We start from the raw sequence: 71,179 nt of genomic DNA, 5'->3' as shown, positions 1-71,179 counted from the left end.
TAAAAAAAGCAAAGGCATATCAATGCCAAAGCTAAATTAAATCTAAATGGGAAAAGAAATATTAAAATTGTGAGCTTATTGAGGCAAAGTCACAGAATGAAACCCCACAGGGACTGTAATCTTCGAAAAGACAAACCAGTCTGAAACCAAGAAAGAAAGCAGAAACACAACATTTTAAAAAAAAAAGGCAGTCATTTCAAATCAGAATATCAAAATATCAGGTAGATATTTTCAGGATAAAGCTAAGCAAATTATCTTAAGAAAATATATGTAGACTCAATTCTTTAGGAACAAAAATGGAAATGCTGAAAAAGAGCCACAAGATAGGAAAAAGATAGCAAAAAGATTTTGCCAACAGCTTCCACTAAAGAATACAGACTGAGAAACACTACAACAGAAAGAACACAGAGTGTCATCCCTGCTTTCCAAGTGCCTGTCTAAAAGACAGGCAAAGGCATTCCGACAAACACAGTCTAGCTCCCAGATCTGGGAAGCAGCAACATTTGGCTACTGTAATGGTAGACAAGATTACATTCCAACATCTGCCCCTGCACTTCAGGGAGCTTTGCCAGGATCAAACACAAATTTACAGGTTAGGATGAAAAAAATCCAAAACTAAGCTGAGATGTTACTACCTTTTAAAAATCACTTGCTACTGAGTTCAGCTGAAGAACTGAGGCAGGGAACAGATCAGTGAACACATCCACTGCCGATGCAAAACAAAAAATTCAAATAATGTTTCCGATACAACAAAGAGACTGCTTGGCAAGACAGCCTTTACTTGATGGAAAAGAACTAGACTCTGCCTTCACAACCAGAAGAACTTGTTATGCAGGCTTTAAACACAGTAGGTGGTAGTAGGGAACTTCCCTTTAAAATGAACTGTTAGAACATACTTTAGATTTTAAACACAAACAGAAAGGATGCATGCTTTGTAGCATAACGATTGTTTTAAATGCTGGCTTATTCAAGGTTCTGAATCTAAACAAAGTACATTGCAAGACTATCAAGAGACATTTAATAATACACAAAACAGGAAACTACAGAACTACATGACTGAAAACTGAGAGTACCCCAGCACAACTGAACAATTGCATTCCTGTGTTTCTTGCCAGTCACCACCTGTTGACAACTGGCACATCTAAGACTTCTCAGCTAGGCTGGGATCATCCAGTGCAGCCTCTACCACGACAGGCTGTCCTCCTTCAGCCACTGCCAGTGTCGAACAGGACACACATCCACCCACCCCCCTCACTTGCATTTACACAGACTCGGTTTGCCAAGTGCTGCCATGAGGCCTCGCTCTGCAGGAGGAACCTGCACAGAAAAGGAGAGCAGAGACAGGAGCAACAGCACCTTAAAGGGCTACAGTCAGGGATAAGGAACAGGTAAGAATCACCACCAGTCAGGCCCCAATTATCCATGGGTGGATTATCCAGTTTGTTGTCTAACTATGCTGCAAGTGCAAGAAGCATTTGAGCTGCTTTTCATCTGATCTAACTTGTGTCCAGCACCCAGAAAGTTGTTTATCTGTAGCACACTTGGCAGAGTGCATTTAACAGTTTGGATCAGTACCATTTCGGAGAGCAGCACCACTGACCTATTTCACTTCAGTACAATCCTGAAGCTTAATTTTACAAGATTTTATGTTATCCATACTTTGCACTATCCCATTTAATTGTTTTCCCAGATAATAGAGAATTAACTGTACCTCATATAAACTCAAAACATGGCTGCACAAGGTTACTCAAGGAACTCAAGGGATGATAAATTAAGAAATGCAGTGATCCTAGGTAAGGAGAAGCAACATTAAAATCCGTAAGTAGAGAATATTAAAACAAGTTATTATACATTTCAAAATGTCCAAAAGTAAAGAAGGAAAAAAAGGGGAAAAAAGGAAAAAAAAGAAAAAAAGCTAACTGAAGCAGAGCACGAAGCACACCTCATCAATGGAGCCATTTAATGCCAGACAAAATTGAAGTGCCTGAAATGGCAATTAAACAAACCAGCCTAACAAGGCTCTCCTATTCCTACAATAAGTAAATGTTCAGCAGTGACACCCTGATGTTCCTAGGTACTGCACTGAGTAATCACTATAATAAGTAACAGAGTAAGCTCTAGTTCACACAGATGGATATCCTCAGTAGAAAAAGGATTGATGATATGCCCTGTTTTTCTCCACCCTCTACTTAAGTCTTTTGAAATACGATTCAAATGGATTGTGCCACTGTTCCTAAGGGAGATTAAGATATTCATAGTTGCTTTTGAGCTATGAGCAGCAGTAGCTACTCTGTGTTAGCTGCATGCCTCTGCCCTTTGCTTGATCAAGAGAAGAAAACACATCCTAACAGCAAACAGAAACATACTGCTGTCTGTATTTAACAATAAATGAGGTGTGAGGATTGGGGACTTAGCAAAAAAACAAGACAAGGATAACAAATTGTCATTTGGACTTCAAAAAATCAGAGTTTTTAGTCTTTCTTTTCCATTAGATATTTTGTTTACTTAATGTCTTGGCAATCATCTTAGCAAGCTGCACATACATTCACTTTCAAATACTGTCATTTGAATTTTCTTCCAGTTCTTTTAAAGTATATGGCATTTATTTTACTGGAATTCTTACTCTTGTTCTTGTGCTATACATTGCTAGAGAGATAATTTATAATCGGACACGTATTTGCCAGTATTTCTCTCCATTAGCTTCACCAGAACTTTTAGCTGGTACATGTTCCTAAACCTCCCCCTGCCATGAGAGAGATCTGCATTTCAATTAAAAATACAGAAAATCTGGTTTGGGAACTGTCTTAAGCCCTCAAGCACCACCCAGGTCCATATCACAAGAATTTTGACGTCTTTATCCAAACACTTACAGGAAATCATAAGGTAATCATCACAGTTGCCCTTCTCATCTTGATGTTCCACAGGGATTCCATTGGCATCGATCACTGCCTCTGATGCACAATCTGCCACCAAGACTTCCTCAGAAACAACATCTGTTCCCAGGGTATCGGTGACAATATCTGCTTCTTCGACGTTATCGTGAACTACATGTTCTACATGTCCAACTTCAGGGACATGCATTGACTCGCTTGTCAGCACATGCTCTGGTATAGACATTGTTTCTGCTGTTATGTCAGAAGCTAAAACATCATCTGGGACAGTGCAGTGAGCCAAAGAAACCTCTTCGGCTACGTCTGTGTCCAGCACTTGTTCAGGAATAATGACAGTTTCAGATACATCTGGCTCCTCCATGATATCTGGGCACTGAACATCCTCGATAACAACATCCTCAATGACATCCTGGATTACTACAGAGTCTGGATCATCGGGAACAAAATTATGCACAGTTATATCTGAGTCGACTACATCTGAAACAAATACTGTTTCCTGTACTTCCACAACAATCTGATCTCCATCCATATGTGCTGCATCAGCTCCTGAAAAACATAATTAAAATAGCAGTTAAGTTGAAAAGCTGTCTCAAGTGAGGTGGTTGATAACTGAAATTACTTCTGTTTCACTTCAACTTTTACACTACACTGTAATTTAGTAAAACAGGCATGATAGCATGTGAGCAATTAAGATAGGCAGAAACATGGGATAAGGCAAGTAAAAAGTAGATGCTAACATTATTAAGATGTACAAGGTTTTCTCTCCTGGAAAAGATCTGCAATTTTTAGACTCTCCCCCAATACCCAAACAACTATTACTTGACTGAAAGAACAGTAGCTCATTCAGACTGCTCCGAGTAATAAAAACAACTATACAAAAGCATTGATGCAGCACAGCACTTTTAGGCAAAGACAAAATAAACAACAGTCAATTGCATCCAATTCGAACACTCTTATCTACATATTATCTCCTGACAGACCTGTTGGATCAAAAAATGCATTTGGCTCATGTGGCTGCAATTCAAGCCCATCTTCATCCATGGCCTTTAACTCTCATCAGTCACAGTGTCTGTAGAAGGTAAAGAAAAAAGGTTATTTAACTTGCATTAGGCAAAGTTGCCTCTCCCTGTGCACTGAAATGCTGAAATTCTAGGTGCACGAAAATTAACATACAGCTCCTCATGACTTTCAGATGAACCAGATTTCACTTGGGGTCCCTCTGTTTGGGATTCCAGCATTACTACTCTAGAACACCAAACACCCAGGGGAGTGTGAGATCCCACACTCTATGTCCATTTCTCAAAACCCCACAGTTTCACAAACTCAAAAGCTGCTCATAACAAAATGTGAAAATATGATTTCCTTATCATCTTCTAAAGAAAAAAGAAATTAAGACAAAGCCTAGACAAGTTCACACTCAAATCCTTGTTGGATGGTGGGAAATACAGCATTGGCAAATCAATAAGGCTCGATAAAGTAAGTTAAACATAGAAAGCTAATAACCTGAAATGCACATTGGTTTTGATGTCTCTATGTTCACACCTGGGCAGTCATGAGGAGTTCACTCTTATGTCACTTCAGGAATTGAAATCATCAATGTAAACTGCTTCCAGAGCATATCATCATACCCAGATCTGTGAATATTTTCAAAATACTTTCCCAAAGACTAAGCATTTATTTGCAGTTGTCTTCAAAAGTATCACCAATTCTCAAAAATCTCAAATTGTCAAGTTCTACCAAGCTTTTTGAACAGGATGTCAACATTTCTTCAATGCATAATAACTTATTTCAATCTTCTTAACAAAAGAACCAAATAAGACCACTAAGTTAAAATACTTACTAAGATGTGAAACTGCAATCTAAATTTTGCTGCTTACTTTTCTGCATTATAATTAAAATCAGGCAAGCCCAGTTAGGTAAAATGCAATCTAACATAAACTTATGCTACTCCCTTGCACTGAGTCCAACCAGTTTTATAAGTGTGGAGCCAGCAAAAGCCAACTGAATGTTGCTGCATATTTCTGCACAAGTGGAAGATGTGATTTTCCTTCCTCCAAACATTTTTCACAGTGACAGGCAAAAGTCATCCCATTTTTGTGATATTATCACAAAAGACAGAGAAAACGTTAAGATTCTACACAAGGCTTCCATAAGAACCATAACTTTTCCAAATTACATCAACTAACATAAAGACATTCATTAAGTTTTTATAGGGAAACTGCTATCCAAAGGAAAAAATTAACTAATTCAAAACACAAACATAAACCCTTAATCTACAGCAAGTATTTTCTAAACTTCCCCATTTCTTAGCTCAACTTTTCTCAACTCTTCATCTCTAGAATTCTCCCTTGGGGTGTTGTCCAGATTCTGGTGCAGTCACACAGGCCTTGTCCCTTACACAAACAGAGAGAAATATAGCCAGACACTGAGCTGGAGGAAAGCAGAGGCAGACTAAAAATATTCCAAGGGCTCCTTGTATTTGTGTGATGCTTAGCTGGAAGGCCTCTGTATTTTAAAGACAGCTGTGCTAACAAATCATTGTAGTAGTATCCAGCTGGACAGATATCACCTCCCAATAATTCTGACTGTCAAGCGTTTCTGTCAGAAGCACCCACTGTTAACAGGAACAGCTCTTCACGTGGGTACTTTTTTTCAGAATCAAGAGCAAAAAAGAAATGCTTCTCAACCTTAGATGTAAGAAATAGCTGGACTGATGGCAATCAACCTCTGCCACACCACAGAACCAAGAAGAGAATAACAAAGTTTCATACAGTCATTTTAGCAAGATTTATACCCTAATTGGCTTCCTTCCATCTATTCAGTATACACCCAGCCAGTCTACTATGAATGTCCTTCCTATTCATCTTGTTATATTTCCTGTGTTGTCTTCACTGTTTAGTTTCTTCTTTTCTGTTGCTTCTTCTCCAATTTCTCATGGGCCTGCACCTATATTACATTCATTACCTACTCACCTGCTCATTTCATGCCACCAGCATGAAACTAAAGCACATTCCCATAATTCACACAAACCTTTGCTACTCATCAATTTGTAGCCAAGACTGTATCAGCAATCGGAAGGAGGTTTTTTTGTAGGAGGCAGAGGGGACTAAGGGTTGGCTGAAATAAACTGCCTCTCTCCTCAGGCAACACACACATGGAACCCTCTGTCCCAGTCTCTGGGAAGAGTCAAGACACCCTTTGTGCCTGTGCTTTTCAGGACTGTATTATCACACACTTCAGCCTCTGATCAGCTGCGACCCAACCAGCCTGAAGAGTCAGTTCACCACTGGCTACTGGAAGAACTGGCATTCGTTTTCTCCGCTTCCTGCTTTCATCACCCACCTGACCATCGCTCCACCACAAATTCCTGCTTCTTATGATTCATGCATGTACTTTCTCTATTCTGTCCTCTCCCCAGATTCCTCACTGTCTCTGTAAGAGAAGTGCTCCTTCATCGTCCTTCTGTCTATCCTCTTCACCCAGGAGATAAGGAAGCTTCCACCACTACTTCCCAGCTTCCCAAATGTGCCCACTGACACCATCTCTTCCCTGCTATTCCCTCTGCTGCCTGGTGGTGTTCAGGATGGTGCAGTTTCACCAGCAGTGAAAACACAGCAGACTCTTCACCCGCACACTGTGTAACTCTGGGACCTCTTCTGCACCAGCCAGGTCTCATCTACAGTGGCACAATGTGCTCAAAACCAAACCTCTGCCTCCACACAAACTGAAGATGCCTCCTGAGCACATGGACTTTCCAGTCTGAGTCTTAAAAAGGTCACAAACATTTGCTTTTGTGCTTTTTCCAAAGAAGAAGAAAAAACTTCAATGCTTTCACTCAGTGAGTCTCTCACTAAATTAGGTTTCTCATAATGTGCTTTTGCACCCAGACTCAACCAACAAATTAATGTACACAAATTCTTACACTTGTGCTGGGCCATAAAGGCTTTAAAAGAGCTCCACAAGGGCACAGGCCCCAAACCCACAGAAATTTGCTGTGGGAAGAAGACCAGAAGAGGATGCAGGCACTTAAAACAGGAATTAACTGAACTATCTAAAATAGTAAAGGTGCCCAAATCAAAACCTGTAGTCCCAAAGGCATCAAGTAATTCATCCACGGTTGAGGTAAAAAAAAAAACCAGAAAAAAAATCCCGAAATCACTTCAGGGTTGAAGTATTCTAACCAGGAGACGAAAAAATACTGTTTCTTCCTGCTTGCTCTTCTTCTGACCAGAGGGTGAGCACAGGGGCACACAAGACACATCCACACAAAGGAAGGAATACCAACTGCACCTCTGTGACACAAGAAATACCAGGGCTGCTTCTTGCAAGCACCACAGCGAAGAAGAACATCTTCAAATTCCTTGGCAAGCACCCTAAGCTCTGTGGTTAAGGCTAAGAAGCAATTCCAGCAGTTGATTTCAAGAAGGATGGAAACTCCTCTCAGTTCTTTCAAAACATTCTGACGCTTACCTCAGGAGCAGTTTCTGGCATCGAAGCCGACAGAATCAATTTTTCAGTTCGATTTGGGAACCCAAACTCTCAAAGATAAGCAGGTGCCCAGCCATGTCCCTCCACTTAAGTGCCTCTCAGCTATGTGTCTCTTTCTGGAAATGCTCTTCTACCACTACAGCAAAAAAAGCCAAGGCACCCCGAATCAGGTTTTATGCCTCTGAAAAGAACTAAACATCTCCATCTTTTACTTGGTTTGGGTCCATGCCAGCTTCACACTGATCAAGAATTGATACAACTCTGAAATACAATTAATTCTGTCCATAAAGTTATTTTTTTACCAACTGATTTTTACCTGTTTACTCAGAGACTTGGCTGGTTTTGGCATTATGGAAGCCAAGGCAACATTTCCAAGTGGAAATTACATATTAATGGCAGAAATTGTATTAATATATTAGCAATAAAATAACTTTCCAAAATAAAAATTATCATGAGAACAATCAGTCAAGAAAAGCAATGCAGACAGTGCAGTAGTCCTGCCCCACTACAGATCTTTGACTCAACAGATCTAACATGGTATTGAAGATGAAACAAAAAGAAACAGACGAGCTGTCAGGTTTTAAAGAGGGAGCAACTTTAAAAATAGAGTTCCTTAGAAGAAAGAGCTTTAATATTCCACAGAAACTGTCAGTTTCTCTGCTCTCACCGAAAAATAATAATAAAAAAAAAAGAAAATGGGAAAAAAGGAAAAAGAGAAAAAGGGGAAACTTCAGAAATGCCACCCTTATAAGAAAGAAATAAGACACAACGTAGTCCTTTGCCTACTCCCAATTTGCAATAAGGCCACAAACCAGATATCCACGCAGCTAAACCCTGACCCTTCCCAGAGAAATCAAGGCATAAACAGCAGAATTGCCCACGTGCAAGTGCTGGCCCCTACCCACCCTGGGATGACTGAGTGCACAGCCATAGCCACGCTCCCGTCGTGCCTCGCTGCATCCCATTAAAAACTGCGGCACGCCTGGCATGTCCCAACTGGGTCAGAGCCCCGGGACAGCCGGGGCTCCCAGGCAGCTCCGGGCTCAGCCCACGCCGCTGCAGTGCCACAGCTCTCCTCAGGTGACCCACGGGTGGGCAGCGCAGGGCGCACACAACTCACACGCTCTGCGTCGCACACACACCGAAGGCGGAAAAAATTACACTCCTACAGTGCCTAATGCCCGTCTTGAAAATAAACCCCGTTGTTATCATTAGGTGTATAAATGGAAGAATAAAAACGATGTTACAAATGTGACAGTGTGATCATTCGGCTGTTTATTTCTTGATGCATCCGCCTCAGTTTTGGCAGGAGGATCAGTGCTGTCTGCGCTGCAATTCCGTAAAAAAAAAAAAAAGACAACCAACTCAAGTATTTTCCCTCTTTGTTGCAGTTCAGTGGTGGGGCATTTGCAGGAACGGGCTAAAGAAACGGGTTTTATCCAGGTTTCACAGGGATGTTGTGCGTCAGATTCTTAACGAACCCTAAATTAGAGAAATAATCGATCCCAAGCGCACCTTTGAACCAGCACCAAGGGGGATCTCAAGGGGAATGGGGGGCTCCTCGCGGGGCGGGTGGGCGAAGGAAGCTGCGGGCGAGCTCCCGGCGCCGCCGAGCCAGCGCTGCCAGAGCTGCCGCCCGGGAGCAGAAGGAGGAGATGGCGGGGCAGGAGGGGACCCAGCCGGCAGCCCCAGCACAGGGACCCGCCGCGGGCCGCAACGCGCCGCGCTCCGCTGCGCCTGGCAGTGTGGCAGCGGGAGGCGGGAGGCAGGGAGGGTGTGGAGGCTGCGGGCGGTCCCTGCCGGAGCTCCGGGGCTCCCCCGCCCCGCCCGACCCAGCCCGGCCCGGCCCGCGCGGGGCCCCGGCTGTGCGAGCGATTAATTCAAGATGGCGCCGGCGCCCTCCACAACCCCCCCCTCGCGCGCCGCCATTTTGTCCCCTCCTCCAGACACCTCCGAACCCCCCCCGGCCGGGCCCGGGGCCCCGCACCGGCCCCGCTCGCACCCCCCCGGGCCCGCAGCCACCCACCTCCGCTCCGCGCTCCTCACGCCGCCCCCTCCGCCGCCCCGGGCCGCGCCGGGAGTGCGGGACCCGCCGGCGCGGAGCCCGCGGCCCGCTCCTGTGGCGGAGCCCTGGCGCGGCCTAGCTGCGGCCTCCTCGCGGCCTGCGCCGCGGCCTGCGCGGGCAGGGGGAGGCCTGGGCCGGGCGGGCGCCGGGGCCCGGCCCGTGGCTCTTACCGTGCGGGTGGCGGGCGGCGGCGCTCGCTCGGCGCGGCTTCTCTCAGCGCGACTGGGCCGAGCGCGGCGGCGGCGGCGGCGGCTGCGGCGGGGCGGGCGGGCGGGCGGGAGGAGGAGGGGCCGAGCTCGGAGCTGAGTGGAAGCGGCCAAGCTCCCCGGGCCGGGCCCGCCGTCAGCACGTCACGTCACTGCCCGAGAGAGCCCAGGAGCAGGCGGAAGGGGCGCGCCGCCGCCGCCGCCTCGGGCCGCCCGCCCGCCCGCGGGGGCCGGGGCGGCCGGGCGGGCCGGGGCCTGTGTGCGGGGCGGGCGAGGCGGCGGTCGGGGCGGCGGGGCGGGGGCGGCGCGGCGGCGCTCGGTCCCGCGGCTCCTCCTGCCGCCGCCTCCGCCGCGGCTCGGCCGCGCTGCGCCGCCCGGGGCTCGGCGTGCGCCCCCCGGAGCGCGGCGGTGCCCCGGGACCCCCGCCCCGCCCGGACCCTCCATGCTGGGCCAGCCCCCGCGCTCCGCCAGGCCCCGGCCCGGCCCGGCCCCGTCGTGCGGACGGGGGGCTCCGCGGCACCGCCGCGGGCTTGGGCTCGGGGCTGCGTAGCGGGGAGCGGGTTGTTCGGGTGCGGGCTTTTAGGGTGCAGGTTTTTAGGGTGCGGGAGCTCCGCGCTGGGGCGGACGCGGGCCGAGGGCCGCGGGTTGCGCGGCCTCGGGTCACCCCGGCGCGGGGCGCGGCCGCCGGCGGGAATTGCTGGGAACAAGAAGGGCAGCGGGGCGCGGTGTTGGACCCCCGGCCCCCGCGCAGAACGGGGCCCCTCCACGCGTGGCGGGACGGTGCTGGCACTCACATAACAGCATTAGCAGGGCGGGGGGGGGGTTGCATTTTGCGGGCCGTAGAAAATTGGAAATTATGTGTCGAAACCCAAGCCCTGCCTAGAGGTGTTTTCTCATCCTTGCCACTAAAGTTAATCAAAATTAATTTCATTTTCTTTTGAGGAAAGAGCTGCTGTTCATCCATGAAAGATGCATCCTAAAGTTTTCGAGGCATTAGAAATTACGTACCATGAGTAACCTCATGGAGATGAGGAGGTACCTTCAAATTGGTTGGTGTTCTTTTGTAATTTTGGGGTCAGGGCTCAAGGAGGCTTCCTCGAGAGGCATTCTTAACATTTAAGTAAACTGGAAGGAAGTTGGCTGTTGCGCTTATCAAATGATGCAAATGTGACTTATCAGGCTGAGAACAGCAAATGTGTGGTGTTTATGTTGCCAATGAACCTCCGTTTCAGCTTTGACTCCACTTTCATTTTAGGCACTAGACTTCTCTATCTTAACACACAGGCGTAAAATGTAATTTGGGCAATGCTTGTAGTTTATTTCAGTGTAGTGTTTGATAAACATGCACCCTGCAAGCTTTACCCAGGTGGGTTGACCCTGGCAGGATGCCAGGCATCCACCAAGGCTGCTCTGTCACTCTCCTTCTCAGCTGGACAGGGGAGAGAAAGTATAACAAAGGTTCGTGAGTTGAGATGAGGACCGGAAGAGATCAGTCACCAAATACCTAAGGGCAAAACAGACTCAAATTGGGGATATTAATTGAATTTATTACAAAAAAAATCAGAGCAAGATAGTGTTGCTTTAGAAGTTAAGTAAATCTTAAAACCACCTTCCTCCTACCCCTTCCCTCCTTGCTTCCCAAGTTCTACCTCTTGCCTCTCCAGTGGCTCAGGGAGACAGGGAATGAGAGTTACAGTCTGTTCATCACAGCCACTGCTCAGGGAGAGGAGTCCTTCCCCTGCTCTAGTGTGGTGTCCCTGCCATGGGAGACAGTTCTCCACAAACTACTCCACAGGCTGCAGGGGGATCTCAGCTCTGGCATCCGGAGCATCTTCTCCTCCTCCTTCTGCACTGACTTGGTGTCTGCAGAGTTGTTCACATGTTCTCACTCTGCTCTTCTCTGGCCGCAGTTACCTCTGGGAAATAACATTGTTTTCCTTCTCAAATACGTTATCCCAGAGGTGTTACTGTCATTCCTGATGGGCTCACCTTGGCCAGCAGTGGGTCTGTGCTGGAGCTGCCTGGCATTGGCTCTGCTGGACATGGGGGAAGCTCCTGGCAGCTTCTCACAGAAGCCACCCCTGTAACCCCTCCACTACCAAAACCTGGCCATGCAAACCCAATGAACCTTGATACTGAGAATGGAAGAGACACCATAATACTTCAAAAATTATTTTTTTTTCAGTTCCATGAAGACTGGAGTTAAACTTTTGTAGAATCAGCCCAGACCTGTGTTGCAGAAGTGGGTCCTAAAATATTTACTGTAAAAAGATTTTCTGAGCTTGACCATACATGTGATATTAATGTAAAATAGTCATAAGTAAATATTCTTTCCAGGATGGAAGAGGCTAAAGGAACAAGCAGAGAAAGATTATGGTGGATACATTAGCACCAGCAAGATAGATATAATACAGAAAAGTAAAAAAATGGGACATTTATTTTTTTGCCCTTATGTTTAAGACTGTGAATTTCTACAAAACAGGGGGACAGATTTCCAAGAGAGATTATGATGGCTCTGTCTTTGGAGATACTCAAAACCCAGCTGAACACAGCCTTGAGGAACCTGCTGTAGCTGACCTTGCTCTGAGCAGGAGGGTTGGATGAGCCAATCTGCAGAAGGACTTCCAACTTGAATAATTCTATGATTTTTAAGCCATTTTTTTTAACAAATGTAAAGTGCGTAGCAAATTATAATGAACAGCAGGATGTCCTTTGGTTCTAAGGACATTTTATTCAGTTTTTCATTCACATAGGGAATGGACATTCAGAATACAGGGCACATTGCCCTCGAAGATTCAGCATATCCAATTGTTCTCTCACTGCAGGGAAAGACCTCCAGAAAACTGATCCCATTAAAAGGCCAGTGGCCGGGTGTTTTGCAATACCTGAATCTCAACTTCTTGACTGGCTAGCCACTTACCCTGTATATGTATAATGTTTCACCTTAACCCCCTTGTTCTTTACCACTCAGGAGCCACATACCAGCAGATTTTGAGCCATCAGAGTCACTTGAGTAAGTCCCGATGAAGCCATCACCTAAATGTTGTCACCGGCCACTCTGGTTTCCAATAGGCCACAGACGCCCTGGTGTGATCAGAAACAGGGTGACTCCCATGGGTGCAGCTGCCAGGAAGGAAGATGTGTTTGCAGCTGATATTCACAGCCCTTTCTGCTCCCACAGCCAGCAGAGGTGTCCAAGGGCAGAACGCACCTGGAAACCGCAGATACAGGAGGTGTGCTCGCACCACTTTGGAGCAACGTAGGTTAACTTGCAGGAATGTCTTTGTAACTTTCACCTTTGAAGAGTTGAATAGGCAAAGAGTAAAACTACATTGTAACCAGTAGGATTTCTGGCCTTGATTAGTTGTTGGATTGTGTTAATTTTGATACACCAGAGACAGAATACAGCTTGTATATAAGTTTATAGTTTAGGTGTTCACAGTCCTGTGAACAGAACTGTTGTGTTCCAACTCTAATTTTACCTGTGATCCACTGTTCCTTTATACTTTTCCCTAGAGCTTGTTTTGGTGTCACTTAGCAGTAGGTATCTTTTTCCTCACAAAGGCAAATGAAGTTGATGGCTTTTGCTGAGTGTCCTCTTAAAATTATACTTGAACTTAGCATTCATAGTTCTGGAGATACCTGCTTATAATTTCATACTTGGACACTTAGTTATCCCATTGGCTATTACAATGTTGCTCTCAGGTTCCATCTAGGTAATTGTGAAACGAGTTGATATGTCTGAGTCATGAAAAACTGGTACAGCTCTAAGTCGGTGTGGCTGATCATCCATCCATCTCACTGATAATGTACTTGAGAATAAATTGTAAAAATTGGTAAAGAGTCATTTTCAGTTACAGTTCCTTCTATTTATCTTGTGTCTTATTTAGATCCTTTTTGAGGTATTGGCAACATCTGTAGCAAACACCAGTGTGCTGACTAGCACTCCTAGATTTCTTGAGCTGAATCTCCTCTATTGCTAATCCGGAGGTTATAAGAGGCTAAGTTGAGGGTTGTCAGCTTTGTGGTGCCTGGTTTGAAGGCCTCTGGGTGGAGATGTGTTTACTTCTTGATCTACAGTGAAATAGAGTTATTTTATCATTTACATGATCCTGTATCAGTAGCCACTTTTCAACCTTGACAAACCCATCAGCTGGCAATGAAGGGTGATTTTGAGTTGAGTCAAGGCTACTCCACTGTACAGTAAACATACTGAGCCTGACGAAGTGATCTTTTCATGTTTTTCCTGTGCAGCCACAGTGATGGAGGGGAATTAGAGGCTGGGTTGGAAAGAAAGTGAAGGGAGGTTGTTTTAATTTCTCCCTGCTAATAAACTCTCATGGAAATGGTCAAACAGTTTTTCTGTCTTCCAGCTTCTGTTTGAAACTTACCTATAAAAAGGAAATGCTGCCATTTTATGCAAGGATCTAATGTCTTCCATAACATTTTCTTTTAGTTGTTAATAGTATTGCACATGCACCAATGTTTACCCACAGTCACTGGACTAAAAAGGAAGGAGTAAAGAGGATTACCTAACAGTGGTAAAAGTGTTTACTTCATGATTGTAGTAGCTGCTGACTTTCATGCATGGTGTTTTGGGGACAATTACACTGAAAAGGAATCCTTGTAAAAATATGTCCCAAAGCAAAGGAAGTATGAGGGATAAGCAGTCATTCTGTTGATAGTTTAATCTGCAGGTCCAGATAACCCTGGAGTCTTAAAATTGGGTGTAACAAAAGAAAAGCTGTCAGACCAAAAGTCTGTTAGACCTCATAGTCTGTTTCTGGACACTGATCAGTAGGAAATGCCTAGTGAGAAGTAAAGCTATGGGGAAAACGTAGAGTGGTACACACCTCAAAGTGCACTCCTGCTGGCCTTTGTCAGCTGAGGAGGTGACTGGTTCATTTATAACAATAAATGTAAATCTCAGAAGGCTTAAGCCATTTCAGAAAGAGTGATATCAGCCAGGTCTCATTTGTCAAATCCAGCCCATCATGTTTAAAGTGAGTCCTAATCAAAATAATGGAAAAGAAAATGTGATTGATAAGGAATAAAAGGGTAGTAATATAACTATAACCAGTACATGTGGCTTAAGGAAAAATGGTCTTGGGAAACACACCAAACTTCATTGCTTGAGTAGGTGAGAAGGTTCAGCACAACTGTGTAGAGGGAGCAGACTTTGGTAAGGTGCTTCATACTACACACACCAGGTCTCCCTTAGTTTCAGTATCACATTACATGGCTTAAAACTTGATGGGCTAACAGTTCTAAAGAAATAGGTTAACACTGCAGTTAACACTGCAGCCAAACAGTTGGATTGTTTGCAGAGTTGGAACCTCAGTTATGGCCCAACAGTTCCATCATAGTCTAGAAGTCATAATAACTTCGGGACAAAAGTGCCATACCCCCTCATCTCCAAATCTAGGACAAATTTAGACAACCCAAGTTGTGATGCTTGCTGAACTGCTGCCAGCTGATACAGGCAGCCAAAATGCTTGGGAGCCAAAGGCTTGAGTGCAAAGGAAGATAAATGAAGCCATAAGAAACACTTTGTTTTGACAAGAAAACTTGTTGCAATGAATGAAGTAATGAAACTAAGATTGATGTGAACAATCGTGTATTAGTGCACAAAATTCCTTTGAAGAAGTTGCCATTGAAAATGCATATAAAATAAACCAAAAGTCTTTCAGAGAAGGTTTTCATGGCATTATAAAACATAATTTTCCCAAGTCTCAACATAGACATTACTGGGGGATCTGTGTAATGCTGAAAAATTATGTATTAGAGGAAAATTTGTGAAAGAATTATGGTGACATGTTCATTTAGAGAAATTTCATCATGAAAGGGCTGGGATATTGAATAGCAAAAGAGTAGGAAATACTGAACAAAGGAGTGGGAAAGGCTGAACAGTGGAGCATGATCAAAGAGTCTTTATTTCTTGCTTGTGTCTGAAAAATGTATTTGGATTTAGACCTTCTAATGGTCCCTACTTACAAAAAAAAGGGTATTTTAAACATGTGTTCAGATATACCAGGCCGATGACAGACTCATTTGCTATTTATTCAGATATTATCATGTATCTTAGAGAACTGTGTCCAATGTCAAGAACCCTCTGGTTGTTGGGACCTAGAAGAGTTGTGTTTGCTCTGCCTGTGCTGTGCTATGCAACACAGTTGTAGAGAAAGATCAGAAGAGGGTCCAGACATTCCCAGTCTTTGCCTTTTCTCTTTCAGTTATACAAAGTTGATAGGTTTGAACTGACCTAATAGGTTTAAATCAGTGAAAATGTTGTAAGGCCATTGTGAAATCTCTACAGCTCTAGGATAACCTCTCTAATTAAAAATGCTAGCAATGTGCAGGGTAGTGTCACTTACTTTGAAGCTGCCTGACATTTTTCATTATACAGGTTTTTAGCTGCTTGTATAACTTTGCCAGCTTTCACAAGTTTGAAACTTTCCCTAAGGGGTGTTGGCCTCAACTGATTTTTTTTTGGAAGATTCCAGACACAGTTTTTTCAGCTGCCTCAGATCAAAATGCAGATTATTTGCCCTTGAATAGAAGAAAAGAAAAAGAAAAGAAAAGAAGAAAAGAAAAGAGAAAAAAGAAAAGAAAAAAAGAAAAGAAGAAAGAAAAAGAAAGAAAAGAGGAAAAAGAAAAGAAAAAAGGAAAGAAAAGAGAAAAGGAAAGAAAAGAAAAGAGAAAAAAGAAAAGAAAAAAGGAAAGAAAAGAGAAAAGGAAAGAAAAGAAAGAAAGAGAAAAAGAAAGGAAGGAAAAGAAAGAGAAAGAAAAGAGAAGAGAAAGAGAAAGGAAAAAGGAAAGAGAAAGAGAAAAGGAAAGAGAAAGAGAAAAGGAAAGGAAAGAAAGAGAAAAGAAAAGAAAAGAAAAGAAAAGAGAAAAGAAAAAGAAAAGGAAAGAGAAAAGAAAGGGAAGAGAAAAAGAAAAGAAGAAAAAGGAAAGAGAAAAGAGAAAAAAGAAAAGAAAAGAGGAAAGAAAAGAGAAAAGGAAAGAAAAGAGAAAAGAAAAAAAGAAAGAAGAGAAAAGAGAAAAGGAAAGAAAAGAAAAGAAAAGAGAAAAGAAAAAAAGAAAGAAGAGAAAAGAGAAAAGGAAAGAAAAGAAAGAAGAGAAAAGAGAAGATAAGAAAAGGGAAAGGAAAGGAAAGGAAAGGAAAGGAAAGGAAAGGAAAGGAAAGGAAAGGAAAGGAAAGGAAAGGAAAGGAAAGGAGAAGAGAAAGAAAAGGAAAGAAAAGAAAAAAGAAAAGGAAAGAAAAGAAAAAAGAAAAGGAAAGGAAAGAAAAGGAAAGGAAAGGAAAGAAAAAAGAAAAGGAAAGAAAAGAAAAGAAAAGGAAAGAAAAAAAAGGAAAGAAAAGAAAAGGAAAGAAAAGAAAAGAGAAAAGAAAAGGAAAGAAAAGAAAAAAGAAAAGGAAAGAAAAGAAAAAAGAAAAGGAAAGAAAAGAAAAGGAAAGAAAAGAAAAAAGAAAAGGAAAGAAAAGAAAAAGGAAAAAAGAGAAAAATAAAAGAAAAGAGAAAAAGGTTTTTTTTAATTGAAAAGCTAAATATATAAAAAAAGTTTAAAACAGATCTTACATTTAAAGAGCAGGGTGGTCCTTGTGTTGGGCAGTAGTACCTTGCATCCTGTGGAGAACTGGTAAGTTATTTGTCTGCATTAAAATCTTGGAAATATCTTGACAAGTACTCTGTAGACTTCTTAATACTTAGTTGTTAAAGGAAGGGTTTCATAGGCAATTTTATTTCCAGTGCTTCCTTATTAAGTGCTGTGCCAGCTTAAAGGAATTTTTAATTGGGTAGGAAGGTTAATTATTTATTCTGCAATTTCAAATAACATCCTCTTAGTTTAAACTCTCATCTGTGGGGGAGGACATGGAAAAAAAAGTCCATGATTTACTCTATAATTCTGTAAGTTCACACTTGCCTTATTTGTCCATGAATCGAAGATAGGACCTCCAGAGTTGTAGATGAGTAAATGTAATAAAGGTAAAGGAGTAGTAAATGTTCAATCTGATACGTTGTTGGAAGTCAGCACCCATGGATCTTGAAAAACAAAGGGTGGAGAAAATTCAAAGCATTAAAAGGTATTTCTATTTTCTCTTCTTGGCTAATGGAGTTGTAGATGGCCTTGAGGGTTATCTGCCTCAGTTACTATATAAGCATTGTGTTTTGATTTAGGACTCTGCCAGCCCCTCCCTGTTTCTCTGGTAAATCGTTTAACAAGAGACCAGGACATTACAAAACAACCAGTTACACTGAGGGACCAACCTTATTTTGGGAATTACTTAGTAGGACAACACTGATTTTTAGGGTTGGTTTCTTTCCAACCAAACTCTTCTGCAGCTACATTAACTGTGTCCTGAGTGAGCCACAGGGGTGCTTTGAAAAGGTGTAAGTTCCTATGTTAAGCTGAAAGCCAAGTTCCCCTGGCACAGTATGAGTCAACCTCTTTCCTAATCTTTACATACAAATAAATGGGATACAGGATTTGACTCATGGGACTCGAATTAAAAATGGAGCAAAAGCAGGAAGCAAAGCAAATTCAAATTTCTAAAACTAAAGGATTCTCTGAAGAAGGCCCTCATCTCTCCCTGTCCTCACCTGACTTAAGGTGTGGAGTCTGTACTCAAATGGATGGGAGCTGGTGATCTGCTTCTACCTGGAGCAGCTTTTCAGCAGTCCATGAGCTGCCAGGCTGCACTGGTGTGTATCCAGAGTCCATTTTTCTGTGACATTATGTGTCAAAACAGACACCTTCCCATAAGGCTCAAAATGCTTTCAAAGACAAATGTCAGGTTTTAACTGCAAAAATGAATTCCCAGCATGAACGTACAAATTGGTGGAATAGCAACAGTGTGGAAGTAGCAGGTAATGTAAAGGAAGAATTAAGCTTTCAGAAAAGTGGAAGTAATTTAAGATTACAGTTTCCAAAACACTTAAAGCACAAGCTCACCTTTGTGTGCATAATGGCCCCACTAGTGTTAACAGGACAGTTTGTGTGCCTAAAGACACAGGTACATGGTTTGCAGGGCTGTGCCAGTGTTCGCTGGCTCAGCGTGTTTAGCACATGTTAACAGACAACCAGGCAAGAGGCAAGAAGCCAAAACCATATGCAGAATGTGAATGCTTGTGATTGCAGGGGAAGGACTAATTACACCCCCATACCTCTTTTTGGTGAGAAATACGGCTCCACAGTAGATTTATAAAGGATTAAGTTGTATGCAATTACTGCTAAAGCAATAAATGGGACCCAAATTAAAGAAATAAAAATACTTGTTGCTAAACTTTGTGTTATCAGCAGCATTTTGGCTGTAACCCAGAAAAAGTACAAAAAATTATTCTATTTCTGTATGTCCAGTGCTAGTCACCAAGGTAAAAAAAGCTGCTTTAATGAAAACTTGTAAAAGCTGTGGCTTAATTTTGTTGTGTGGTAGTGAGGATGATGTTGCAAATGAAATATTTTGAGATACATAATGGATTGCATAATCAAATAGATGATTAAGCAAAACCAGGAAGAAAAATGAGTTAGAGATCCTTAAGCACATTTGCAGGAGAAAATACTTTTCAGATCTTCACTGAAAACTAAATAAACCAAAATAACTAAACATGGAAGGGCGTAATGTTTGGCAGGGGAAGGGGATTTCCAAATGACATAATGAATCCAGTCTAATATGCTGGGTTTCTTTACAAATGCCCACACAGGGGCAATAAAGGAGAGCTGGTGCCCCAATTCATTTGAATCCTTAGGATTGTGTAACACAAGACTTAATTAAGTGAACCTAATTTTTTTTTTCAAATGTACTGAAATACTAAAAAAACCCCTATACTAAGCTTTAGAAAGCAACTGCTTGAACTCGTATTCTATAAATGTTTATCCTGCAATTTCTTAATGAAATTTTCCTCAACACAAGTAAATATCCTATATATATAACTTCAACTAAAATATTTCAGCAGTTTTCATCCATCCTTGAGCGTGGTGTTCTAGTTCCTTGTTTTACAAAAATCATTGAAGAATATGCATTTATTTAATATTTGAAGTAACTCCTTCAACAAGATGTCTGTTCCTTAGCAACAAAGTTCTCTTGCTAATTCCTTCTTCATTGCATATTGCCCATGTAACGAGACCTGTTTGTTTTCTTTGGGTTTTAATCCTTTCAAGGTAAGAAAGGGGAAGACTCATTTACTTACTTGTATCACTTACATACAGTTTTTGACTGTCACAGCTGATGTGTTATTAACCATGTACCCAATTCTCTGTAAAAATGTTTATTCTACCCAGGTATAGTCTGGAAAGGTGTGAAACATGCATTTTTACTGTGCCAGTGGGATGGACTGGAGATGTATGGAAGATGAGCATGTGCAGATGTAGCTTTACACAAACAAAAGCAGCAACACGAAGACAGGGCACTTCAGTAATTTTAGAATTATGGTAAGTGAACATCAGCCCTTCATCCAGCTGAGCCAGAAGAATCGTGGCAATGGGAGAACTGATCAATGAAGAGTGGTGTCCACAGGGTGATGTCAGTAGAAGGCAGCTGGACATGTCATGGATGCACAAGGGCCGTGGCAGGGCCAGGAGGCTGCGGGGGCTGGGAACCAGCTATGGGTGCTCTGTGGCTGGGGCAGGGGTGATGGTGTTAAGGAAGAGCTGATGTTTGAAACTTTATAAATGTTTAGCCCCAGCCTGGCAGCAAGAACTGACCCAGAATGGCAGGGGCACTGTAGCTGGGACTTTACACTGGCAGGAGCACTGATGGGAAACCAGCCTGGGAACAGGGCAGAAGCTTAAACCTTTCCTGCAGGCAGTCCGGAGGCTCATCAACATGACTCAGCATGGAAAAACAGCAGGAACTCTCTTTTGCAATGAGCTAGAAGGAAGCATTTTTGAAAGTGCTATAAAACAAATGCAATAAAATCATAGTTTAAAAATTATTTTAAGTTTTGTATGTACTAGAACAAAGTCAACAAAGATGTTCATGTAAAATTCATGCTTCATCCCTTCAGAACAGAGATTTGGCTGGAAATGTTGTCTGAAGTCTCAGAAATAATTACTGGCACAGCACTTTAACTTTGTACCACTGCACAAGATACCTGACTTGTGTTAAAGCAGCAGGATGTATTCATCATGCTGTCTTCTTAAAATTGAAATAATGCATGGTAGAGCCAAGTAGGTTAAAGGAACAGTATCTTTTTGACCTTACAGGCATGATTACAAAACAGTTTTTCCCAAATCATCTCTTGAAAGTATACAATGCAGCTATTTTTGGTGAGTCTAAGCCTACCTATCCTTTTGAAATGTTATCTTTCTTGGTGTTCTAAAGCTGTTTCTTCAAAGAATGAACCTCAAAAAGCATCATGCAGAAGTATAACCTCTTACCTCCTTTTTCATCACAGAATTGCTCTGTTTCGTTTCTGTTTAACCATTCACTGATCTCTTTCTAGCGAGGCAGTGTGAGTAAGTAGAGGCAGTGTAAGTAGCAAGTGTAAGTAATGCAAGTATGTATGTACTAATGCCTTAGAGAAAGCTTCTGTATGAAATACAGACAGTGGCTCTCCCCACATTTTCATGAAACCAGGGCTTTGAAAGCCAATGTTGATAAAATTAAAGAATAAACCTAAACGTGGTAGAAGTCAACTTGCACTGATCTGGTAGGTTTCTTACATACCAGAAGTCTTTTGTGAAATACTTACGAGGTGATATTCTTTCCTCCCCATAGTGAAGAGGTACCATAATCTGACAGATCATGGGAAGATCTGTCACCTACATGCAGGTGCTGGTGCCACCCCAGGTGCTCTGCTCTGTCCAGCTACTGCTCCAGAATGGGGCAAGTGTGACAATTGCTGATAGCCTGGCTACCCAGCCCATTTGAAGTGCAACTGCACACCTACCTTCAGGCAGCTAAATCTGACCCATGAAGGGCAAGAAAATAAAATCACTCTGAAACAAATTGGTCAAGTGAGAGAGCTCCCTGTTCATCTGTTACTGTTTTCATCCTGGCCAGGAAAATTCAAATAATTTCCAGCTTCCTGAGTTGTACATGGCATCGCTTTCGCTTGTCATTCAGCTGCATCTCAGCATCACAATTCAGTGACTGCAGAGTGGGTGGAACAGACACATCAGCACATAATATATTTACACTTACACTGTTCATACTTGGCTCTCCGATGCTGCAGTCATGTGCTTCATATGTTCATTCAAGTCCCAAAATCCCATTACTCATCCCATTACTCTTCACTCAGCCAGCAGTCAAAGCTTTCCAGTTAGAGGAAATGTAACGTTTTGGTGGCAAAAAAAGAACTCTGCATGTGACCTGCCCCCAGCCCCTAACCCTGGTGTCTGTCCCAGGATATGCAGCACACTGTTTATGTCATTTGTACATCCCAGCTGACACCTCAGACCGTACCTATTCATGCCCCTGACCTCCCTCCTCCTCTTGGAAAGGATTGGGAACAGATGTTGGGTCAGGCCCTGTTCCACAGGCACCACACCACCCTTGGGCAGCGCTGTGTGTGGCACAGTGTGCACAAATAACAGCTGTAGGTCCACCACAAGAAGGAAGCAGAGTCCAGAGTCTGAGAAACTGCCTTGGGAGAGGGATGCAGCTGCTCCAAGGGCCTCGCCCAGCCTGGAAGTGCCCCTGTGAAAGCAAGCTGATGCACAACGGGGTCAGAAGCAGAATTCCCTTCCCTGCTGCTACTCTCTAATTCCCACCAGTCCCCGTGCCCCCATGAGAAAAACGAAGGGAACAAGACACTTGGCTAAAGCATTTCTTAGTGTTACTAATATCAGCTTTATCAGGTAGGTATGTGCTATCAGCTACAGAAGTATGAAGTCACTTTTTAGACCTAAATTAAGGAGCAACCTCAGGCTGTTTAGCTGGAAGGATGCACGAGGATGATACCAGTACTTTGCATGTGTTAACTACCCAAGTGACAGAGTACACTAAATGCTTTGGAATGATTATGGCAGTTGTATTCTAATTGCAGACCAAGAGATTAAGGCCTAAGCTCCAAAATACCTGAATGCCTAAAAATGTCTATGGGTGCTTAACCAGTTTCTCAGCAGCATTTCAGCATGTGTGTTTCATTAGACCCACAGGTGCAGTGCACTGACAAAGAACCTTCTGGGCTAGATTTCACCCTGGTGGTGGTGCCACCCAAGCACTCCGTGGTAACTCACTTTCTCTTTTGTGCTCACCCTCATGGCTCCCACACTAGGTAACGCTGAAGTTAATCCTATTTCCTAGAATTCAGAGTTATGGAAATAAACTTCCAAAGCATGGAAGATGCAGTTCTTGAAACAGGCACATTTAAGATTGTAGACTGCTCAAGTACCAAGCGAGTGAGAGAGAACTACAGCTGACTCTTGCTTTTAAAATGGAGGACTATACAAAAATTAATGCATTTACTCTCAGCACCATGCGAGATAGACGTACCGTACAAATGAGAAACCGAGTACAGGAATGTAGACGGAATAAGGGAACACAAAATACAGTGCAAAATCAGGAACAAAACTCAAGCTTTTTCATTGAAGTCCACTTTGATGAGTGAAATGGTGTTTACCTTTAGAAAGCCCTTGAAGATATTGAATACAACCGAAAACAAGCTTTGAAAACAAACACCATACTTTGTATAAAAATATGGAAAGTAGCATGACTTGCTAAACACTCTAGTATATAAAATAGCTAGAACTATGTATATTAGTACAAATGAAGAAATGAAATCTAAATGGATTAAAGTATTAGCACCCTACAGTAACTTTATTACATTGTTTTCTCCTGAGGAGTGTGATCCAGGCTAGCTGAGCAAAAGTGGTTTTACACCTTTTTTCCTCATCTTATTCAGAATTCCACCACCACTACCTCACCCCCATCCATAATCATTCCCTTCTACAGGCTGTTCCAGGTATTTTATATTTGCTCAACATAATTTTGAAGTAAGTAGTTTATTCCTACCATATAAAGAGCTCCCAGGTCACCCACACAGAGTTCCATGATGACAAACCATTACGTTTCAAATTAATCACATTCTTTTCATAAATCCATACTAAAATAGGCCAAAACCAGTACTGCCAGTTCAGATCCAGTTTACTTATAGTTTTTCTTTGGGGGTTTAAGAAAACATGTTGTAATATCAGAAGTGACAACTTTAAGTCAGTCAGCACTGCGGTCCTAATCACAAAGTGTAATACTGCAAAATCCTAAAATCAGAACCATAGAAACAAAGCTAGAAAGTTTTTTGCTGTAAACAGCTGTCTAAACAAAACAAGATGTTGTGCAGAAAAGGTACTAGTCCTCCAAGAAGTATTTGGTTTTTTGCTTTTAATCGTTGCACTGGTTGAACAATCACTGCAGTCTTTTTTTACTCAGAAAAACTGTATGAATTAATGAAAATAAGCAATATTTTATTTCAATACCAGATTTATGGTTTGTGTGTTACACTGGGGCTGCTTTGACTGATATTAAACAGATATGTCTGAAACACAAAATAACATAAATTAGACATGCCATGAGACATGTACAATTAATTTCTACTAAAGTGTGGATAATTAAACCCACTTCTACGCCAATTCTTTTACACTTTTAATGGTGATAGTGACTAGTATTTTAGTAAGAGGGTAAAATTCAATAAAATGTACGAGGACAGCCATACAACTCAAAAATACTGTTTGCACAGCTTCCAATTCCACTGTGAAAATACACCCCCTCCGAAATAGAAATAGGCACTTCATCTTTAAAAATGAAGCACTCTTTTGTTCTTCAGTCATCATCAACAGTTGGCTTGATTGTCACTCCTCTTCTGATCTGACCCCAACCAATTAAACTGCAAACAGAAAAACAGTTTATATTACTTTTAACAAGTAGGCAGAAATATCCTAGATAAGTCAACATCCTTCTGTCGTTCTTATGCCTTCACTTCTTACATTTTGCATTTTCTCCACTTGTCTCCCACCCAAAACATCCTACAGGATCTAAGACTGGTTAGTGGAAACACAGAATAGAAAAGGGTGAGAGACAGAGGAGATCTGTAACCAGCTAAGGATGTACCCTTGAACAATAAGCTGAAAATCTGAAAATGTTGTCCCAGGGGACTGTAAATCTGTTCACAATTTTCACCTATGCAGAAGTGCTGCATTACTTTCAAATAGAAACGAAAATTAAAATTCAGACAAGATGAGCAGTAAGATTACAAACAGCTGTAACTCTCAATGAATATGTAACTTATGATAGTAACTCAACTCTCATGCAAGTTCTACTACTTATACTCAGTAAAATTAAGGCCTTTTTAATAGGCCACTGTTTCCTCAGAAAAATGTGCTTGTAAAAAGAAATTCAGAGTATGTTCATTTCCACAGTCAGCAGGCAGTCCATATTATTAATACAACTGTCTTCAACACCCTTCCAGTTTCTGGGAAGGAGATACACATCTCAATTGCACCTCTATTTAACTTGCTAAGCAGTAGAGCCTGTCTTGGGACACCACCAAAGGAACTGAAGTATATTAACTCAGCATTTCCCACTTTTTAGTACTGTAACCATAGGTCATAACTCGTCAACCTTTGAATTCACTGATCCTTGGAACCACTAGTGTATCCCATTTGCTGTTTAACCTCTTTCTATGCCTCCATATATTTCCTGTCTATTTTATACCTCCTTTTTGCCTCTTGCTTTCTCACTTTCTTCCATATTTTCAGTACTCCATTACCTCAGGCTGCAAGTTCCTTTTCTCAGTACAAACTGTATATTATCTTTACTCCAACTGGATTTTATTATGCTGTTCTTCCCAGTTTGCCTTATTTCCCTTTTCTCAACTTCTAGTCTCCTTACATTGTCTCTGTCTTTTTGATACAGCATAGGAGTCAACTTTGTCAAAACTATCTTTACATCAGGCTGCCACTTCTTGCCCACCCCATAATCCAGAGACAGGTAGGTTCTGGGGCAAAATAGGGTCATGGTTTTCAACTGGGAAGTAATCTACAGAAGCAACAAAAGACATACTAAAATTTGCACAGGCTATCAGTCTGTAGCTCAAAAAAAAAAGAGGCATAATTTCCAGTATAGTTTCTCTTCTTCCTTCTCATTTACCTGATTTTGGTCTTGCCTTTATTTCCCCCTCTCCTGTTCAAGACATTTTATCTTTTGCCTTGGTTTGATTTATTTTTCAGGGAAAAATCTCTTCCCTAATTTGTCATCTTGCTGAGACAGCAAGCACTAAATTCCTGTCTATGCCTTCTTGTTATCTGAAAAAGAAACACGCATCCATGGATATTTAAAGCTTGGTTCCTTTTCGTAGAGATTCCTTGTAAAAATGGCTGTGTTCTCTTATACTACAAGGGCTCTGCAGAGCCAAGAAATCTAAATATCCTTATGTTCTTCTTTGTGGGGTCTTACAAAACACGTAACAGGTACAGTATAGTAATCATCTAAAAAAGAGTCTGGCACTATGATTAAATGAATCATCAACCGACTCTGTTCATAGTTGTCAGCCTCCAGATGCTTCTGTGCAGGCAGACATTTTATATTTGTAATCTGAATGGGTCAATCCAGTTGATAATTTATTTTTTTGCTCATAGTACATAAAATGCCTGAACCTTAGAACATCCCCCCTTCATTCCCCTGCTGCTACTTGCAGGTTGCACTGGAAATCACGTCCAGCTCCGTGGGTAGAACACCACTGATTAATGTGTGTATAAAGACAGGCTTTGGCTTAGCATTATTAGAACTTCCAGCTCCCTCTGCCAAGAGGGCCTGCTGTGAGCTCAATTCACAGCATGGCAGTTTTGGCAACAAACCAGGACCCTGAGGTGTTTCCTTGTCTGTTAACTAATAGGTACCCACCCAATCACAATGTTTGTTTAAAAAAAAGAGGCCAGCAATGAAAGGAAGCATTTCAGGATAATGATGCCAATATGTCAGCAGAATTTTTAGCAGAATTGTTAGGCATTTTTAAAACAGACATGCACTTACCTATTCCAGAACAAAACCAAATTCATGTATTTTTTGTTAACAATATATCAGCCAGGTACTCTACCAATTTAGCACCAACTTACCGCCAGTGTTTCTCAACTCTTCGACTCAGGGCAATTTTTTCTCCCACTTCTGTGCATACAGGGTTAGTTAGCACAATCTTCCCCAAATCAGCCTTTACTGCACTGACTCTCCCTCCAGTAGATAAGGATCCTATGTTTACCATTAAAACTTCATTCTTTGATAATTTTTGCACCTGAAGACAGACACACAAAGCTCTGAAACATAAACTTTAGTACTAAAAAAAATACCATAGACAGCATAAAGCATCTTCTGTGACATTCTTGCCACAAAACAAAGATACAGCTGAGAAATACTGTAAATATACACACACAGAAACCATGCACAGCACTGCCAATGGATAAAGGTTTATAAGCAAAAGGACAAACACATAAAGATGTTGTACGTGTAGTTCTTTCAGTTCTCGGGTTCAGAAGAACCCAAGATGTATTTTCTTGGGATTTCTCTACATTTTCTATAAAATATATTGATGATTGCAGATACTGTATTAAAAGCACAGTCACACACACTGCTACAAACTGTGATGCTATACCATTCTTTTAATTAATTTCTATATTCTCACTTCTCTTATGCCTACATACAAAAAAAATGTCAAAAATGGTTCATTTCACGGGATAAGAGAGTGCTGAAGCACTTTACTTACTGTGGCATGAGGCAGTTTATAGACTTAAATGCTAACTGGGGAAACTACGATCTTTTACTTGATTTGTGTAAAACAGATCATGTAACAGAAGTCTGTGCTGTGCCTCAAGTTCAGTTTCTTTTCAACTACAGTATGTCAAAAATACTTAGCTTTAAAAAGTTCTTCAGAGAGAAAATCTACAGAAAGCATGTAAATAGGAAGTAGATCAGTATTGCACAAATGAATAGGGTGATAGCAAAGGAAAAAACACTAGTAGTATGTTTAGAAGAACACTTAGACACATAAATACTTTATGCTATTTTAAATTACTCTGATATGAATTCCTACTCCTCTGAAAAGCATTCTTGTAATAAAGAAGCAGATTAGTTTACTGACAAGCTTATTTCAAAGGGGAGACAAAATTGCTACATAAGATGAAAGAAATGTATTCATTAATGAAACTTAGCACAAGCAGCAAAATCAGGAAAAACAAAAGAAGGGGTACAGACCTTTGCAGCTTTCTTGTCTCCTTCAGTGCGCACCCCTAATAGTCGCCTCAGCAAGAAATAGGAAATTTCTAGCTCTGTAAATATTTCTGGCAGTGCCCCAACTGCACCAAGCACCTGGCCCACCATTCGGTCAGCTCGGCACAAAGTTGGGTCAATCTTGGTGCCAACACCTACAACACAACAAGGAAAGGCACAGAGAGTAACTGAAGGGTAGCTGTCGCTTTTATGTATTAAAATATTTGAAGGAGATCTAAAAGCAGCAAACTGAAAATGTACTGGGAATTCCCTATTATCTGGACAGCATTTTCAGAATGTCAGTAAGACTGTGAGCTCTGTCTAAACAGATGAATTCTACTGTTAAAGCTGGTACAGCTAACAGTGCAAGTTTATCTGCATTGACCAGTGACATTCAGGAAAACCATTTATTTTTTAAATATCCAATTTTCACACCAACCCTGCCTCTCTCTATATGAATTATTTTAAACTGCTCATAGTATCTTTGTGGATTACACTGACATTCATTGCTGAATGAAACCAAGTGTTTTCAATAAGCATGAAGGAACAAATCTTTCAATAAGACAATATTCTTACCTATAAGACCTCCTGGAGCAGCATATTGTAGATCATTGTGTTCAGCAAAGAGTGACACAATTTTGGAAAAGATTGGCTTGCACATGAGTTTCCCTTCACTGTCCTTGGACACAATACCAGGTCGCACCTCAATCTCCTGGCCCACCTAATTACAAATGTGAAAAAGGGATTAACTGGCTGTTTCATGGGAACACAAAGCTAACTAGTCACAGATAAAACCTACATATCCCAAGATCTACTTTTTATACAAGTCCTTGGCTGTGGGCTACTGTAAACCTTCCAGGATTTCTGTTGCACTGTTATCTGCAAATTGAACAATGCTTACAGCCCACGTAACAAGTGATTTTCTTTTCAATACAATTTGTAAAACTGCTTTAGGAAAGAATCTTTATCTACAATAATTCCAACATATAAATTTTAGTTAAATCATTAAATGTTGTATTTAATTTAGAAATATTTCAGCCCTGAGAGAAATGGAGTTAATTCGTAACTGATGAGCATCAATACACTGCAAAACAAAGAAAACACAAGCTGTATAAAAATGTCCAAAGATGTAGTCTGCCCTCCAGCCTAGCCGAGCAACTTTTAAAGTTTTCATCTATCGATGGAAAGCAAGCAAAATAAGAAAATCAAAATATGCAGAATTCTTAAATGGGGAAGTGAAACCTGTGAGAACCCCCTCACACTCCTGAGGTAGTTGTGAAGTTCTTCTGCTCTTCTCTGCAATAATTCAGCAAGTGAAAATGGTAGGACAGGAAAAAAAAAATAGCTCCTTCAATTTCTGTAAGTGATTAAATCAGTCTCATTATTAGCAGAAGGTTAGATTACAATAACAAAAATATATTGAAAAAATTAAAACCAGTTCTTCTTGTTCTGGTATCTTAAAACTAGAAAATAAAAATGAGGTACAGACAGGAAGGGTAAGTGCCACCTGACTGTATTTGTGTTTAAAAACCAAATTCATTATATAGATTCATTTTGTACTAAGCATGGAAAAGTTCTACTCATTACTGCAACTAAAAATCTCCAGTCAAGAAAGAGGTTACCTTTAGGACACCCTTTAGAATACTGCCACCAGCTACTCCTCCCTTAAGGTCATCAACTTCACAGCCAGGCTTGTTGACATCAAAAGATCTAATTACTGAAAAGAATAGACCATAATCAGATTTATTTTTAATATCAGATTTTAAAATAGTGTCTTTCTTTAGCAACTCTGATTGCTTCTCTACTCTTATGAAAGTATACACATATTTATAAATACTACAATCATAATGATTTTAATCCCAATTTTTAGGTATACAGTTGATTTTGTTCTCAAAACCATTTAGGGTGCTCATATACATAATTTTTGTTTTTGTATAACAGAAAGTAACTTAACCATCAGTATCTAAAAAAAAAAGTAATAATCAACTACATTACAAAACCCCTTCAATATTCACAATTGACACTGTGAATACCACAACCTTGGTTTAATGCAGTCATAGTGAATACTGTGACCTTGATTTAATGTGGTCAATTTTTAAGCATTCTGAGTATGTTTTGTAGGACTCCTATAGTTTATTTGGATAAAAAGACAAACAAATTAAGTCACTGTAGTGGGATTGAATTTCATAATATGCTGGAGAAGAACTGAGACTTTGACAATTATATCCAGGGAACAAGAAACTAACAGAAAAAATCTGACCAAACTATCTGTAACATTTTCATGGAAATAATTTAATTATCAAATTAATCAGTTTGTCTGTAATTTTTAAAATCAAAATTAAATTCATAACAATGAAAGGAATGTTTTTAAGATCCAGATAAATTTCTCATCTCTATTGCATCTTAGTGCTGTCATATGCACAGCATACACACAAAACCAACAGCAAGTAAGAGTACAAACAATACAGCTTCCAGAAAATATGCAAGTTTTAAAATAAGAGTGCCCTAAATACTCTTTTAGAGTCCACCTTTTTTTAGGGCACTCAGCAAGGTGCCATTCTAAGTGTAGATGCCTTCAGTGAGTGGTTGGCCACCCAAGCCCAGAGCTGAGCATTTACATACCAATGAGCCTTGGTTCAGATGTGAAGTCTCGCAAAGGGACTGGGATTTTCTTCACTATGTACTCACAAACTACCTCAATGTTGTATTTCAGCTGTGCTGAGATGGGAATTATTGGAGCCCCTTCTGCAACTGTACCTACAACAAAATCAAGTTCAACATCAGGCTTTAAGAGCATTTACAGCAACGTGACCAAGCGATTTGTGATTGTTAAAAACACCAGTGAATTTCATGGTTTGTTTTATGTGTATTTCCCAAAGCACCATCAGAGCATTTATCCTTCCCTTCAGTGTTTTAGCTCAAACCAGCCACACCTACTTTTCAAGGCATTCTGAACACTGTGCAAGATAATTTTCCACTCTAAGGGAAAATTCACTTCCTCCATTGTGATCAGAAATATTCTTAAGATTTCCTCAGGGAGATTGGATATCTCAGTGTGTGACACATCAGGACTAATGTTACAGTCAGATTTCATCTGACTGATTTCCTGTCAATTTAATGATCTAGATCTTCCCAGTTTTGCAACGCAAGTATGTATTTTAGAAAAATCCTAATTTTATGAAAGGATGCATTTAGTTTTCCAGGTTTGTTTAATATTATTAGTTTTAATTATATCTGTGTTTCTTGTGGCAACTCCAGTTCTCAAACTCCAAATTTACACATCATGCCATTCTGACAGAGCTGTTATGAACAGCTTTTGCAAGGAAACAATTAAGAACTACAAAAAAAAGAAGACCCACTGGCTACTTCTGAGGGTGACAATCCAGCTTTGCAGCTTGTCACATACCCCAGCTAATGCAGATAAATGGAAAGCAGTGGAAGCTCCTGGGAAAGATGAAACCCAAAGCCCTAAAGTTCAGCAGAACTTTACAGACAGAGTAGGATAACACTGCTCGAACTGGATTTACAGAGACACATGAAAGACCAATCTTTTGTGATTAGATAAAAGAAATTAACACATTTATACCTACAAGGTGCCTCTAACAAGTATTGCTTCCTTCTTTCCTGCGCTGCAGTAAAATCACAGCAAAATCTCTACCAAAGAAACAACCCAGGAAGAAACCACAAATGTAGTGAAAGCTACCAGATAAGAGCCATTGCTACCAGTTTTACATCAAGAGCTCTGACCAACAGCATCACCACTCTTGTGCTTAAACAGTCTGAAAGGGGTCAGAAGCACAACTCCAGTGGTCTAGTTTCCATAACAGCAGACTATGTGCATCAGCATTGTGTAAGAAAAGCTTTTCTATAAACACAGAAAACCACTGTGTCCATATCTCAACATTTCCACCACTCACTGGACTTTTGCTCTTGAAAACTTACCTTGTACAAATGCAAGGATCTGCTCATACTGTTCTTTAGCCTGGCTCTCCTTCACCAAATCAATCTTATTCTGTAGAATCAAAATGTGCTTCAGTTTCATGATTTCTATAGCAGCTAGATGTTCTGAGGTCTGAGGTTGAGGGCATGACTCATTACCAGCTGAAAGAAGAGAAGTGACTGCAATATAGAAACTATAAAGATAGAAAAGACTTCTACAGATAGGAACATCTACTTTCTACTGCATCTTTATAAAAACCAACAAACAAAAAAGACAGTTGTCTCTCAGTAAGCTACATGTGAAGCAATCAAGTCAATAAGCACCTATTCTCCCTCACGACTGCTGGCTGTAGCATCCACACAATGTATGACAGGTGAGAGGTTGCCAGAGTGGTTCCCTCATTCCTCTTGATCACAGAAGAAACACCTATCTAAAATTTCCAAAGATATTAACAGGCTAACTTGTGTCTATTTGACTCACTCCGTCCTTTAGCTCTTCAAACATCTCAGTACTGACTGCAGCATAATGGACAATTTACCTTTCAAGAAATATCATACAACTTTCTAGAGCTAAAGAGGTGGAAGAAATGACTAATGTTCCATAGACGTACAAAAATCAGAACAAAAATTGCCTGAATCAACTTCAATCTCCTGTACCTTAATTTTGCCTGTATTCCTCTGGGTTTACTGTTTGTACTGCTGTTTGTGGACTCTCCTGGATGGCAAAGACTACATACATATTCAAAGGAAACTGAACTTTCAGAGAAACTCAAAATGCACTTGCAGCTAATCTATCTCCATGAAATTATATACATTTTACTGTACTATACTCAAGGTTTCATCTTAGATAACTAATCTTCTATCCACGGAGCCAGCTACCGGACTAGTTTAAAACAACCCAGTTTGCTAGAGCACATTGTCCTTATAGCATCACTTTATTTTCTTTAACACATCCCAAATGCATTGACTTCTTTTAACTGCTCACCACACCCCACTAGATTTTAAAGCCCATATAAAGTTGCTTCATGATACTAAAAAGCAGAGCTCTGCTTTTGTGTAGCAATTGTTACCTATCAACAGTAGAGCTGCATCCATTACTGCTGCACCGTTCAACATTGTAGCCATCAAAATATCATGGCCAGGACAATCCACAAAAGAGACATGCCTGTTGTGGGAGAAGATGAAAAAGAAGTCCAAAAGCCAATTACCAACAGTTCCTCTGACTGATTTATGTGAGTGAATAGGCAGACACAGAAGTTAAAAGCATCCTTAAAATAGACAGATAATCATTTCGAGACAGATGCCGAGAAGCAATACCTTTAAAGTATTTTCAAGAGAGTTTTAAAAGAACACAAAGACTGAATGGCTACTGAATATTTTCCTGAGTTTTAAGATTTAATACCACATATCCATACTAGGTATTGCTTTAATATTTCACCAATTTACTTGTAAATAAGACTAGAGTTAAATGCACCGGAATAAAAAAACTGAAACCAACCCAACCTACCACCAGCCACCCAAAAACTAACAAACACACCACATGGGATTTCCCTTATCTCTTTTAAAGGACATCTCCCATTCTCCAATCTTAGGAAATCATGCATCTTTAGTTACATGGTTATACTGCACTTCACTTCGAAGATTTATCTACAGAAACAATATTACATTTCCAACCTTATGATTTCATTGTGCAGACCATAATAGCTGATTCACTATGTTCCTTCCTAAACCTATCCAGTGAAGAATTCTTGTTTCCTAGTAGTATGCCACTAAAAAGCAAGGGACTAATTTGCTGCTTTGCTGACAATGTTAAAAATCTACTATAAGCAAAAAACCAGTGGGATAAAGAACACAGAGCTTTTAACCAGTAGTTTCCCAATGGCTGCCTGCCTGTCACAGGTAATCTTGTACAGCACTCTGTGTATTTTATCATAAGCATGAACTAAGAATCTTGTTGTACCACCCAAGGCAGTTTAGACAACACCTTAGATCAGAGGTGCCCCCACCAGAACAACCCATGCGCCATAACAACCCATTCAGCTTACAGCCCAATCCTGACTGCTCTCAGTTATGCAAAGGGAAGTAAACACAATTTATTCCAGTCTTTTACAGCTGTTACCTGACTAGCTTGAAGTTCCCTTTGGTGCCAGGAATATCTGTAGGGAACTCATCTGGGGTGCTACTTCCACAGGATCGGTAACACTCTGGTCGAGAACAGCTTGGGTCATCCAGCTTGTAAATCTGTGACGTTTTAGAATTGGAAAAAAGTTTAATTCCTCAAGGGTTAGTTACCTGTAAGCTCACACCCACCCTGAAATACATCAGCAATGTATTTGCTGCAGTAATGACTCACCTTTGCATTAGCATAACCCAGCTTGATTGTGATATTTCTTTCCAGTTCATTTTTAAATCTGACAGTATGAACTCCAGATATAGCTTTGACTACTGTCGACTTTCCATGGGCTACATGACCAATTGTACCTGTGTTTTAAAAGGAAATGTTTGTCAATAAACCATTGTTTAGTGCAGCGCTCCATTACTATCAACACACAATTACTCCAAATTATTTATGGCAGGTAAACCCAGAGCCCCCATCAGAAGCATATATGGGGTTTGTCATCATTTTGGTTTAAAGAAACAAAAAAATTGAGCTCCCAATGGACAGACCTTGCATTTTTATGAAACTCATTTCAATGCTCCACTTCAAGGGAAAATAAACTTGGCATTAGCAACTATTCCCCACAACATTCAACTGTGTTCCTGAAGTAAAACCAGTGCTTTTCAAGTCAAAATGGTTTGACAATTTTCTAAAATGACTATGTAAGAATCTTTAAAGTGTTGCCATATAAGTACCATCTGCTACTGCAGGAGGACCAAAAAGAGTCACATTAACACCCCTCTTTTTCGTAAGTTTGTTTTTACCTATATTAATTGTTGCTTGTCTGCTGATGACTTCTGGTGAAAGAGGCGTCAACTTGGTCACATCCTGTATAAGGGAGATTTTAGAATTTATTCACCTTGTATGTAAGTGTTTAGAAAGTATTGTGTGCATTTTCTCAAAAGTTATCCAATAGTTCTATTCAGTAAAAATCCAGGCGAGCTCCTTGAAATAATTCTAGATATGCATTCCAGTCTTTTAAGTGTGTGAAATAAGACAAAAAGTGAACCAAGTCCCACTTGTAAATCAGTACAGGCTGCAACCCAAACCTCTGACTGTAAACCGGTATTGGCTGCAGAGTGTTACAGATGGGGGTAAACAAACCAAAAAACCTCAAGAAAAGCTCTAACAAAAAACCCCAAACCCTTAACTTACCCCCAAACCTAAATGACACATAACAGGGAAATTCAAGTTAATTTTCAATGAGTTACACGATGAATTGCACTGATGTTTTAAAAACAAAGCTTTGTCAATAAAGAGTTGTTTGATTGGTGTCAGGTCCCATTACAGCCAATATATAATTACAACCATCACTTTGGAGTCCGCAGGTCCAGAGACTTCATTATTAACATGGATTTTTAATGGCTATTTTTTCCTCAAATATTTTAAAGCTGTTTGTCCAAATAACAGACAAGTGTTGAAATACACTGAACTGTTTGTTGCTCTGTGCTACTTTTGAAACTGTTAACAGCTACTTTCCATCCTGCACTGAACTCATATGGATGAGCTGCTCAGTTCAAGCCACAATTCAGGATGCCAGAAGAGTCCTCTGTGCAGGACAAGATACAAATATTTTGCTAAGATACAAATAACACTCACACTAAGTCACATATTGTTCACACTGTTACATGCAGGTTCTGTGCACACTGATCAAATAAACACATCTGTGCAACAGTGTAAGCTCACCCCTTCTGTTCCCAAGTATTACACAAATGAAACGTTCGTGTTCAATACAAACCAAGTCTTGAACGCTTAAGACACACAATTAAACGTGTATTTCTTATACATCGAACTGAAAAACACTGCCCTGCGATGGGAACGTGCCCTGCAGATGGCACCATGCGGCCGGGGGACAAGCACGTCAGCGTGATGCAATTCCTGCCACCAGGAGAACTCTTCCTGTACAATTGTGCACGCAGGGAGAGTTTTTCTGGCAGGACTGGTGTAAGGCCACGCTCAGCAATAAGCTGCAGTCAGCTGTAAGCACTCAAGGGCCGATGGAAAAGGATAGGCCGTAAAGGTAATTCCTGCTGACTTCCCAGCTGGTCCTATTTGTGCCTTTTCCGACTGGGAAATGGGATGGTCAACAATGAGAGGAAGTAAAGAAACTTTCTGAGATGACCAACATGCTCATTATAGCACAAAGGAATTCCCGCGATCAAACCCGGAGAACAACGAACATTATTACTGCACACACAAATAGTCTGTTCTGGTTTGCTGAACGCTGGGGGTGCAGCAACAGGATTTTCGAGTAGTTTTGTCAGCACAGAGGTGTAATGAGTGAGACAGACCCAGAGAGACGCTTAACAGGCAAGATCACCGCAGGCTGGACTCAGTGGTCTCACAGGTCTTTTCCAACCTAACTCACGCTCTGATTTTGTGAACTGATATTCTTGGTAGGTCTTAATAACCAAGAAAATTTGCTTGGCAAACCAGCCAAGGCAGGGTTGGCAGCCAATCCCCCGAGCCTGCTGGAGACACACAGCGCCAGATTATGGTTCTGCTTCGGAGAGGGAAGAGCCTTTAGTACTGCACAACAGGACAGCCCTTAGAAGAGGAAAAGCGCACCCACCGCTGAGCTACAAAAGCTCCGCTCGCACAGGTGGGACGCCGAGACTCTCACTCGCCTCACCCCGGTGCCCCACACCCGCTGCGACCGGCCCGACCTGCTCCCGGCGCCGCCACTCCGGCCGCGCCTGCCTCCCCTGCCCGAGGCCCGGCCGCAGAGCGCTGCCCCTCGGCCCGTTCCCGGAGCGCTGCCCCTCGGCCCGTTCCCGGAGCGCTGCCCCTCGGCCCGTTCCCGGAGCGCTGCCCCTCGGCCCGTTCCCGGAGCGCTGCCCCTCGGCCCGTTCCCGGAGCGCTGCCCCTCGGCCCGTTCCCGGAGCGCTGCCCCTCGGCCCGTTCCCGGAGCGCTGCCCCCGGCCCGGCCCCGCTGTGCTGCCCCTCGGCCCGATCCCGGAGCGCTGCTCCTCGGGTTCCCGCGTCCCTCAGCGCGGCGCGGCCGCGGCGGGGCCGGCAGAAGGGTCGGAACCGCTCGGCCCGCACCCCTCCACAGAACCCCCCAGCGGCGCGGCTGTCCCGGCGAGCCCCGGCTGTCCCGCGGAGCCCCGTCCGCGCCCCGCGGTCTCACCAGCGTGCCCAGGTCCTGCCGGCTGAGGTGCGGCTGCCCCAGAGTCACTCCCGCCTCGTCCCCCGCCATCTTGGCCCGACCAGGAAGTGAGGAGTCCCGCGCGGACGCCTGACCGCCGGCTCCGCTCGGCGCCGCCGCCGCCGTCCAGCAGCCCCCGGCGCTCTCTGGCCCCCAGCGGGGCACCGGCCGGCCCGGGGACGGCACCGGGCTGGGGAAACAGTCGCGATAGGAGCTGCGGAGACACAGCTGGAGCCGCCGCGGAGCGGCAGCGGCTCAGGCGCACCGCGGGCAGCCCTGGAAAAGGTCCCCGCGGCTGCCCTCGCGCCGGGTGATGCAACCGGGGCCTGCGGCGGGGGCCTGCGCCGCGTGCGGCAGCGCGCGGGGCCGGGAGCGCGCGTGCGCGAGCGGCGGTAACGGTCGCGCGCTCGGGGGGACCCAAGGCGCGGGCCCGGGAGCGCGCGCGGCGGGCACGCGCAGCTCGGCCTCGGCCGCCCCGGGAGCGCGCGGGGACCGACACGGCCGGAGAGACGGACAGAGCGGCGGGACCTGCGGGGACCGACATCCCGGGAGAGCCACACAGAGAACCGGGACCTGCGGGGACCGACATCCCGGGAGATTCGCACAGAGCGCCGGGACCTGCGGGGACCGACATCCCGGGAGAACCGGACAGAGAACCGGGACCTGCGGGGACCGACATCCCGGGAGAACCGGACAGAGAACCGGGACCTGCGGGGACCGACATCCCGGGAGAGCTCCACAGAGAACCGGGACCTGCGGGGACCGACATCCCGGGAGAGCCACACAGAGAACCGGGACCGACATCCCGGGAGAGCCGCACAGAGCGGCGGGACCGACATCCCGGGAGAGCCGCACAGAGCGGCGGGACCTGCGGGGACCGACATCCCGTACGCGAAACAGCGCCGTGAGCTCGGGACGGGAGCCGGCCCGGGGACAGAGGCACCGGAGACGGGAGGTTCGCCCGGGGTTCGCGGTCCGCTCTGTTGTGACACCGACAGCGCGGGGCTATTTGGGTGTCGGGTGGGTGCGATGCGGAAAGGCGCGTGGGGGCAGAACTGAGGCACGGTGCTTGTGTGTGTGAAATGAGTGTCGGTGTCTGATCGGCTGATCTGCCTGAACAGTAACATGTCACATCCATACATTAGTAATCTCTGCTGCCCATCAGCCTGATAATGTTCTTTTCCTTGTTACTCTCTTTTCTAGGCTGGGCAGTTATTATTTGGGAGACCACGTGGATATGAGACCGTACCCCAAGGTACGAGCAGCCTGAATGTTTTGCATGAAACAGGTAAAAAGTCACACGTGCTGTTTTCAGAGTTGGGTGTGACATAAATGCTTTAAAAATTAAAGCATTAAAATCCCCAGTGCAATGATGAGAGCCAGTTTAGAGGTTCAGTGGAGATTAAAGACCAAATTCCCTATTCTTCCCTGTGGGAAATTGAATTGACTTCTTTATGAGAACTTCTTTAAGGCATAGAGGATGTGGCTAGTAGTATTTTCTCTGTGATCAGGGACACCAGTTTCATTGCAAGTAACCAGTAATGTCAAATATGTGTGCATTGGGCCAACAACAGTGGCTTTGTCTGCTGGAAAACGTGTTGGTTCTCAGACTTTGCCCAGGCAACTGCTTGTGTGAAAAAAAAAAAACAGGTTTGGAGCAGACAACCACGTGATTGAAATGCGATGATGGAAATCCGTGTGAAACTGGTGTGCCTGGTTTAACAGTGCTGGTAACCTCCTCTCTCCTAAATACTACTATTGCCACTTTCCTGGAACAAAAGTTAGGAGTGAGATTCTGCTGGATGTACCCAGAGAACACATTGCCAGTGTTCTTGTTCTGAATAAATGAATAGGAACACCTAAGAAGCCTTACAGCATCTGAAATGGTGTTGCCAGTGACAAAATGTATATTTGTATTGCGACCCAATCACGTGGCATGTTGGTCTGGAATATAAATTTTCATATCTACTCTTTCCTCAGGCCACGTTGTGTTTTCAGTTTTGTATAAAATATCTCACTTCTGGGAAAAACAACTGAGATACCCAAAGTGTAGTGGGAACATGATGCAATACTTGGTTGTAGTTGCCTCGACGTCCAGGCATGTATAATCACTCTTTTATGGAAATGAACTGAAAACACTAGACTCTGTACTTACTTAGCTGTTTAAATTATGCAGTAGTGCAGTGCACTGTAAAATTATGGAAACAGTTTTTGTCACTTTTGCATCAGCCTCTAGAAAGGATTTAATCCTTGCCAAACACCCTGTCAGGAATATGAAAAAAATTACACAAACTGTTGCTTCTATTTTAACAATGCGATTGCACATTTTACATATTCTGAGGCAGTCTTGTTACTTTAAATCACTTACTTAGAGATATTTGTAATATAAAGAAAATCCAGAAAAGTCTGAAGACTGCAAATGTCTAATTACTGTAGAACAACAGAATGGTTTGGTTGGAAGGGACCTTAAAGATCATCTAGTTCCATTCCCCCCTCTGTGGGCAAGAACAGCTTCCACTAGACCAGGTTGCTCAGAGCCTTATGCAACCTGGTCTTCAGCACTGCCAGGGGCATCCACAGCTTCTCTGGGCAGCCTGTTCCAGTGCCTCACCACCCTCACAGTAAAGAATTTCTTATCTAAACCTGCCCTCTTTCAGTTTAAAACCATTCCCCCTTGTTCTGTCACTACATTCCCTTGTGAAAAGGCCCTTTATCGGCCTTCTAATGGGCCCCCTTCAGGCACTGGTAGCTGCTATAGGATTTCCCCAGAACCTTCTCTTCTTCAGGCTGAACAACCCCAACTAAAGTAGGTAAGAACATTTCTAGGAGCTGACATTATGTCAATATATGTCCATTGTACATATGTGTATTAATGTGTACAAAGTCTAAAATTATTCAAACTGAATGGTAACTAGTGTATTAATATAGCTCAAAAACCTATGCCCATAGTTTTATTCATTGCAATAGTTTGATTTTAGCCAGTGGTAAATGCCTACTTAGTAAATGCCTAAATCAGAGGGGTCAGTCCAAATCTCTAAGTAAATTAATATTAGCTAAGGTAATGTTGATACCACTGGTCATTATCAGAAGCCTAAATTTAATTTTATTTACGAGACTAGAATTGAGTTATTATTAATATATTTTGATTTTTCATTACAAGCAAATTGTCCAATGTGAAAGAGAAGGGGACTTTTTTGTGTGTGTTTTTAAATGTTGAGATGTTTTAAATGTCAAAGCTATTGTGTTTTGGTTTCTTTGTTTGGTTTGTTTTTTTTTTTCTGTGGCTAGGTTTGAGGTCCTCTTCTGTGGCAGTGTGTAGGACAGACCTGAAGATCATCTTACGCCTCAGCTTGCCCCAAACAGCAGACAGCAAAATGACAGTCAGGTAAAACCCAAACAGTCTTGCTTAGCTTTTTCCACCTTCGCCGACCCATGAACGTCATAAGTCTGAGGAGGGCAGGATGCATTAAGTTTTGCTTGTATCATTTCTGTGTATGAGAAACTTAGTTTCTACTCCAGTTTCATTTTGTTGAAGCATTAGATATGGACCACATGCTTGGTGCAGCAGGAGACATATCCTGTGGGAATGGGAGAGAAAGTCTTTCCTTTAGGCTTAGGTAGCAGAAACAGTTGCTGCCTTGGCAGAGTCAGTCTGTAAAGGGCAGTTGTTTCACCCTAAGTGCACAAGTAACAGGTTTTAAAACAGTGACTGGGGAGATGGGGCAAATTTACTGCATGAGTCAAGTGGGTGACATGGAATAGTAAAAAGTTTGCCAAGTAGAGAGAGGTCAGGCCATTGGGGTGAAGGAGTGAATGTGAGCAGGTTTATGGTAGTGAGAGGGAGCAGTGGAAGGGCACTTGAACAGTGGGAATAGCAGTGGGAAGTCTTTTTGTGAAGCACTGCATAGTATAGCTGGTTCATTGTGTGAAGTTGTGAAAGGTGTGAAAGACGTTCAGCTTGAGGGTGGCAGCTATAGAGGAGGTACATTCTTGTTTTATAGATCAAGAATTGGGAGGGGGTGGTAATGAGAGACTGAAAATAGGGTGTGAAGGTGATGGAAACAGTAATAAACAGGGAGAGGATGACAGCGAGTGGCTTGCTATTTAAAGTGAGTGCCACAGAAGGTGACAAGGAGGTACATAGAAGGTAGTGAATGATTTGGGGCTGGCAGTGGCAAACACAAGGACCACGTAGTTCAGTCCGCCTCTTACGATGAAGTCAGAGTTTGCCAGGCCAAGGTAAGGTAGCAAGAGCAAGGGGGGTGATGTTTGTGCCAAGGCAAAGCCCTGCTCCTCCATCCCGCGCAGGGCTGCGGTTCCACGCGAGCTGTGAGCAGGCATTTGCCGCTCACGGGCTGCTCTGCTGAGCGCCGGTGGCGGCGGCTCCGACCCCGGGGGCTCCAGTGACCCGGTCCCCACAGCAGCTGGCAAGGCAGCCTGTGGCGAGCAGGGAGCTGGGATCATCCCGCAGCACCTGTGGCTGGCCGCTGGCCGGGAGATGCTCGGCCGACGCCGAGCAGGGGTTGCTGCTGCCGAGGGCAGCTGCCCGAGAAAACCGGGAGCTGCGGCAGCCCCGGGGACAGGGGCTCGGCCCGGCGGCGGAGGGGTGGCAGAGGACAGCGCAGCCCCGCGAGGATGCGCGTCCTCCCGGGCCGGACGCGGTGATGCCGCTCGGCGCCGCTCTCCCCAGCCACGCGCAGCCCCCGCTGTGCTCGGTGAGGGGCTCCTCTCCTCGGGGCGTGCCGGAGCTCCGGCGCGGGGCTGTGCCTGCCCGGGGCTGGCGAGCGGTGCCGGTGTCGCCCCCGCCCGCGGTGCGGCGGAAGTGACGGGCGCGGCGCTGCCGGCGGAACATGGCGGCGGCGGCGGCCGCGGGGCAGCGCGGAAGGTAAACAGGCGTGAGGGCGGCGGGACCGCGGGCACAGCCCGGGCCGCGCTGCCAGCGCCGCTGCCCCGGTGGGGGCGGCTCCCATCCCTCGCGAGCGCGGCCCGCCGGGAGGAGGGAGCCCAGGATCCCCCCCTTCCTCCGCCTCCTCCTCCTCCTCCCGGCTTCGCCTCAGCCATTGCCCCTCTCCGCAGCCCCCGGCGCCTCCCCCCGCCGCCCCGGCTGTATGGTACGCGGAGCCAGGGCCCCTCTCCGCCGCGCCAGCGGGAGGAGCCGCGTCCTCAGCGCCGCCGCTGCCGAGAGGTGGGTGAAGGATCCCGCGGGTCTCCCTTGGGCGGCCCGGGCGCCCTCCCGGCCCTCAGGGGCCCCCGGGCTTGGGGGAGCGGCCGGTGCCCGCGGGCGGCAGGCGGGGGCAGGCGGGCTGTGGCGGGGATCGAGCACGGCTGCACCGAGAGCTGGCGGGTCCGGGGCTCCCCGGGCGGCTGCGGCCGCACGGCGCGGGCTCCGGGCCCGCCTGCCCCGCTCGCTCGGGGGCTCGGCCTGCGAGCACACGGGCTGAAATGGGTCGTCTGGGTTCCTGCCCTCGAAATGGTCATTTCTCCCCGGTCGCGAAAAATGTGTCTCTGATCTGGGCGAGCAGAGCTACCCAGTATTGGTACTGGAGCTTTGACTTATTTGGTAAATACTGAAATATCACTTAAAAATTTAAAGTTCTTGGGTTTTTGTTGTTTGGGTGTTCTCAATCATTCCCTTAAAAGAAGAATAGGGGAATTGGTGGATAAAAGGACAGAACTACTGAAGTTCTGTCTTCCCAGGGACTTCTTTGTTGTGCATACTTGTCTCTAAGATGATAACCCAGCTCCAGAGGGTCACCAATGTTGAGCACCATTGCCCCAGCTCGCATTCAGATCCCCTGAGCATATCACCATGCACCAACATAATTCCTGTCTTTTCCCTCCCAACACCTAGCAAACGTGTTTAATTTCTACCACATGTTCTATAAACTCTCTCACTAACACTCATCTCCTTTCACTTTCCTTAATTATACCCTGTGGCTAGTTTGGATCTACACGTGTTGATTTGCCTTTCAGCAAGCAGAGCAGAACAGATAACCATTGAGCTCACACTGGAGACATCAGACCTTTTTCATTCATTCAGCTGCCAATTTGAGGGATATGTGTAGAAATTAAATATGAGATTTTTGTCTTTCTGAAAAATGAGGTTGGCGTTTGGCAGTGAGGTCAAAAGCTGTGTGTCTGGAACAAAAGGCACAATTAATCTCATTTTCTGAGAAGATGCTAGAAGCATTAACTAAGATAGCAATAAAGATACAGATAATAACAAAAAGATAAATGTAGGAGGTAGTTCAGCAATCTTATTTTAGATTAAAAACGTGTTTTTACTGATATAGTTTAAATATTTCTTGTAGCTCATCACCTTATTATGCTAAAAATTTTATAAGTCAAAAAAGGATTAGATTTTTTGTTACTAAGAAATACTTGCTATTTTCTGTATAAAATACATCATGAGTTTCTTGATAAGTGTCTTTGCAATGAGAAAATCAGTCTTTACTAATATGTTTTTCTTACATTTGAAAAATTAATCGTTTTATAAGCCACAAATATGTATCTGTATAAATATAAAAGAATGTTTTCACTCAGGATAGCGCAGTCCTGTCCACTTAGAGAACAGTGGCAAATCTGCAGTTTTCAACACTACCATCTTCCAGGTATTAATAATACAAGTTTTCCCAGTTAAACACAGTTCTCATTTATGAGGAAGTATATCAGGTATTTGACACTGGGCCCCTGTTCTGGTATCAGTAAATATAATTGGAAGAGCTGGCTCTGTGTCTGGAGCAGGTCTTTCTGTGCAGGTGTAGTGATGCAATGACCTTTTAGCCAGATGGTTTGAGCTGTCTCAGTGTCTGTAAAGTGCAGTTACAGCATCTGCATCATGAACTGATTCAAGGGGAAGCTCATGTAGATCTCAGTGATTTAACTCACGAGACAAGCTGGGTTTGGATTCGCTTAGGTGAAGTTAAACTGGTCAAGTAACAACAGCTGATGTGTTTGTCTGGCAGTCTTGAAATGCTTATCAAGCATTTGCTTTCATCAGAATCCTTTTGATAGTCATCCTAAAGCATATCTTATTCTCTGGTGGCTAGTCTTGTGAAATAGGGAGTTTCTAGCATTCAATTGACTGGTATTCATCTAAATTGAACATACGTGAAAACTATACTTTTCAGTAGTATTTTAAAACAAAATGGTTTTGATCTTTTGTGTGTGTATGCTTATACCACTTCTCCTGTGCAGAAAGGCTAAATTGGGTTTTAACATATATATGTGATAGATATAACTTAGAGATGCATGTTTTTAGAAGCAGAGAGTAATATGAGCTGAGAAACTATGCGTCATGGTACATGAATGTGAGAGCACCACCACGTCTGCCGGAGTTACGTGTTTCTCAGAAAGAAAATGGAACAAAGCGCCCTCTCCAGTACTGTACTCCATTTAGGGTGAAGAATAACCATACTGAGCTGAGACACAATCCATACTGAGTTTTAGTAGGTCTGGTTGTGACTAGTTCTGATAATGCTTCTGGCATAACCATGATGACCTCAGAGGCCACTGGTGCAGGTGGCTCAGATTGTAAGAGGAGCTCTCATGGTAAGATGCATGCTCCGAAGAAATAGGGTGTGGGCAGTTTTAGAAGTATCTGAATTTTAATTTCTGGAGTTCTGGCAGAATGGTTTCTCTGACTGTCAGTGATTCAGCTCCTAACTTCTTGCTTCCAGAGTAGTCCAGTGCTTTTGGAATTCTAAAGATATATTGAGTGAAGTCTGTCAGCATGAACATACTGATGTGTTTAAGATAAATTGTTTCCTGAACATAGAGTATTATTTAGAAAGGATTTTAGATAAAATACAGGAAAATGGGATGGGTTTCTTCGTTCTCTACATTTGCAGTTGTAGCAGTGGAAAGTTTCGGTATCCACTGATTATTGATCTATCCCATTTTTACATCACTCTTTCTTTTGCTGTTAGTGAGGACTTATGATGAAAAAAGATGGTTTGGACAAAGTTTAATGGTTTTATTGCATTCTTACTCAGTGTAGTGCACTGCATTCCAAGGCCCAGCCTTCAGCCATGTGTGCAGTTGTGAATGTTTCTTGTGTGTGCAAATGCCTGTTGTGTTGTATTTTCACATGTGTATATATAACATTTGAGAAAAATAGGAGAAAAATCTTATTTGTGCAGAAAAGTGTTTTAACAAAATTAGGATCAAATAGTTCTGCTCTAAGCAGTCTTTGCTCTGCACCTCACCAAATAAAGCACCTACAATGGCTTTAAAATTTGCATTTAAATTCTTGTATTTGATAGATGGAAGGAATGGGATAGATGGAACAGATTATTGGATTTGAAGCTCTATTTTTGTACTTTGTGTAACCAAAGCATGGTTTTGTATGTCTGGTGAAAAATTTTGTGGTGTAACTCGTAGGTAGGAGTGATTTATTACGTGAAAATTTGTTGTTCAGCTGTGTTCACACTCAGGAGACCTATGAGGTAGGTAGAATGAACAAGTACTTCATAATCAATAAACAAAGGAATTTGCTGGTTCTGTCTCAGCATCTCAAATGAGTTAAGGAACAACAGTAAAGGAAAGCAGAAATCTGCCTTTGAGCTGGTGCGCTAGACTTGCTGTTGTCAATACTTTGCTAGAACAATACATTTCTGTCCCTAGAAAGTGCATATGAGCTTTCATATTGCATGAAGGCATTTATTTAAAGGGCACTTTTTCAGGAAGTACTGCTTTTGGATAGATTTTAAATCTAAGAGGGCATGAGTCAAAAGCGGGTATTCCATAACTTCCTTCTCAGTAGCCAGTGCATTTAGACTCCATTTCTGCTGCTTGTGACTAAGAGCCTCAGACGCCCTGAGGAAAGAAGGTTCTCCTTGTTTAGCAAGAAAAAGCAGTCTGGAACAGGGTTTTCAGACTTTTATTACAGCTGCAGAATAAAGATGAGAAATCAGTGTTCCAAGTAAGTGGTTTTACAGTCACAGCACAGGAGACTCTAATGCATTATGTGCTAAAAGAGGAAGAAATGTCAGGAACAGCTAATAAGGTTAAACGTGCTTCTCTTTTGGCTTTTCAGCAGAGTCTTTACTTGCTGTGCTGCATCACCCCGATCAGCTCTGTGTGCACAGAACAATGCCCAACGTCAACATAGATTGCCCACCCCCGGTATTATTGTTTGTACAGCGGAATTTTTTTGTTCCAGTTTCGTACAGACCACTGTAGGCTGCGTGTCTGCCTCAGGGTTACGTGTGCTGCTGTGATCTGCGTGCATGAAGAAAATCCAAGTGAATTTTGCATTTTTATTGAAAAGATGAAAAAAAAATTAGTTATGTATAGTCCTCTGGGAAATAAGCTGCAGCATTTGAATAGTGCATAGAATTACATCCAAGACTGCAAGTGTGTGTGTGGGAGGATTGGCATAGCTATGCTTTAGAAAAATTACTTAACTTGAGAGTGTTTTATATTGCTTTTTTTAATATTTGAGCTACTGTGTTGCTATTTGCTTTTGATGGAGGATATTAGCTTTAGAAATGAAGATTTTACACGTTGAACATTATACGCATTAAACTATCTAGTTTCCCAGGTTTTGTACTATTTTAACCCCCTTCTGTATTTACACTGGCCAATGCATTTTTTTGTTTAAAAGACAAATTTATATGCTGATATTTTCTATGGCTTCATGCCAAAACAAGGGTATTTACTTCTTTTATTTAATGCACAAAGACAAGCAGTCCTTTGCTCATAGAAATTCTGAAGCTTCTTTACATAGTACCGGGAGAGCTCTTACTGATTTTGTGTCTACTTAAATAATCCATTAAATGCTGCCTCGGGTTTGGGAGCAAAAATATTTTGATGTTGAAAACTGTAGATTTACTAGAAGTAAAATGAGCAGGGATGTGAGAAGAAGGATTAAGCCCCCACACTTTTAAAACACTGAGAAATAATAATTTCAGAATATGTACGATTTTGTTACCATTGGTACCATTTGTGGCTGACTTAGAGTTTGAAATATCTTACGGAATAGCCAGTTTTAGGGAGATGTAAAAATTGGAACCCTTAAAGATGTCCCCTAAATGCTGGTGGTTTTTATTTTTTAATATTTCAGTGATTCCTGCCACCTTATTTTTTGTTAGATTTAAAATTTGAAGGATGGTAGCTTATATATGATATTTTTTTGGCTTGTGTGTGTGTGTCTTTTTTCTCTTTAATTAGAATTAGAAGGATGGTCACAAAATAAAGAAAACCAGTTTTCTCTGCAGTCTCTGTACAAAAGAAAATGGTCACCCGATCACAGAGTAGTTGAGGTTGTAAGTGACCTCTGGAGGCCATTGGTCCATCCACAGGGCCACCTGGAGCCAGGTGCCCAGGACACTATGCTGGTCTTTTGGGTGGTGTTTGTTTGGTTTTGTAGGTGTTTTTTGTTGTTTTTGTTTTGAGTATTGTTTGTTTTGATTCCTTAAAGGAACAGTGGAGTTGCTTCTCTGGATTTGGTGCATCTACCATCTGTCTGTGCTTAACTTCACTTCCCAACTTTTCCTTTTTGCTTCTTTGAGGGTGGTGAAAGAAGCCTTTTGTTCTAGGGCCATCCTATGTAAAAGTTAATTTCTCTCCTTTTATTTGTGGAGTACCTGTAATGTAATTATCTTTCTCAAGGTAAGGGCAAAGATCCCAGTGTGTGTTTGGAGGTTACTGGTTCTTCCATGTTGTTCAGGTACACAGTAATGCACGTACTGTTTTGCAGAAATCCCTTCCATGAGTTACTGTCTGCATAAGCCTGTGTGATGTTAGATCCCATTATTTTCAGATCAGTCTATGTTGCTTCAGTCACCTGAAAAATGTTGCCTCATTTCTGACTCTTTTTTCCCCCCAGTATATTGTTATTCTGTTCACATTCTCACATTTGCAAACTCTAACTGTCCCATCCCATTTTTAACACTGATCGTGGAACTGAAGCTGAGCCAAGCCTTGGTGGATCTCCTAAAGAAATGTAACTTACACAGTTGTACTGTCTGAGAATCCTGGTAACCTTTGAAACTCTTGGCTGATTTCAGACAGAATGGAGAGTTGTTTTAAGTTGCTGTTATGTTTTAATGAAAATGAATGGCCCATTTAAAGGCAAGTGATCATTAAATCTCTTAAACAGGAAGGTATGAGGTCAGCTTTTATTAATCATCAGAGAACTGGGGATGGGAGGGGAGGAGTTACAAGTGCTCCAGTGAAAGAAGAGGAAAAAATCTAATATTAATGTTAACTTCTTTATTTGATATCAGAAATTCAATTAGAAAGCAAAATCTTGTAAAGTCAGGCTTTATGCTTCCTATTCAGTTGGTTGCTTCTTTTTGAGGTGGTAAGAGTTAGTAAAGTAGTTCCTTCCTCATCTACTTTTGTGTAAGAATTGGCAACAACTAAGAAGAATATTTGATGGTAATTTTTCTTTCTGGGAGGCATTTGCTGTTGAGGAATAAGAGACTCACAATATGTAGCTCCAGAGCAGTTTGCATGTTCTCTCTGTCTTCAGTGACGTTGAGGGGAATGTGCTGTCATGGATACTGGTGAGAAAGCAATTGGATTGTCATCTTTGTTCTTTTGCTCCTGCTCTTACTTTCAGGAATTTGAATTTTGTCATAAGGCCATAATTGTAATGAACACTCCCAGCATTGACTTCATTGTGCACAGAACCCATCATCGGGCTTCAACAGTGTGGGAGCGGTGCTAATTCCATGAGGTGTGGCTACAAACACCCACTCACCATTTGAGTTTTGCATAGACAAAGAGTATCTCCAGTTCTGTTTTCCAGGATGTGTGCTGATGAATGAAGGAGAGGAGATGATTATCCATTGATGGAGTCTAATAAAATGCATTCCAGTTAAATGGCAGCAATCAGAATGTGGTGCTTGAGGAAGTGGGAGTAACTGAAGTTGTGAAACGGGGGCCACCCTAGAGTTACTTCTGGGTCCACATACTTGTGTAAAGTTTTATGACCTTGAAAATCTGCAGGTTTTTTAACGAGTTGATATTATTCAGCCTTTCCTGTGGGTTGCCAGTAGCAAAACACGATTAGCTTTAATGGCAATAGAAAATTCAGAGTTAAATGCACAAATATCTGAGAGAATGTTGCAGTGTAATTTAAGGTGGGATAAGTGGAACAAAAATAGTTGAACCAATTCTAATAGCAAATTAGTGCCAAACAGGGAAGATGTTGCTCTTTTTCTCTCTTCCTACCCAAGTATGTGTCCTGCTCTCTGAATCAGGTTGATTCTTGTGTCAAACCCCCACAGTGTCAGAAATCAGATCACCAGGAAGCAGAAGGGTCTCTGGTCTTGAGGTTCTGTGTGTGCTGCGGGGAACGGGAAGGGGTGGTTGTGTTTGTGTCATGTGTCTTTTTCAGGTCCCTCCCTCTCTGCTTGTGGTTTATTTTCTGTTTGGTTTGAGTTGAATTGGCTTTCTGGAGAAGTCCAGTGAACCCAGAAATGGCTCAAAGTAGGCAGCAGGAGCTCAGACCCCAGAATGAGGACAGAGAAGGGCAATGGAGTGTGCTGTTGTCCTTTAATAAATCATTAGATTGGTTCAAGCTGCCTTGTGCAACTTCACTCTACCTAAATCCAAGGAAGTTGAGCAAGATTTTGAGAAATTTGTGGATTTTGAATAGATTCTTTTTAAATTGTTATTGAATATTTATCTTCATTAACTTTAACAGGGTAGGATCCTGCTACTCTTTGATTTTTTTTTGGTTTATTTACAGTTTGATTATAGCTTGCACATAAGTAACTGTATCTGCACATGTTCAAATACTTAATGAGCAATTCAGCTTTACTAAACCCAGTATATACAGAATATTTATTGTGATCTATTCTTGCCAGTGATTCTTATTGTGTTAGTATTTTGCACTTCATAAATCTCATGACCTAATATTAATCACTGTAGTAAGAAATGGGGGAAATGTGATGGGACTTTGTTGTTACAGGAGAAGTGAAATACACAATCTTAAATGGTATCTCTGAAAACGTTCATTTACTTTTAAGTAAATTGATATAGATTTTTAAACCTAATTTTTATTTTTTAATTATACCATGTACAGACCTACTGGAGCTTGTTAAGGAAGTTTGGCTTCCTTTTTGAAACATTTTGATATTCAAGAGTGGGTGTTTTATTACTCCCCTGAGATAAATTCTTTAGAAAGATTGAAGAGGGGAGAGGAAAAAAAACATGACAAACTTTTCAGTTCATTATCTGACCATGAATTAACTCTGAGTGAGAAATTGTTTTGGCAGTATTGCATAGCTATTTTTGTTGATTACCCTGTCTGTAAAATGAGAATATTTTTATGGGGGAGAAATATTTAAAGTTGGTGTTTTAAGTTGTTTCCTAAGTTGATTTTTGAGCTGGAGAGAGAACAAAAAAGATGGTGAAGACTTTTAAGTCTTAATAAAAGCAATCTCAGGATTTATCTGATCAGGAAGGGTTTGTAATATGTTATTAGAAATTACAATTTATTTTCATTTTTATTTATTTTTTTTTTCTTCCCCCCCCAGGTGATTCATGGCAGGGGACGTGGAAGGGTTTAGCTCCTCCATCCATGACACCAGTGTCTCTGCAGGATTCAGAGCACTGTATGAGGAGGGATTGCTTCTTGATGTCACACTTGTCATTGAAGACCACCAATTTCAGGCCCATAAAGCTCTGCTTGCCACCCAGAGTGATTACTTCAGGATTATGTTCACAGCTGACATGCGAGAACGAGATCAGGACAAAATCCATTTGAAAGGTCTGACAGCTACAGGCTTCAGTCATGTTCTCCAATTCATGTACTATGGAACTATTGAACTGAGTATGAACACTGTTCATGAAATCCTTCAGGCTGCCATGTATGTCCAGCTTATAGAGGTGGTAAAATTTTGCTGCTCTTTTCTCTTAGCTAAAATCTGCTTAGAAAACTGTGCAGAAATTATGAGACTTCTGGATGATTTTGGTGTAAACATCGAAGGAGTCAGGGAAAAACTGGATTCCTTTCTGCTAGAGAATTTTGTGCCGCTCATGTCCAGACCTGACTTCCTTTCATATCTGAGCTTTGAGAAGCTCATGTCTTACTTGGATAATGATCATCTGAGCAGGTTTCCAGAGATAGAGCTGTATGAAGCTGTTCAGGCCTGGCTGCGCCATGATAGAAGACGCTGGAGGCATACGGACACCATCATTCAGAACATCAGGTTTTGTTTGATGACACCATCCAGTGTTTTTGAGAAGGTTGGTGCATTTGAAAAGCAATAGGCAGGATTCATCATTTAGCTAGGGCAGCATGCCATTAAATAGGTAAGATTCCCCAACCTATTAGGAGGAACAAAATTATAGCATTTGTTTTCTAATAAACCCATAGAAGGCAAACAACTAAAAGTATTGTCTTTTGGTTATTAGACGATAGTATGTACAGTGGCTGGAGGACAGGTGGGTTTGCAATACATGTCTGTAAGGGGCTTTATATGGAAAAGACATTTTAAAATAAGGTCACTTGTATGTAGTTTGTTTTCAAATGTTCTTACTGTTATCCACAAGTTACTTCTTGCTTTAGAGCTGCACACAGTACGTAGGGTGTATGTCATGATAATTGTTATCAATTTCATCAAAAAGTAGTGGCAGTAGATCTTATGTGGGTTTAAAGTTTTAAGTTTTTAAGTTCAAGGGTTTTTTTTAAGTACAGGATTTTTTTTTTATTTACAAATGACAACAAGCATCTGCTCTTAAATCTGCACCGTTTTTGGTGTTGTATCTTTGGTGGTTGTGCTGTTACACAGCAGTTGGAAGTAGGCCCTGATCCTGCAAAGTTACACATGCACTTGGTTCTACACAAGGCACGTAATCAATCAAAAATATTTACAGTATGAAATTTTAATTATTTGCTTTAAATATTGGAGGAATCTTTGTAATAGTTGATCTGAAGTTCAACTGATCATTGTGTGTAGTAAGAGGTTAAAACCAAAGTTCTTTTTCTACTCCTCTGTTGACGAATAGACAGAAAAGTTGTATCCTAGTTCTTGAGACTGTCTGAATATTTGCCAACAGTAGAGGATTACTTTGTAAGCAACTCTTTCACAGACCAGTAACAGTGTTCAGGGCAGCAATTACTTAAACCTTGCTGTTTTAACACTGCTAATTTTCTGTGATGAGATACTACGTTAACTTTTGTATCTTTCACCTCAGTGAATAACTAGGAGGTAAGACCCCGTGTTTTTGTTGTGCTTCTTTCAAATTAATTTTCCGTATATTTTTACTTTGGTGTCTAGTGAATGTACAGATAAGGTTGTGTTGGTTTTGGTGGTTTTAAGGGCTACTGGGTCACTTGAGCAGTAATTCTTATATGTATTCCTATTTTAAGTTATCAAAGCTATTAACTACTTCATACCAGTGGGTTTCTATATTTTGGATTTTTTTCTGTGTGTGAATTGAATAGAGGATGTAATAATACATAAAATATTTATGATACTATATTATAGACATGAACAAAATAAATAGCTACACGTACTTTAGAACAGCACTGCAGTGTTTGTAAAGGGTTAAAACAAAGGGCAAGTCTACGTTGGTCTTCAGTGTTACATGTAGGTATAATTTCTGGAGCTGGTTTTGGCATCCGTGGTGTAAATCCTTTATAAGTGATTCTCATGTTTCATCTTGACAGCTTCCAAATGGCCCAACAGGTACAACTTCAGGAGAGAAGTTGCTGTAACAGCTTCGTCTGTGAATACACTTTCTGTTAATTGTATGTATGAGCAGAGAGAAGCCAGTGTAGGTTATGGAGTGGGACAACTCAGCAGAGGGAAGCACAGCTAATTATGTCATGTGTTGCTGCAGCTAGGAATGCATTTGTGTTCTACCCTGGTAAGAGAGCACTGAGTTATCCAGCATGACAAGTGACAAAGGACAACTGTAGTTGGAGCCAACATCAGAATATAGAACAATTTTTTTTAATAAGAGAACGTGTCTGTTCACTGTTCTGGCAGTACCCCAGGGAGAACCTCTTTCTTCTCTGTGTAGAAGGAGGAAAATATTGGTAAAACTGCCTTTTTTGGAGATCTACAGACAGAATTCAGCCTTGTCCTGAAGCCAGCATATACTAAATGTCTGCATGAATGTAGCAAATACAGTCTGAGGTTGACTCTTCCAGTTCAGCAAACTCTGTGTTTGCTGTACACTGGCTGGCTTGTCATATGTACTCTTATGTAATCTTTGTGAAACACGTTTCTCAGATGCCTGTCATTGTATATAAATAGCTTATATGACTTAACTTTGCAAGTCATGGTAAAGGATACTTTTGGCCTCTTAAGCCATTGTGTTTCTTACATCATTTTTTGGGCCAGATGTACAGTCTGACTGGGATGGCTTGTCCTTTCAGAAATGAAATGACTGACTCGAGGTTAATGCCTCGAGGCTGGTGTGCATTTAGAGTGCACAAGTGAAGGTACAGCCCCTGTGCTTGCTGCAAACTGGAAGAACGGCTTCTCAAGTATGAACAGATAGTCCTTTTGTTCCTCAGCCCTTAAAATACATGCTGATGTATGAGGGAAAATGGGACAATAAATGAATTAAGGATTTGGGGAAGAGTTAGAAACTAAAAGCAAAGTGTATGGAGAAGTACAAGTTTTGGTGTCGACATTGTGTTTGCCTTTTTTTGAAACCTGTCCATGGCTCTATAAGTCTTGAGGAAGTTTGGAGATAGAAGTTAGAGGGCATTTCATCTACATCGCTGAGTTAATCTCTGTGTTGTTGGAGGCAACTGTGTGGTGATTTCACTTCATGTACTGTTTAAGCTTCATTTAGTTTCTGTGTACTACTCAGATTGAAATGTTGTTTCAAAACTTCAGAATCCAAAGGGTTTTTTTATGTCCAGTCTATAGGGTTTGTTATGACTAACCCATGCTGATTTATAATTTGCCAGTGTAAATCAGAAACTTGCTAATCACTACGTTCTACTGCAGAGATAGGATGAATAGCACATTATTTTTCAATATCTCTGCCCTGTGCCTAGAAGAAGGTAACTTATGAGAAGATATTACTGTAATTTTATGTTATTGTGAGTTTACCTTTCATAAATGAATTGAATTTAGGTTTTTTTGCATTTACTTCCATGTCTAGTAATGCATATGTACCTACTTCTACACCTTTGTTTGCCGAAGCAGTTCTGTTTGCTGAAGCTTAGGGTAAGAAGTGTTTAGTGGATGAGGTTAGTGGGCCCCTCTTATCTTAAATAGGTGCTGCCCTTGGTATTTTTGTCTCAGGGTTATTGCTGAGTTGGATAGGTTTGCTAGCAGTATTTATTTTGTACTGAGCTTCCTAATTGTGGCATATAGATTGACTCCACTCTGATTTGAGAAATTAGATTTGAGTTAGACTTCAGCTTGACTTTGATAATTTCACTTGCCAGTTTCTAAAAAGGAACAACCAAAAATAATCAATTTGAAAGCATTGTCCTTGCTGCACAGAGGCTGTGCCATCTTGTCTTTTTAAGACTGGGCTGAAAAACAGTAAGTGGTTTGTAGCACATGCAGAATAGCCCTTCACAGTCCTCTACTGGTACCAGTCGGTTCTCATATTGGCTTATATTTGTGCTTAAAATATGGCCAGAGATAACTAGATGGGAAAATAATAGGGATCTGAGTTGGTAGAGTTGATGGATCTTTGGGTTGGATTCAGCCCAATCTCTAGTAAAATTTTTTTTTTTTTCCAAATAAAAGGAGGAATTTGCTCTCTGTAAGTCTGATACAGAGGCCATCGTTATTCACTGAAAAGCTGTGGTGTAGCTTTTGTGCTCCTGGTGGTTGAGTTTGAGTTGCATCACTTACACATTCAGAATTGAAGCATTTATATGTTTTTATGAATTCAGAGTTGATGATGGACTCGTTAAGAATGCACATTTGTTTTACTTCGGGGTTCATCATGGTTAGTGCACATTTCCATCTGTTTTGCAGAAACTTGTGAGTGTTCTGCTTGAGTGTGTTGGTAATTAGGGGCACATTCCTTCTAGAGCTTCTCCATTTGAACTTATCAGGAGAATTGGTCTGTTGATAAGTGCTTAGATATTTGTTGATCAGCTGCTTGTTGCTACTTCCATGGAGTGGCAGAAGCCTGCTTTTGAATGCAGAGGGCTTTCCTTAGTGTGTGTTTTGGGTGTCACGCAGAAATTCCCACGAAAGGCTTGTTGAAGGCCGTGTTCTTTCATCTGCTGAAGCTAAAGGACATGCACAACTTACAGATGTTTTAATGCCTAACCACCTAAATTTTAATGCTTCTCTTTTTTGATTATACATGAAAGTATAATCAGTCATGAGAAATGCTGTAAAATGATTTGAAAATGCAGGTGGAAGCTTTTCCTTACTATGGGCTGAGCAGGGCTTTCGAATAATTTTGGAATGTTTCACATAGTTTTTGACTGAAAGTGGGCAAAAGTACCTACATTTGCTTAGTTTTTATTTGCATAAAGCGAGTGTGAACAGTCTGTACTTTGCTTTAGGCATATCCTGACATTCATCCTTTGAGCCTCAGGAGAGGTACTGCCCCTGTACATGCTGGTGAAAGATGTAAGGCTGAAAACAGTGATATTTTTCCTCAACAACCAAGTTTAGGAATGCTCCAACTATCTTCTCTTACCAGAATTTAGGTGGTTGATCACTCTTGTTTTATGGGATTTTTTTTTCTACATATTGTAAGAATTGAAAATGTTTGTGCATTTTCCTGTTCAGCTCTCCAAACTTGTGCTTGTAGAAGCTTCCCCACAAACTGTAGTCAGAGGGGTTATAATAACTGGGAGTTGCATTTATTTCTTGATGTCTTTTTGATTTAAGGTAAGAGACTGAGGCTTTGCTTTGGTGCTAGTGCCTTTGTCAAGATAAGCAGTAGTAAACTTCTGCTATTGATTCCCTGATCTTGAGATTCTGTCTCTGGAATTAGAGATACTCCTTGTTTCCTTTTGCATGTTGTCATGGGGTGAGATTTGTGCTCAGTGAAGGAGTGGAGTGGTGAGGATATATGAGGCTTATTTTAATTCCAGTCTCTGGCTGGCATTTTGATTTCTAGATCTAATGACAGAGTTGTAAATGTTGAGGGGGAAAGAAAAGCATTTTCCATCTCTGCCAGGCTTTGCTGGCATTCTTCATGTTGTAAGCATGTTGATCCTGATGTCTTCCACAGTCATCCAAGAAAACTTGAACTACATAAAGGTGGAACAAAGATAATTTATATTTTTATTTAATTCCAAAGATGATGGCTCCAGTTTGGGAATGCTTCAAGTAGTCCTGCTGTTATAGAGTTTGAACATTCATTTTAAGGCTAAAGTAATCCACCCACTATTCTTTGTTATTTTAACTTCCTTTTTCATTTTTTGTAACCTTTAAGGCTTTCTATATGTTATCATTTTTCTGTGCTGTGGGTCTCCCTGCCAGCATATTTTCTGTAATTTATGTTCACTCTTTTCAGTCAGGCAAGGTATGTGGTTTATTCTAACAAATGCAGCACGAGCAGATGTGTCTTTGTATGAAGTATTCTTTATTTGCAATAAGAAAATAGATCTTATTCCCACAAGAGTTGAACTTACTGTGGGTGTTTTGTAAGCACTATGCCTGAGTAAACCTTTTTGCTCTTGTAAAAACAATAGAAAGAAGCTGGATGTTGGTGTAATATATACATCTGCGTGTGACCATCCTCTTTTTCCAGACAGAGAAAAGTTGAACTTGTCAGAATTAAGTGGGGGAAAGAAAAAGTGTAAATGAAACCATCAAATCACTGTAACTCTTGAGCTATACATTGCTTTACAATGGTAGGTTAGTATTCAGGGTTTTTTTGAAATACAGTGTGTAAAACTATCTCAGTATCTGTGCAAAATATGCCCAATAATAACAGTTCAAAAGATTTTTTGAAAAGATGCTTATCTGACAGCAGAATGTGTTAATTGTTATACAAGGAAGAGAAACTATTAATAGAAAGCTAACAAAATCTTAATTGTACATATTTATGGAACAAGCAACTACTGTATTCACAATGTATAAGGAACATTAATTTCCAAATTGCTTTCCATATACATCAAAATTCATACCACCCCTGAGGTAAGGGGTGGTACAGGCTTGTGTTCCTTGGGACAGGGAATAGGAGCAGATGAGGTAACAGATACTCAAAAATGTTAACTTATGGTGTTCTGGTCACTTGCAATTTCAGAGTGACCTCACATTTCTTCAGAGCATTGCTTCTCATTTTGGAGCTGGTGGGAGCTAGAGGCATTTAGACTATTTGAAAGCAATCCAGTTTTACGTGAAAGAAACTGGAACCTTGGATCAAATCTCATTGAGGATTTGTGGATTTGGCAACACCCAGCAGGTTTTTACTTGTTTTCGAAGTGTGATTCAGAATGCTGTGTTAGACCAGACTGTACAGGAGGAGTGAAGCCTCTGATGAGAATCCCATGGTGAGCTGAGACTGCTTGGAGCTAAACGAGTTAAAATGTTCAGGACAGGAATGTGTTTTGGAATGGTTTCAGGACCAGCCTGAGGAACTTAAATTGTTTTAGACAGTAGGAAGGGTCCTGAAAAGGTAAATTCTTATCATCTTCTCTCTCACCTACAACTCCAATAATACTGAGCCGGGTTAGCTCTTCAAACTGAGACATCACTGTGTGCTGATTCCAAGGTTTTAACTCTCACCTGGGAAGTGGAAGTTCAAACCTACCTCCACAATTTTTCAAAGGAGTACACAACCAAAGGATTAGAGGTGGAGATGTTCCCCTCTTGTGTTAAAGGGATTTGTTAACATGTGGAGACTCACAGAAGGGAAACCGCAAGGGGTAGCCATCATGATGAGTGGTTGGTGCAAGCACATGTTCTGAAGGAAGGGGGTTGGATACCTTCCCTTCCCACACCACCACAGTTAAATAGCTCTGTGAGCAGAGCTTAGCATTTGGCAATACCTGCTTAGGCTTGGCTGTGAGATTTCATAAAAAATAGACTAGAGTAAACCTTGGTAAACACAGAATGGGTGTGTAGAGTGTCTTTCAAACTCAGGAAAATAGTGTACTCTTAACTAAGGTGCTTCATGGATAAAGCAGAAGAGTAACAGAGGCTTTTTTGGGGAAAGTAATAATGATCTTTAGACTTGGGAATTTCAGTTGTGCTTAATTCCAGCATAAATTTTGCATGTGATTACTCTGCTGAAATTGTTAGTCACTGCTGTTAGTCACTAAATTGCCTTCTGGATTTTTGGTAACAATACAGTAGTTCAAGTCTTCATGCACAAATGCTATTGCTCTCAAGAGTGCCTGAATGAAACAAAGTAAAGTAATCTAATGATACATAGTCATTTAGGTTTTCTGGATTGTTTCTCTTGGTCAGAATTTTAATATCTTTTAAATGTATTCATAGGTAAAAACATCAGAGTTTTATCGATACTCCCGGCAGCTGCGACATGAGGTTGACCAAGCCATGAATTACTTTCATAGCGTTCACCAACAGCCTTTGATGGAAATGAAATCGAACAAAATTCGTTCTGCCAAACCCCAGACTGCAGTATTTAGAGGAATGATAGGACACAGTATGGTAAACAGTAAAATTCTTCTCTTGCACAAACCAAGGGTCTGGTGGGAACTAGAGGGTCCTCAAGTACCTTTGCGACCAGACTGCCTTGCCATTGTAAATAACTTTGTGTTCTTACTAGGTGGGGAAGAACTGGGGCCAGATGGTGAGTTTCATGCTTCATCCAAAGTGTTCAGATATGACCCAAGACAGAACACTTGGTTGCGAATGGCAGACATGTCTGTTCCACGCTCTGAGTTTGCAGTTGGAGTTATTGGGAGGTATGTTTATGCAGTGGCTGGGAGAACCAGGGATGAAACGTTCTACTCCACTGAACGGTACGATATTACTGAAGATAAATGGGAATTTGTGGATCCCTATCCAGTCAATAAGTACGGACATGAAGGGACTGTGCTTGGTAACAAGTTGTATATCACTGGTGGAATTACATCATCCTCAACTTCTAAGCAAGTGTGTGTGTTTGATCCCAGTAAAGAAGGGACGGTGGAGCAGCGAACAAGGAGAACTCAAGTGGTCACTAACTGCTGGGAGAACAAATGCAAAATGAACTATGCAAGATGCTTTCACAAAATGATTTCTTACAATGGTAAGCTTTATGTTTTTGGTGGTGTCTGTGTGATCCTGAGGGCCTCCTTTGAATCTCAAGGATGTCCTTCTACAGAGGTGTATGACCCCGATACAGATCAATGGACTATATTGGCTTCTATGCCAATTGGTAGGAGTGGTCATGGTGTAGCTGTTCTGGACAAACAGATAATGGTTCTTGGAGGCCTTTGTTACAACGGTCATTACAGCGATTCGATTCTCACCTTTGATCCAGAGGAAAACAAATGGAAAGAAGATGAATATCCGAGGATGCCGTGCAAGCTGGATGGCTTACAAGTCTGCAGCCTGCACTTCCCTGAGTATGTTTTGGAGCATGTTAGACGTTGCAGCTAAAACTGAGTGAACAACCCAGTGAAATACAAAAAGCTATATCTAATTTGTTAAAAAAATACAGACCAGTTAAATTCCTTCAGAGACATTTCCTTGTGTGTGAGAACAACTACTAAATGCTCAAGAGAAACAGGATGTACAGGGAGTGTACTTGCCAAGTTTGTTAGAAAAGCCAATAGTTGGTCTGACCTTGTAAAAGCTTTGTTGTTATGGGTTTTTTTAACATAACTGTAAGTATGAAAAAAATAAATTTTTGAGTGTGCTTGGGTTTTTTTGTAACATTTTATGTCCATAATATTTTATCTTTTTTTTTTTTTAATGGCCTTTATGCCACTATGCTTTTGAAATAAGTTGAGTTTGACAAAATATTTGTGAAAGGCAGAGAAGAAAGATTTTATTTGTGTTTTTATTGAGCATCAAAATAAACCTCATCATCTGTACTAGGTTACAACCACGTATAAGATAACAAAACCAAACCCTTTCTGTGTTTTATGTTGTCCTTTAGATGCTTTTCCCATTAAGTACAAAGACTTCTTAAGTCTACTAGGTGTTTTTGTTTTCCCTTATTTGCTTTGGAGAAGAATTTTAACCCCTTTGCATGACCTTTCTCCTGGTTTTGTACAGTGGTACCAGTAAGTCTGCCAAACTGCAAATTACACATTTTCTACTAAATTGAAAACAAAGCATTTTTATATTCAAAACACTGTTTCTATGCTGCCTTCTGTTGTCTGCGTTGTGTTTGTTGGTGAGTAAAAACAGTATACATACATGTGCATACACTGTAAAAACTGTATATAAATGCATCTTTTTATTTGCAGTTACAATATTATATTTTAACTAGTGCACAGGTTCAGCCATATCTGTTGAATTTAAGGTATTCTTTAATAAGCTAAATAATTCAAAGTTCTTAAGTAACCAGAGTTACTTAAGATATCATTTGGTATCAAAGTATCTTATCTTTAGATATACTGATTGATTCAGTAACTTTAAAGTCTTTATATTGTTGCTACATAATGAACTGTTGATTATTTGTTGGGTTATAAATTATTTTTTAAAAAGCAAACTCATCTTACCTGAGTTTCTTTTCGGTTTCAGTGTGCTGCCCAGTTTTCTTTTTTCATGAAAATGGAAAATATCAATAAGCAAATGCTCAGCACTGCTGTGACCCACAGTTATTTTTGGAACTGGATACTGGATATACTACAGTTTATTCTCAGTACTTTGCTTGTACTCACATTTCAATATGAGTACTTGTATTGAAGTGGTGTAATCTTTTTATTATTATTATTTTAATTATTAACTCTTAAGAACTACTGTGTTCTGAAAGTGTGGGGTTCGGTGATTGGATGATTGATGTAATTTCTGTTTCTTTTATAAAAAAACCTACACAGCTATGGCTACTGACCTCAGAGTGCCTGAAACGACGTGTGTGGTCCTAGAGGGCTTTGAATAACTCCACTGAGTTTAACTTACAGGTATAACTGTCAGTAGGTTGGTAAGAATTATCTACCAAGACATAAATAATAACAGTAATTGCATTTTGATTATCTTTATGGCTGTGAAATTAGCCACTTCTGGAACCTAAAGGAGAAGGTGAAGGCTCACAGTTCAGATGCTGAAACATGCAGCTGCATATTCTGTAAAATCTTATGCTGCTGTGTTTCACTTCAGGCAATAGACTTTACTTTATATGCAGCAGTGCTAAACCACTTTATTCAGCATCTTCCAGTCAGAAATCACTGTAGAAAAGGAATGTACAGTACTCAGGGAGTTCAAAAGAATGCACTTACAAAGGGACCAAAATCACCCTAAATTTTCTATGTTAAAAATAACACCTACTGTCTAAACAAAGTTTGAAATAATAGGAGTTAAAACAACTTGTAAAACTCCTCATACTGTGTTTTGATATTTTTGTAGTAATTACGTCCTGGGTTGAAATGTGAGTATTGGAGCTATATGGCAAGTCAGCAAATTTTTAAATTTTTTTTTAATTATTAGAAATTATTTAATTATCAAGTATTTTCTTTTCATATGTTTTAAAAGAAAGAGGTAGTGCATGCCATCATAGCTGTAGTGATAAGCTATTTACACCAGAAGTGACTGGACCAAATACTGATATTCAGCCTTCTGATGCAGGCTAGTTTGCATTTAAATTTGTCTTTTTTAATAAGAATTCAGTTGACTGAATTAGAAATCTAATTTACTTTCTTGATATTTTAAGGTAAGGCCACTGTGGCTTACACTCAAACCTCAGTTTCACTACATCTCCCTGCGTGGGTACAGAGAGAAACTGACTCCAGTAGGTGCTGGCTCTGTGCTGACTGTACATAGTTCATGGAATATTGAGGCACAAGAGAAAAAAACAAGAGGTTTTAAAATATTTTTTTATTATTATTCTGTTTGTCACCAGCTCATTTCTCACTAAGTTAATGGGGCAGCAAAAACTAATCCTGCCTGAGAGGGCTTTCATGGGCACGTTCTGTACAGTACATAGTACTTCACTTTTATCTGGGGCCGTGTGGGGGGAATGGACATGGTTCTGGATATCTGGTGTTCAGGATTCAAATGTCTGAAGAGACCCAGCCAAGACTTTATTAAAATTAACAGTAAAGATGGGGGTGTCTCAAGTTACGGTTTGGAGTCTGTATTTGAGCCCCTTCTGAGGTTCTGTGTACAGGGCAGCTGCCACTGAAGTCAGTGCTGAGTACACTTGAAGAGCCAGATTGGTTTTGGTGCTCTGCTTTTAAGTTCATATCTATCTTCAGGTGCCCAGCTCTGAAAGTTCTTATTCAGGACTGTAATAGTAATTGTTCTGTGAAATTTTAATTGAACTGTTGGTTTCCGCTTTCTTGAAAGCTGTGTCTCCATTGAGAGGCTGGCTGCTACCTTTCCAGCATTAGGAATGATTGGAATTTGCTTGGGTTTAGAATGTGTGGGGGTATGTGAGAGTGTTTTGTCAAATTACATTTCTACTGTGCTTTTATTGTTTCAGACATGAAGTATAAAATGAGCTTACTCTCTCTTTTATATTGCAGTGGAACTTTCAAGGCAGTTATTTTTGTTACTTTATATGTTGGAGGGATTCTTTATTTTAATTGAAAGTTTGTGTTTGCTTTTATTATTTAGCACCAGATAATTTAGTGTTTAAATAGAAACAAAACGAAGCTGGCTAATAAGAATTGCCTGTTACTATGAAATTTTGAGCATTATGATCAGATTAAGAGAGTTTTAAAAACCCAACACTTAAATACCTCTCATTTGTTAAGGAAAAGGTAAGTTTCAATCTTTGATTACTAAGTTTGGGGAGGTTCTTTTTCTATTCCCACCCCAACCATAATGGAATATCAGCACACCTAATGTCACCCACATATTTAAAATTCAAAACATGACCTGCTTTGAAAAGAAGGTGTACTTGCCTTTTTCTTAAAAAAAGTGGACATAGTGGGTTACAATGTAGGTTGTTGGGTTGTGGGAGTTTTTTTGTTGGTTTTGTTGTTGTTGTTTTTTTGGAGGTGGTTTTTTTTTTCCCCCACATCTATAGAAAAAATGTACCAGCTTCATTTCTTAGTTTAGCAACCAACTCCAGGAGGAAAGTTTATTTTCAGATGAGGTAATGTACAAAAAGCACAGTGCTCCTGTAAAGGGACCGGACACTGCCAGTTCCCATTTCACATGCTGCTATGTCTGTTTTTAGGGGACAGGGCTTTTTTTAAAGTACTGCATAAGGAAAAAGTCGTTTATTTTCTCCCCACAAAATGTTGGTAGTTTCATAGTGGGAGGTATTAGGTGGCAAAAAACTTCTGAAGTTTTTTTCCCCGTGAATTCAGCTGGAGGAAGGCAGTGCTCGGTTTTACAAAGGCCCTGCTGTTTCGGAAAGCACTGCTGGCAACTGGCAGCATATGAGCTACCTGGCAACCTGCTTTTATGTTACTTCCTTTTGAAAAGTGTGGCTGTCCTACTTTCTGCAGTATGATAGTAGTCCTGTTAGAATTAGATCCAAGGGTTTGACTCGAATATTTCCCTGGTTTCTGAGGTTTGCAGCCATTTTTTTCTTGAGGCCCTCCTGCCTTAGAAACTCAAGTGCTGCATTTCCTTGTGCTGATAAGATGGTAACTGCTTGTGTCAGGAATGAAGCGTCACTCGACACTCAGGAAGCAAAGATAAAATGCGGCAGGTACAAATTCAAATTGTTTTTAAAAGAAAAACATTGCTTAACTCATTATGTCCATTCTGTAGCAAAAGAAGGGTAAGCATTATGGGGAGATGCTAAGAGTTCTTTAAAATTCAAGCTTGTGTCAGCCTGTATATGATAAAGCCTTTCTAAAAAAGAGTTGCATTTGTAGAGGTATTTTGCCTTTTTAATGTATTTTTCCTTAAAAAAAAAAAAGAGTGACTTGGGCCCCAGATTCTTTTAACACTTCAAATGTGTACTTGGCATGTGTGAATTAGTCCAGTGTAAAGAAAACAGAGAACTGTAAGGTACTTAAAACATAAGCACAAGTGTTACTTGTGTGCTTAAGTGTTTATAGGATTTGGGACATCAAAGAAAACACCCCTCCTGCTGTTCTGTTAATAAAAATATAGCTGGTGAAGTTACTTGAACAAGCGTCTGTCACATGTGGCAGAGCTCACTGAAGGAGAGCAGGAAAGAACATAACTGGAAAGCACGAGTCATCTATTAAAACAGCTTGCTGGTGTCCTATAGCTCACATTCTGAGATTTTTCGTGTTTGTTAAACAACTTGAAGCTGCTTGAAATAAATACTAATGACTACTTTTGCATCTGTATTCTATTTTTGAAAGGTGGTGAGTAACTTGAAAATTTCCATTTGTGTGGGTAAACTTCATTAAACCTGGTTGTATGTGGCAGGAAAACTGATTTGTTTTGAGCACAGCTTTCCTGTATGTCCCTCTACTAAATTTTTATTCACCTTCCGAATTTCAATTAATGTTTATATAGTCTTTTAAAAATAGCTTTCAAAAAACAATTTCAAATATCTTTGGATTAATATTAAGTTGGTAGCTAGGGGGAAATCACTTCTATTTACAGATAGTAGTGTTTATTTATGGCTCTGGTAGAAAACCTTACTGTAAGTCTAGAAAATGAGGTGTTCTGTAGGACTGAAAAGTTACTTAGGGGGCTTTTATTACCTCAGTGGGACCCACCTAACTTTTATGTCAGTTCTGGAACAGGTGAAGGGAAGAGTGAGCTATGTTTTTATTTTAAATATTTTCCCTATATATTGTTATTTTTGTAGATATTTTTAAAATAAATTATTATATCCTGGAGACTGCAATTCCACTATAATATCCCATGATTCCAGTGTACAATATCAGATTGTTTGTATTGCAAAGAATGTATTTGATAAGTTAACAGGAAAAGTTATTTTCAAACTGTGCTGTGTTTGTCTAGCAATTGGAAATACTTTTCCTATAGAAAATTAAAATTATATGTATATGACCTCATATCTACATTTGGATTAATTGTCTAATGATTACCCCAGGGCTGCTATAAACTTCTATAAATAATTTAAGAATTGCCTCTTTTTACTGTTTTAAAGCATTTTTTCTTGTCTTTTTTTTGGGCAGAAAGTAATTTTCCCTTGCTATGGATACAGTATACTAGACTTGCATATGTGCTCTGTTCGGGTTTCAAACTGAAAAAAAAAATGTATAAAATGTGTATAAAGAAAAGTGTAAATAAAATATTTTTAATCTTTAAAAGATCTTGTGTAACTTGTGTAATACTCAAAAGTGTGGTGGATCTGGATCACTTTTTATAGGACTTTGGAGTTTACTCAGTTAAGCAGCTCTTCAAAATGTGTGTTGCAATGATTCTATAATGTTGTGTCAAAGTTGTCCCGTCAAGGAAAGCGGGATGTGGTTCTATGGACAACACCAAGCTCTTTTCTTTAGCCGTATTTTACGGTCTTCCTAACTTTAATTGCTGTAGCACGTTCTTCTGTTTACTCTGCACTTCAAGCTTGAAATAGTGTTTGGAGTTAACTTTATCGTTACACTCGTAACCCAGTGCGATGGCATTTACCCTGTAAGACCGAACACTGGAGGCAGCCCTTGGTGTCCATCAGCAGCCAGGAGAGACTGTTCCCTGCTCTCACGTACATGGAGTTGAGGGCTCTGAGACAGCGTGTGTTCACTGCACACTCGGACCTCAGAGTGCCAGAAGTCTTAAGTCATACTGCTTAACGTTTCCTGTAACAGGAAGGGGAAACTTCATTTCAGGATTAAAGTGTCAGATTAGAACAACATTCAATACCAGGGAGGGGGAGCAGGGTGGGAGGGCAGGTAAAACAGGAGGCTGTAATCTTATTTTCTCAAGCAGTCTCATGAAAGCCTTCCTTGTCAGTGAATTGCCACACTTCTGCTTTTCTCTGTCACTGTGTTATATGGCAAGTCTCTCTCAGATCAAAGCCTCTGGTTCAAAAATCTGATGTCAAGAATGTTTGAAAATAACTGTGGTCTCTTTATTTTTTTCAATATTGAGTCCTAAAATAGCATTTTAATTTTATTTTAGTAATTCAAATCACTTTAAACTTTATTCACATGAAGTAACCTCCGCCCCTCCCCCTTTTTGGTAACTTGGCTTCATCCTCCACCATGACTAGGAGAGTGCTGGGGATGAATTTAATGGGAGAATGCTGAGGATGAATTTGTGCTGGTCCCAGTGGGAATTTGTCATGGGAGGAAGGGCCTATTTAACTGTGATATTGCCCACATTTTGGGTTCAAAAGGGAACCAAATGCATTAGACTGACACAGCGGAAGAGATGACAACAGCAATCTTTTCACACTGTTTTATTTACACTTCTTTTTCTTCACCGTTTTAATTCCCCTTCCCTGTGAACCAGGTTGTGCTTTTGGCAATACCTTTCTTCCAAGACGTTACACTGGCTGACTTGACTTACTTGTTATCACCTCTGTAGTTGATTAGGCTCGCCAACAAAGTTTCCACTGTTTCACTAAGGAGAGTGCTTGCATTTTAGCTGGTTCATACCAAACTGTTCACTTTTTTTTTTTGCATGTGTGGCCTTATTTTTTGGCAGTAGTTCCGTAATCTGTGTTCACTTGTTTTGTCTGATAACGAAGTTAATGCTATTTTGGCAAAGGGTTTTTTCAGTGAATTCCTTCTAGATTCTTTGGTTTAAATTATCCACCCTTGTTGACTTGAAATTCTTAATTTCAACAGGCCCCCTTTGTTATGGATTGGGGTTTGGGGGTCCTAGGTGAGGAGGGATGTGGAGGGTTTTTTTGTTTGGTTGGTTTTGTTTTTGTTTGCTTTTTTATTTTATGACTTCATTGGCTTCTAACTGTGGAAAGATGAAGTGTTGCTTTGGGTGTTGCACAGCCTCTGTATCAGTTCTGTACCTTTTGAGTTCATAACACACTTGTGAACACATGATCCTCCACCCAGCCTTTACCCTGTCAAATTTTGCTGATGGTTCAGTGTCATCCTTTAGTTGAAGCATCTTCTTGTCCAAGGCAACTTTCTTGGCATGTACAAAAACTTCATTCAAGGGAGAGGATCAGGAATATGTGTTAATTTCTTGTTTTCATTAACACTTTCCACTTGATTCTGTAGTGACACTGGCAGGTGCTTTAGGCAATGTTTACAGGTGAAAATAAACCTCATCATGATACCTGTTCAAGCACCCAGTGACTGGTCAGTCATCTATCCATTGGAATGAATGCCAGCATTAAGCATCACATGCTGAGCACAAAGCATTCTAGATTGATGCTGTGTGGTACCTAAGGAACTAAAAAAAAAAAAAAAAAAAATACTCTTTTTGCCGTGTATCTGATGTCTGTCAAATGTGTCTCCTGGTGATGTCACCCTTGCTGACAGTTCTCCTGTATTAAGGATAAATGTTCAATAAGTGGTGGTGAATACAATTTTTTTTCTAATGAGATAGATGGCTTTAATGGTTAATCCTTTTATAGCACTATTTAATTTTACCAGACAGACATGTCTGTCTTTGGCTTAAACTGGCAGCCTCCTTTCCCACAGCCATTTCAATATGTCCTCAGGCATGTTCTAAACACTGGTTTGTTGGGAGTTTTTTTGTCGTTTGGTTCAGCTCATAAGTTTGATTTACACCAATCATGTAATTATCTTTTCTGTGTGGGTGTCTTTATTTCCTGTGGTGAATTGTGAATTCTATGTGTCTCAACATATACAAAATGTATGGGATCGTGCTTGTGGTGCTGACACTGGTGTCGATGTAAGGCATGGCCTGAGTGCCTTCCCTTTTGTTGGTGTAGTGATGCCCTTCATTTTCACTCCTGAAAAGCAGGGAATTGCTGTGCTATCATCTTCCACCTCTCAGAAAGCCCTCTTGGCTGATCTATGCCCAGGAAAGAGTCCTTGGTTGGCTGGAGGATGTTCCTTAGGATTTGCGTCATGTCACACATGCTCTCACTTCTTCCTCTGGCTCTTACAGGCAGTTCTGCAAGGATTTTTTTATCTAACACAGGTGGCAACTTGATACCAAGAGCTTATTTTAACTTATGAAATCCAAAATATCATAGTTACAGAAGAAGACATTTTGGAGGGCAAAACCTTTTTTTCTTTTTATGTGTGTATTTGTCTTCTTAATTTTGAGTTCATTTATTGCAATCAGGAAATTACTGTCAACTAATAACTTTTCCTCCACTGTTTCTCTTGTCCGATTATCAGAAACATTGAAAAGCATTATGTAGTCAGAAAAAAAAAAAAGGTGATTAATATAATTAGCTGAACTGTAGCTTTTAATTGAAGGACTTTTCATGGTCGTAAAGTTGGGAACCGATCCAGTTAACAACGTTCTTGAAAGCATGTTAGCTTATTTCTGACAGAGCTGGATTTTGGCTCAGCTCTGTTCTCTGAAAACAAGGGGAGTGAGACTGACCTCTACATAAGTTAAATAAACTAAATACCTCAGCCAGGAAAATCTCGGTACAAAATTGTTAACAGCTAGATAATCAACCAGCTGTACTCTGCAGAAGTTAGGAACCTTACAAGCGATCAGAGTTTCACACTTTTAGTTTTGTCCTAGCTTTGTGGTGCAGAGCTTTTTATTTTTCCCATGGTAAAAATTAATTAAAAGAATGTATGTTTTGCTGAACTTGTTAAACTGGTGTGGGAAGCCGTGCTCTCGGGTCTGCAGCCTCATTCAAAGCAGGGCCGAACACATTAAAGTGACTGGAAAGATTAGCAATTTTCCAGCGCCTTAACTTCTGATGATTTATGCATCTGCTGTGGATGGAAATCAGCCCGTATCCTCCAGAGATAATGTCTGGAACCAGGCATGCAATTTACCTGCTTCATATTCCCATTCTTCTGTAACAATGGATTGATCCCTCTGGCTTTTCAATTCATGAAATTGCCATCTCTTGATATTCAGCCAAGTTGCTCCTATTTGTAACATCCAGTTTCTGGGCCCTGCATTGTTACACACAGACAGGAGTAAGAACCTGTTCCATCACACTTGAGAAATGTGATGTTTTTTTCATCTGTACACCAGCCAAAGTAAGCCAAGGCATTGTTTTTAACCTCTGCCAGCACCACGTCGTACTAACTGATGAGACCAAAGAGGGAGCTTCGAATGCTGTGCTAGATGGAAGCTGTTAAAAGTAAAGGTGGTCTTGGTCTGTGCACCACTACCCTGTGCCCCTTAAGTGGCAACGATGCCAACCATAGACCTTCCCCAGAGGGAAGGGGGGCACAAACATGATTATCTTCTCTCTACAAAAAGTGGTAGGTGATAACATGCATTAAACATATAAGGGATCACTGGGGGAAATTATCTGCATGACAGTTTTCATTAGTGATTGTTGTGACACCCCTAAAATGTGTCCTAGAATATCCTAAACACATTCAGGATTAAGCACATGTAAGGGTGGGTGTTGCTCCTTTGTGGAAAATGCTTCCAGAATGGAAGCAGTAGTTGAAGGTACCAGACCAGGGTGGGTTTTAATGAATACGAGGCAAAGGAATGGGAAATCGCCAAACCAGCCTGAACAAATGCCATGGTACCAAAGAGCAAGAAACTGTAGGAGGACTCCTGGCTAATGAGTGCTCTGCACAGGAACACAGGATTATGTCCCAAAAAGGGCATTTTTCTTCCAGTTTTGTCTCACAGCTCTCATTCTCTCTGAAACAGATACGTCATCTTCATTTTTGTGGTCTTCTGTTGAGCTTGAGAAGAGCAACATGTTGGCTGCATGGGCACTGCATGGACGCTCTGTGGTGAGTCAGTAAGAGTAAAATGAAGAGGTGACTGATGAATTTTTTGGAAAGGATGATCTAGAAAACCAAAAATATTTAAGGCTTTTCCCCTCAAAAAAAGTTTTACTTGACACTGAACAAGTAAAGCCATGAAATGAAAATCTACCTTATAGAAATAGAATAATAAAGGTTTTCCCTTGCATTCTTCCATTACATCAAATGATGGTGGCAGCATCAGTGAAGAAGAAATCCAGATGACTCTTCATGTGCAGTTCATCTCTGTCTCCCCTCTTGGGCAGGATCTGCAGCAAACCCTTCAGAATTGTCTGCTGCTCTTCTGGTCCCCAGGATCCTGTAAGGCTTCAAGCCCCAGCCTAGTGGCTTAATGGGGAAGCAAATCAAAGAGTTAACCAACAGTGTAAGTATGGGCTTCACTACCCAAGTACAAAATTTTTTGCCTGTTTCTCAATACCTTATATCATGTGAGATGTTGCACAGAAGGTAGTGGTACCTGCTACGTTCTCCAGCTGCTGTGTGTATGTGTGTGAAGTTCTGTGGACTTCAGTGTAACTCCGCTGATTCTTACAGTGTGTGTGGATGCCATTAGAAACATTAAAATGCAATTTCCTAACAGCAAAAATGAAGACAGTGAAACATTTTCAGTAATAGACTGTAATAATCATGGTATGGTATATGTATAATATAGTAAGCATATAGCACATTGAGCTTCTCAGTCATGGGAGAGCTACATCGTATGCCCTGGTAGAAAGCAGAACGTAAAATAAAGCCCTTCAAAAAATGACATCCTAGAAGTCAGTTGTAAGTAACAAAAGTAAGCTCAGCATGTCACTGTTGTTTATTAAGGAGACAGCACAGTAAAAGAAGGAATGTATAGCTTTAATTGGAAATTTTGGTAGACCTAGAAACTGTCATTTAGGTAAGTACCTACATTTAATATGTATATATATTTATGAACAGAGATTTATAGGCAAATAAGGTGAAGATTTTCACATCATCTTGCTAGGAAATTAAGGATTACTGTGAAAATAATTTTTAAGGTAAAAAACCCTGAAGCCCTAAACATGTAAAGACTGGCAACAGATGCAAGACCTTTCACCTTTTAGCCTCAGTTGATTTCCAAAATATATCCTGCTCAACCAAAATCTGAGCCCAACTTTGAAAGGAGTTGGGCTTTTTTGTGGTGGGTGCTATAAGGGCATCAGAAAGGTGTTTGTGTTCTCACTAATACTGGTGCACCTGTCTGTGCTTTAGAAGGCATTGCTACACTGCATATCTCTGTGGGTGGTATCAACAACTCGTTAACAGAAGAGTTATTCACTGGAGATGGAAGGAGCAATCGAAAAATGTGGAATCAGAGCTATTGATGGCTTCAGTGAGAAGG

General features: G+C 41.3%; 3 protein-coding genes across 7 annotated transcripts in view; 1 reads left to right on the top strand and 2 right to left on the bottom strand.

Annotated features, from left to right (window-relative positions):
• The window catches only part of ZFX (zinc finger protein X-linked), a 23,869-nt gene extending 14,154 nt beyond the window's left edge, over nt 1-9,715 (bottom strand). Inside the window, exons 1-3 of one of the 2 annotated variants that reach the window (XM_050333302.1) lie at nt 9,615-9,715; nt 3,872-3,960; nt 2,871-3,437 (exon numbers count right to left, since the gene is read on the bottom strand). In XM_050333302.1, coding sequence (XP_050189259.1) covers nt 2,871-3,437; nt 3,872-3,932 — 628 coding nt within the window. In that variant the 5' untranslated portion in view covers nt 3,933-3,960; nt 9,615-9,715. Of the gene's footprint in view, nt 1-2,870; nt 3,438-3,871; nt 8,246-9,614 lie in introns of those variants that run through there. The other variant, XM_050333303.1, reaches the window with a different exon arrangement.
• Nucleotides 9,716-24,038: 14,323 nt separating this feature from the next.
• Nucleotides 24,039-37,234, bottom strand: EIF2S3 (eukaryotic translation initiation factor 2 subunit gamma). Its single transcript, XM_050333323.1, has 12 exons — nt 37,077-37,234; nt 34,711-34,774; nt 34,142-34,269; nt 33,908-34,029; nt 32,859-32,953; nt 31,792-31,950; nt 30,472-30,606; nt 29,472-29,566; nt 28,426-28,570; nt 27,835-28,004; nt 26,706-26,878; nt 24,039-24,478 (listed from the first exon to the last, which is right to left on the bottom strand). Exons 1-12 carry the CDS (start codon nt 37,143-37,145, stop codon nt 24,415-24,417), a joined length of 1,419 nt encoding a protein of 472 aa, XP_050189280.1. The 5' UTR covers nt 37,146-37,234; the 3' UTR covers nt 24,039-24,414.
• Nucleotides 37,235-38,300: 1,066 nt separating this feature from the next.
• Nucleotides 38,301-65,277, top strand: KLHL15 (kelch like family member 15). Of its 4 annotated transcripts, none has more exons than XM_050333315.1 (4): nt 38,301-38,349; nt 40,383-40,479; nt 50,588-51,299; nt 58,448-65,277. In XM_050333315.1, exons 3-4 carry the CDS (start codon nt 50,595-50,597, stop codon nt 59,555-59,557), a joined length of 1,815 nt encoding a protein of 604 aa, XP_050189272.1. In that variant the 5' UTR covers nt 38,301-38,349; nt 40,383-40,479; nt 50,588-50,594; the 3' UTR covers nt 59,558-65,277. The 4 variants fall into 4 exon arrangements, with proteins under 4 accessions (XP_050189272.1, XP_050189271.1, XP_050189273.1 ...); XM_050333314.1 differs by having other exon boundaries at nt 38,333-38,382; XM_050333316.1 differs by lacking the exon at nt 38,301-38,349 and having other exon boundaries at nt 40,393-40,474.
• Nucleotides 65,278-71,179: the final 5,902 nt, after the last annotated feature.

This window comes from Myiozetetes cayanensis, unplaced genomic scaffold (genome assembly GCF_022539395.1).
Source record: "Myiozetetes cayanensis isolate MyiCay16 unplaced genomic scaffold, myiCay2020 scf5-8, whole genome shotgun sequence".
NCBI classification, from domain to species: domain Eukaryota; kingdom Metazoa; phylum Chordata; class Aves; order Passeriformes; family Tyrannidae; genus Myiozetetes; species Myiozetetes cayanensis.
Note: the sequence above shows the minus strand (reverse complement) of the source record. Positions and strands in the feature narration are given on the sequence as shown.

Excerpts from the sequence above, each read along its gene's own strand:
- KLHL15 (XM_050333315.1), top strand. The coding sequence starts at position 50,595 with ATGGCAGGGGACGTGGAAGGGTTTAGCTCCTCCATCCATGACACCAGT. Across the intron at positions 51,300-58,447 it reads CATCCAGTGTTTTTGAGAAG|GTAAAAACATCAGAGTTTTA; the intron begins GTTGGTGCATTT and ends ATGTATTCATAG.
- EIF2S3 (XM_050333323.1), bottom strand. The coding sequence starts at position 37,145 with ATGGCGGGGGACGAGGCGGGAGTGACTCTGGGGCAGCCGCACCTCAGC. Across the intron at positions 34,775-37,076 it reads GGCAGGACCTGGGCACGCTG|GATGTGACCAAGTTGACGCC; the intron begins GTGAGACCGCGG and ends TCCCTTATACAG. Across the intron at positions 26,879-27,834 it reads GAGACAAGAAAGCTGCAAAG|GTGCAAAAATTATCAAAGAA; the intron begins GTCTGTACCCCT and ends GTCTGTCTTCAG.